Here is a 72,089-nt window from a genome sequence, read left to right as displayed (position 1 = left end):
TATATATATATATATATATATATATATATATATATATATATATGTTAACATTTAAATCCGTATATGAAAGAAATTTATTAAAACTAATTCAGACTTAATTTAATAAAATTGTAAAATCTTTAAAAGTTGTTAAAATATTAGATAATTTCATTATTAAAATCTCAGGGTGTTACAGACTACCCCCTTAAAAAGAGTTTCGTCCTCGAAACTAGCGCAACCAAGGTACAAATTGTGAAAATTTTTATTTCTAATAACCCAAGAAGGTGTCTTAACAATTTTAAGCCTAAGGAATTAACTCAAAGATCATGACCTTATTGACACTATTATACTCACTCTATCCAAATATTCATACATATTTCGTTTCGAGCATTCATAATCATCTCAATTAACTCAACACCCTAACAATCCATGTAAATATCACACAATTAATTTAACACAATCAATCAAAAGCATGTAAAAAAAATCATACGATTGACTCGACACGATCAATCAAAAGCATGCAATTTTGTACTAGGTCGGTATCATAGAGGAGAAGATACGTGCAAACGCACAAAATTCTATCACATTCTACCCCCTCCCCCTAAAGACTTAGTTACGACCCCATAACTTACTAACCTCAGGAAAAAGGTGTGGGTATTTCTCACGCATGGAAACCTCAGTTTCCTACGTTGCCTCCTGTGTGCGCTGGTTAGCCCATAGACCTTTCACCATCTTTATATCTTTTCTCCTCGTACTACGCACCTTAAAATCTAATATCTTGATAGGCTTCTCTTCATAAGATAAATTCTCATCAAGGTCCAAGGGCTCGGGGTCTAGCACATGAGATTTATCGGGAACATATCTCTTCAACTGCGAAATGTGAACACATCATGGACCTTACCCAACTCATTGGGTAATGCTAGTCTGTAGGCGACCTTTCCTACCTTCTCTGTTACCTCATAAGGTCCTATAAACTTTGGACTCAACTTGCCCTTGTTGCCAAACCTCATGACTCCCTTCATCGGTGAAACTCTCAACAACACATAATCCCCTACGGCGAACTCATCAGGTTTCCTCTTAAGATCTGCGTAGGACTTTTGTCAATCCTGGGCCGCTTTAAGTCTTTCTCGAATCATTTTTACTTGATCAGTCATCTCCTCTAACATAGCCGGTCTTAGAGTGACAGATTCATTGAAATCGTCCTAACATACTGGATTACGACAACGACGACCGTACAAAGCTTCAAAAGGTGCCATCTGGATGCTTGCCTAGTAACTATTATTATATGAAAATTCCACCATGTCTAGGCACTCATCCCAAGATCCTTGCCTATCCAAAGCTTCCGCTCGCAACATATCTTCAAGTGTCCTATTCGTGCGTTCAGTTTGCCCATCAGTAGCCGGGGGAAAAGATGTGCTCCTAAGAAGTTCTGTACCCAAAGCTTTCTGAAATGATTCCCAAAATTTCGACACGTATCGAGTATCACGATCAGACACTATAGATCCAGGGACACCATGGTATCGTACAACATTCTGAAGGTAAGCTCGAGCCAACTGATCCATGTCCCACTGATTATTCATCGGAATGAACTTAGCATTCTTGGTGAGTCTATCCACGATCACCCATAACGTATCATTTCCTGACCTAGTCCTCGGTAAAACCAAAACAAAATCCATGGATATGTCATCCCACTTCCATACAGGAATATCCAAAGGTTGGAGTAAACTTGCAGGCCTCTTATGCTCGCTCTTTACTTTCTGGCAAGTCAAACACTTGGAAATAAAGTCAGCAATATCTCTTTTCATTCCAGACCACCAAAATGTCTGTTTCAAGTCTTGATACATTTTATCTCCTCCCGGATGAATAGAGTACTTTGTGTTATGTGCCTCTGTCAAGATCTTATCCTTGAGCTCTGTGCAAGTAGAAGGTACGCACCATCGACCCTTGTATCGAATGCTACCATCCTCGAATATAGTGAATCCTTCAGCTTTCCCTTCTTTAACCTGCTATCTCGTTTTCTCCAATTAGGAGTCACTCACTTGATTTGTTAAAATTTCCTCAAAAATTGAAGGTCGTATGGATAAGGCTGCTAACCAGGACTCTAGCTCCCCATGCTGTACAATCTCGAGATTCAATCCTTCCATGTCTCTCTGCAACTCTCTAGGAATAGTCAAGGAAGCTAAGGAATGACTGGTCTTTCTACTCAAAGCATCGGCTACCACATTGGCCTTACCCTCATGGTAATTAAACTCCACGTCATAATCGTTAATCAACTCCAGCCACCTTCGTTGTCTCATGTTTAAATTTTGTTGTGTATACAAGTATCGCAAGCTTTGATGGTCGGTATAAATTTTGCACTTCACTCCATACAAGTAATGTCTCCAAATCTTCAGAGCAAAAACAATAGCTGCTAGTTCTAGGTCATGGGTCGGATAATTGACTTCATGCGGTTTAAGTTGTCTTGATGCATAAGCAATAACCTTTCGATCTTGCATCAACACACACCCCAACCCATTTTTCGAGGCATCACTATACACAAGATATTTAGACGTGCTGTCTGGAAGGGTTAAAACCGGTGCAGTAGTCAATCTTTCCTTTAATGCTTGGAAGGCTCCCTCACAATCCTTAGTCCACTCAAATTTCTTGTCTTTCTTCATCAAATTGGTTATCGGTCGGGCAATCTTCGATAAATCCTTCAGAAATCTTCTATAGTAACCAACCAAACCCAGAAAACTTCGAATCTCGGTCACGTTCTTTGGTGTAGGCCAATCCCTCACCGCCTCGATTTTAGCTGGATCCACGGTAATTCCGTCTTTGGATACAAAATGCCCCAGAAATGATACTTTTTCAAGCCAAAACTCACACTTAGAAAATTTGGCATACAATTGATTCTCTCGAAGTATTTGTAATACTTGCCTCAAATGTTGCTCGTGCTCTCCCTCATCCTTTGAATACACCAAGATATCATCGATGAAGATCACGACGAACTTATCAAGGCACGCACTAAACACCCGTTCATCAAACACATGAATGCTGCTGGTGCATTTGTCTGCCCAAATGGCATCACTGTAAACTCAAAATGTCCATAGCGAGTCCTAAAGGCCGTCTTGGGTACATCTCTCTCCGCTATTCTCTATTGATGATAGCAAGACCTCAAGTCAATCTTCGAAAACATTCCGGCTCCCTTAAGCTGGTCAAAAAGGTCATCAATTCTCGGTAGAGGGTATTTGTTCTTTACTGTAACCTTGTTCAACTCACGGTAGTCTATGCATAGTCTCATACTCCCATCTTTCTTGCGAACAAACAGCACAGGTGCCCCCCAAGGCGAAACACTCGGTCGTATGTACCCTTTCTCCAACAACTCTTCTACTTGCTTTCTCAATTCTTCCATCTCTGCTAGTGTCGTCTTATAAGGCGCTCTGGATATGGGTCCTGCCCCCGGTATTAAATCTATGGTAAATTCAAAGTCCCAAGTAGGTGGCATTCCCGGTATTTCGTCTGGGAAAATGTCCATAAATTCGTTTACGATGGGAACGGTCTCAAGAGCCACAACCTTATCTTCTATTCTTCGAACGTGACACAAGTAACAAAGTAATTCCTGCCTCAGCAATCTCTTCATTCTCAAGGAAGATACCATTTTAGCCCGTAACCCTGAAGTGCCCTTGTTATACTTAACCCTCTTTCCCTTAGATCCCACAAGCCTCACTTCTTGTTTGTCGCACTCAATCTCTGCCTTGAAATGACCTAACTAATCCATCCCAAGAATGATGTCTAAGTCATCCATGTCGAGCTCATAAAAGTTATTAGGGAAAACAACTCCTCCTATGATTAAAGGAACTCCTCTATATATCCTATTACACTGGAATAACTCCCCCGATGGAATCGCTACGACATTAGAGGTGGATTCAGGGTTCTTTACTCCTAACTTCTCGATTTTTGATGTGCATACAAAAGAATCAGATAATTTCTTTACTAAGAGACTCACCTTTATGGGTTCACACATTTTAATAAAATAATCATTTTTGTTTGAATCTCTTTATTTGAGAAGTCGTTACTATATATATATATATATATATATATATATATATATATATATATATATATATATATATATATATATATATATATATATATATATATATATATATATATATATATGTTAACATTTAAATCCGTATATGAAAGAAATTTATTAAAACTAATTCAGACTGAATTTAATAAAATTGTAAAATCTTTAAAAGTTGTTAAAATATTAGATAATTTCATTATTAAAATCTCGGGGTGTTTCAGACTACCCCCGTTAAAAAGAGTTTCGTCCTCGAAACTAGCGCAACCATGGTACAAATTGTGAAAATTTTTATTTCTAATAACCCAAGAAGGTGTCTTAACAATTTTAAGCCTAAGGAATTAACTCAAAAATCGTGACCTTATTGACACTATTATACTCACTCTATCCAAATATTCATACATATTTCGTTTCGAGCATTCATAATCATCTCAATTAACTCAACACCCAAACAATCCATGTAAATGTCACACAATTAATTTAACACAATCAATCAAAAGCATGTAAAAAAAATCATACCATTGACTCGACACGATCAATCAAAAGCATGCAATTTTGTACTAGGTCGGTATCATAGAGGAGAAGATACGTGCAAACGCACAAAATTCTATCACATTCTACCCCCCCCCCCCCCCCCCCCCCCCCTCTTAAAGACTTAGTTACGACCCCATAACTTACTAACCTCAGGAAAAAGGTGTGGGTATTTCTCACGCATGGAAACCTCAGTTTCCCACGTTGCCTCCTGTGTGCGCTGGTTAGCCCATAGACCTTTCACCATCTTTATATCTTTTCTCCTCGTACTATGCACCTTAAAATCTAATATCTTGATAGGCTTCTCTTCATAAGATAAATTCTCATCAAGGTCCAAGGGCTCGGGGTCTAGCACATGAGATTTATCGGGAACATATCTCTTCAACTGCGAAATGTGAAACACATCATGGACCTTACCCAACTCATTGGGTAATGCTAGTCTATAGGCGACCTTTCCTACCTTCTCTGTTACCTCATAAGGTCCTATAAACTTTAGACTCAATTTGCCCTTCTTGCCAAACCTCATGAGATTTATTTTTATCTCAATTCATTCTCTTACGAGACCCAACTAAGAGAATCACCTTTATGGGTTCACACATTTTAATAAAATATTCATTTTTATTCGAACCTCTTTATTTGAGAAGTCGTAACTATATTGTTAATATATATATATATATATATATATATATATATATATATATATATATATATATATATATATATATATATATATATATATATATATATATATATATATATATATATATATGTATATATATATATGTATATGTATATATATATGTATATGTATATATATATATGTATATGTATATATATATATATATATATATATATATATATATATATATATATATATATATATATATATATATATATATATATATATATATATATATATATATATATGTATATATATATATATATATATATATATATATATATATATATATATATATATATATGTATATATATATATATATGTATATATATATATATATATATATATATATATATATATATATATATATATATGTATATATATGTATATATATATATATATATATATATATATATATATATATATATATATATATATATATGTATATATATGTATATATATATATATGTATATATATATATATATATATATGTATATATATATATATATATATATATATATATATATATATATGTATATATATGTATATATATATATATATATATATATATATATACATATATATATATATATATATATATATATATATATGTATATATATATATATATATATATATATATGTATATATATATATATATATATATATATATATATGTATATATATATATATATATATATGTATATATATGTATATATATATATATATATATATATATATATATATATATATATATATATACATATATATACATATATATATATATATATATATATATATATATATATATATATATACATATATATATATATATATATATACATATATATATATATATATATATATATATATATATATATATATATATACATATATATATATATATATATATATATATATATATATATATATATATATATATATATATATATATATATATATATATATATATATATATGTTAACATTTAAATCCGTATATGAAAGAAATTTATTAATACTAATTCAGAAATAATTTAATAAAATTGTAAAATCTTTAAAAGTTGTTAAAATATTAGATAATTTCATTATTAAAATCTCGGGGTCTTACAGTAAGACTTGTATTGGGACCTTTTCTTGTATTTAGACCAATAATTCATCATAAGACATTAATTTTAACTCTTTGGAGCTTGGTTGCACGTTTTGACCATGAGTACCTCCAAAATGAAAAAGTGATCATGATGGATTACAAATCAAATATCCTTGCAATTCCAGCTTCTACTATTATGTCAGAATCTTCTTTTAGTGCACCTAAATGTGTTCTTAATGAAAAGAGATCTTGTCTTACTCTATAACGAGTTTTAAGTGGAGAAAGGTAGAAAGAAATAGCACACAAGTTTATGAAAAATAACGAGCAAAGTGCAACTATTTATCCCCAAATGAAACAGCTCTTCATATACTCTTTTGATGGTTATATGTAACATTTATATGTAATAATAAAATGAATTAATTTGTGTTTTAATTCCTAATTTAAACATATTATCAAATCGTACTATTAACTCATACACTAAATAGCCCAGAACATCTTATAATTGGTACTATTTTATCCAATCGATAGCTTATATGTATGACCTCATAGGTACTGATCATAGTAGCAGTATACTAATCTAATTAATATACGATCAAAGTTGCTTTCTAACAAAACACTTTGATCACTTAATATAATCGAATGTATTAATCTAATATTTATCATATTTATATTTTAGTAGTTCCACTTCATTATTAGGACACTTATTTCCTTCGATCTCCCACATGTCCTAGGACAAGTGTGTAACCTCAAATTACTTAAGTCACTTAATGTCAAAATTTGATAGCATAGCGATTACCCACGTTACCCATACTAACGTTCTAATTTATATCTTGAAATCTGAGTATGAACAGTCAAAACAAATGGTTAACTCTTTAATTCATTTATGCACCGCCATGTGATAGGTCGTTTTACTACCAAAAATAATTCCTAATTCACCTAACTAGTATAGTTGGGAAAGTAGGGTCGAACCACTGTGGAAGGACAAATGAAGTTACAATTTAAATTAAGTTCACTATTGTTAACGATCAAATGTTGGATTTTTGGTTATCTAAGTAGAACGCAAAAATAAGAGATGAATAGAATTCAATAATTAAAAACCTAGGGCTAAAAGGATCCACTATGCATAGATCATGATTCATGAACAACAATTGGGATAGGAATGAATATAGGCGAAGGAAGATGTTGCTCTCGCAAACAAATTTGACAATTAAACAATAAAACAAGCTATCGCGATTAAAGCTTAATTGTTCAAAGAAGGAAATCGTTCACTCAAACTCGCAACTCTCGCTTATAGAATTGAGCGAATAAAACTTGCAAATTGGCCAAACATGCAATTAATCTAGAACCCATCAATTGAATCACCTAAACAAACCAAATTTAAATCCTAAAATCAAACAAGAATCATGACGTTTTGCATAGTTTCACCAAACCCTAGAAATAAAACTACTCACTAAGCATATTAAAACTAACAAGAGATTCAACAATTAAATTCATGGAGAAAATCAAATTCAAATTTAATGGAAAAACAAACATTCAAAAATAATAATGATAAACAAGAACAAGAGATTGGAATTGAAACTAATACCTTCAATATAATTAAAATTACAATGTTCAAGTGTTGATTAACAATCCCCCATGACAAGTAATGTGCTAAATCTCTTCAATACATAGCCCTCAAAACAGAGAATAAAAAAAACCGTCTTGAAAATTCCCCTCAAAAGCTATTTATATCCTCCTCAAAAGAGATCGGAGGATACGGGAAGTTACTAAAAAAATAACTGCAGTACCCGGCCGGGTATGTGGAAACCCGGGCGGGTGCGAAGCATAACTAAATCTCAAAGGTCAAAAATTTTCCAAGTCCAGGAGTAAACCCGGCCGGGTATGTGGAAACCCGCCCGGGTACGCAACTGAGCATTTTAATCTTCAATAGAGGCCTGGCCGGGTATGTGGGAAACCCGGCCGGGCGCGTGTGGCAACTTTTTCTTCCAAATAACATCTTCAAATTCTTCTAAGTATCAAGTGCAAACCCGGTCGGGTATGTGGAAACCCGGCCGGGTATGAGAGGCTCACCCGGCCGGGTATGAGGAAACCCACCCGGGTATGAGACCTGGTCAGCACAAAAATGACCTTTGAGTAGCTTATGACCTTCCAACTTGCAAATCTCGCTCCAAGAGTCGATTCCTAGCATAATTAGAGCTTTGTACCTACAAAATAGATAAGAAACAAACACTCCAACCAAGCATAAAAACCAATAGAAAATTGAGCAAAATACGCGAGAAATGCTATGAAAATACAATGGGGGCATGGTAGAAAATAATATATAAAATACACACATCAAACTCCCCCGAGCCGAACCTTTGCTTGTCCTCAAGCAAACAAGACAAGGTTCTAAGAATAAAAGTATGCTTCACCCTATAAAAGCAACATCGCAAAACGCTTGTGATCACATTCTCTCAATCAAAGCATTAAAATAGTTCAATACCAATCCAAGAGTAAAATATCATACAAGCGAATTCAAGCCTTATCGCCAAGAAATAACGAGGAATCAAGAAAAGAGTTCTCACGGGTGACACTCCTCTATCTGTGGCGAGTATAAAATGCACTCGATCGCTCTCCGCCCACAAATATGCAAAAGATGTGCATATGAATCAATTTTTGTAGCCTAAAATGCTAATAAGGCACCCTCCCATCTCAACAACACTCATGTGTTTAAAGGGGAAATAATATCACTCGACCTATCGAAGTCGACTCGAAATGCAACACATACTCTCAGATCTTGGCAAGGTATTAAATCGAGGAAGCACATATAACTGCATGATTATCAAGAAGGTCTTTATTGGGCTTGTAATGGGGTTTGGGTCAAAGGTAGGATTCAATTTGAAAATATGCGAGCTAAAAGTCTATTTTGGGGGAGCATAATCTAAAAAGTAACGTAGCCAAAAAATGAGGTGAAAACAACTCCAAATAACTTCAACTCATAACTACCGAACCAACCCAACTAATGGAAAGCACCGTCATATCATCCTCAAATTATAAGAGATTTACAACTTACAAAGGCGAAAATGTACAATAAAATAAAAGATGTGAGACAAATTTTTCTTTCTTTCTTTCTTTTTTTTTTTTTTATTTTTTTTTATTTGAAACTACATAAATATGAATAATGAAAAGATGGTAACATATGACAAACCAAGAGGATTTTTCTCCTTTTTTTTTTTTTTTTTTTTTTTTTTAAATAATTGATTGAATGAATATGAGCAATGAAGAAGATAAGCACACTCCAACAATGAGGAAATAAGCAACCTAACTCAAGTACCCCATGCAACTAAATGTGAGCCAAAAGACAGAATATATATCGCCTACTAACCGATCAAATGCTCCCCCAAGCTAGACTTGGGTTGATAAAATAGGGTCAAAAAGGTTTACAATGTGGTTAGTTATGAAAGAAAATGTAGGGCTTAAAATAAAGGATCAAATGGCAAATAAAATAAAGAATCAAATGGCAAATAATGTCTTTGAAAACAATGTTACATGGCTTCTAGCAAATGAGGGCCTTCTATCATGCTCATCACGCAATTACATAGCTAACAAGACCAGTACCAAGCCAAAATGGAGATCAGTGATACACCAGGAACTAATCACTCAAGAAGGAAATAGTGAGATAGAAATCAAAGTCCAAACCCTTACAAGGTAAACTCTTCCTTGTTCCAAACAATAGATAATAATGCTCAAAAACACAAGTTTCAATAATACAAATGAATCGGAAAAAGAACCCAAAAGTCTACAATGACCAGTCTCCGCAATCACAAGTGTTAAAAATTTCAACCATAGGGCACAGGGAAACATACTTTGTCAAAAAGATCCAAAGGCGCATCAAGGGAGAAAGAAATACATTACAACTAAGAAAGCAATACAATATTTTTGGTCACATGTAAACTCCCACTCCTAATGAGTGGTACAAACCATGCAACAATCCTAAGAAAGCAATAAAAATACTCAAAGCTAAATTATGAAAAGAGTTGGGAAGATCTCACCAATTAACTTCCTAATGCAAGCTGAAGTACAGAAAATCGTCACGTTATCCAAAGTGTGACTTGCAAAAGAACCTGCAAAAAGGAGAGAAGCAACCAACTCCGACCAAAAAAACTACACTAAAAGCAGTAGAATATATACAAGAGAGTGTTCAAAGCAACAATCAAGATCCCCCCCAAGCTAAATCAAGCACTGTCCTCAGAGTTTGAGAGGGAGGCAAGAGCCCACTAACCCATGGGGTCAAAGTCATTATCCTGCTGCTCATCATCATCGTCATCATCCTGATAGGTAGGAGGGGGAGAATACCAATCAGGATACTGAACATCGGCATGAAAATGACCTTGCTGATGATGGTAGTCAAGCAGTGGTCGAAAAGCAGCCTGAGATTGGAGCTCGAAGTGAGTGAATCGAGTGTCCAAAGAGGTCAATTGGGCGGCCATTTCCCGCTGAGACAATTGCATCGCATTGAAATTATCGATCATGAGTTGTTCAAAAGGGGAGTACCCTTGGGGAGCCATCGGAGGTGGTCCCAGCGGAGGTCCCGTACGAGTTCCGGAGGACTCAGCAGGAAAAGCCGCAGGAAATAAGTAATGAGCCCGGTTGGGCTCCAAAGATGGTAAATCCTCTGTCGGCATATCAATATAAAAGGGGGGACGGGAATGAATTTTCCACCGAAAACCCCCCTGACTACCCTCCACCAAATAACCACATTGACAAAGGTGCTGTAAGGACAATAAACAATCAGCAAGAACAACCGCATCATCAGGAATTTTAAATTTAGTCGCGATGCGAGTGACCAAACCCCCAATAACAACATCCTGGCTCGAAGAAAGTGCATGGCGGGAAATGGATAACAGGTGTTTCCAAAGGAAAACAGGAATGTTAATATTGATATCTGTCTGTCCCGCCAAGAAATACTTAGCCAAAATGTTTAAATCCAAACTACGAGCAGAGTGAGGGTCGGCTCGACCAAACAAACAAGTACTGAAGAATTTCAAACACACACGCACACATGGATGATGAACTTGATTAATATGCATGTGTGATGTGTTAACATTGGTCAGTCCAGTTAAACGACGAAATAATTCACATGCCTCACCCCCTTGGGGTATTCGCAAATCTCCTCCCGTAGGGAGACCAAAACATTTAGCTAATTGTGAAATGGTTAAGGAAAAATTCCGGTTGTGCAGCCGAAACCGCAACTTAGGTTTGCTCCTATCACTAACATCTTCCCACAATGAACTCACAAATTCTAATGTAAGATGCTCATGAGTGTTATGACATGCATTAAACAAAGTAGACAATCCAAGAGAAGCAAATAAATCACGGGTGGGTTCGAGAATACCTAATCGTTCGAGTGCCGAACGATCGATCCACTTAGATGACACAATGCGCCCTTTGAGATGTTGAAACTTTTGTCGTTGATCCTCATTGCAGAAAATAACGTCGGGAAAATCCTCATCGCGCTCAATGTCTGGAACTATAGGTTGTGAGCTGGACCCCGAAGCTCGTGCCCGCTTGCTTGCCATTGCACTCCCGGTTTTTTTTTTTTTTTTTTTTTTTTTGAAATTGATGGGTGAATGAGTAGAATAAAAGAATGGGTAAGAAGAAAGTAGTAGGAATTGGGTTAATGTAGTTGGAGGGTGAAAATTAAAAATAAAAAGAGAAATGTGTAAAGATTGAGATTTGAAGGAATGGGTGAAATTGATGAAAAAGAACTAGTAAATGGAAAAGAGAATGAGAAGAGGATGAGGATGGGGAAATTTTTAGGTATTTTTGATGAATGAAAAGTGGAAAATTTGAGGAAAGAGAGTTAGGAAAGTTGAGAGTAATGGTGGAAGAGAGAGAAAATGATGGAGGAAGAAGATGAAGTGGTGAGTGAAGTGTGAATGAGGGAAAGGAAAGAAAGGAAAAAAAAAAAATAACCGGTGAGGGAGGAGACCGGACCCGGGCGGGTGAGTGAAGACCCGGGCGGGTGAGGAGAAACCCGGGCGGGTCCGAGCACTTTTTTTCTTTTTCTTCTTATCGTCTTCTTTTTTTTTTTTTTTTTTTTTTTTTTTTTTAAATTGATGTGAACTCTGAAATCGGGTTACCTCCCGACAAGTACTGGTTTTTAAGGTCCCGCACGACCCTTTTGTTCGACCAACTTAAGAGGATGAAGAAGGATGAAGGTGGATAACTTCCATCGTTCCAACAACATTTCCTTCATGGTAAAGCTTTAAACGTTGTCCATTGACCTTGAAAACATCACCTTTTTCATTTTTCAATTCCACGGAGCCGAACTTATGCACATTAGTAACCAAAAAAGGACCAGACCATCTAGACTTTAACTTTCCGGGAAAGAACTTGAGTCGAGAATTGAACAATAACACCTTATCTCCCTTTGCAAACTCTCTTGGGAGGATCTTCTTATCATGCCATTTCTTAGTTTTCTCCTTGTAAATCCGAGCACTGTCATAGGCGGACAATCGAAACTCATCTAACTCATTAAGTTGAAGAAGCCTCTTCTCCCCTGCTAACTTGTTATCCATGTTAAGCTCGCGAATTGCCCAATGAGCTTTGTACTCTAACTCGACGGGAAGATGACAGGATTTTCCGTACACAAGCCGGTATGGGGAGGTGCCAATAGGTGTTTTGAAAGCTGTTCTGTAGGCCCAAAGCGTGTCATCAAGCTTCATACTCCAATCTTTCCTAGACTTTGCAACCACCTTTTCTAGTATAGATTTGATCTCGCGGTTGGAAATCTCAACTTGACCGCTTGTTTGGGGATGATATGCAAGTCCAGTACGATGATAAACTTCATACTTCTTGAGAAGAGAATCTAACTTTCGTTCATGAAAATGCGAACCACCATCACTAATGAGAGCTCTAGGAACCCCAAATCTCGGAAGTATGACCTTGCTTAGAAGCCGGATGACCATTTTAGAATCATTGGTGGGAGATGCGATTGCTTCGACCCACTTAGAGACATAGTCGACAGCGACCAAAATGTAGCAATTCCCATTAGAAGATGGAAAAGGTCCCATATAATCGACACCCCAAACGTCAAAAATTTCGACCTCAAGAATACCAGTTTGGGGCATCTCATGCCGCCTCGAAATGTTGCCGGTCCTCTGGCAAGAATCACATGACATAACAAAAGACTGAGCATCCTTGAACATCGTGGGCCAAAAGAAACCAGACTCATTCAGCTTGCGAACGGTTTTATCTGGCCCATGATGTCCCCCATAGGGTGAGCTGTGGCAGCGCTGGAGGATCCCATGGACCTCCCACTCAGGAATGCACCTGCGATAAATTCCATCTGCACACTCACGGAAAAGAAAAGGATCATCCCAAAAATAATATCTAACATCATGCAAGAACCTTTTCTTTTGTTGGTAGGACAAATCAGGAGGCAAAATGCCGCCTACCACATAGTTAGCATAATCTGCAAACCACGGACCCTGTGATGTGACTGCAAACAACTGATCATCAGGAAAAGAATCATCAATAGAGGAGGAGATCTTACCATCATCATACCTGATTCTAGACAGGTGGTCTGCAACTACATTCTCTGCTCCTTTCTTATCACGAATCTCAATATCAAACTCCTGAAGTAAGAGAATCCACCTAATAAGCCTTGGTTTGGCTTCCTTCTTAGCAAGAAGGTACTTTAAAGCTGCATGGTCAGTATACACAATAACCTTGGAACCAAGAAGATATGATCTAAATTTTTCTAAGGCATAAATAACAGCTAAAAGTTCCTTCTCTGTGGTGGCGTAGTTGACCTGAGCCTCATCCAAAGTCTTGCTAGCATAATAAATGGCATGCAAGACCTTGTCCTTTCTTTGCCCGAGCACAGCTCCAACCGCAAAATCACTTGCATCGCACATAATCTCGAATGGGAGTTCCCAATCGGGAGGGCGAATGATGGGTGCGGTTATGAGAGCTTGCTTTATCCTGTTAAAAGACTCAGCACATTCCTCAGTAAAGTCAAAAGGTGCATCTTTAAGAAGAAGTTGGGTTAGTGGTTTAGCAATTTTAGAAAAATCTTGAATAAAGCGGCGGTAAAACCCTGCATGACCAAGAAAACTCCTTACCCCTTTCACATTGACTGGTGGTGGTAATTGCTCAATCACCTGTACCTTGGCTCGATCTACCTGTATGCCCTTATCAGAAATAATGTGGCCAAGAACCACACCCTCAGTCACCATAAAGTGACACTTCTCCCAATTTAAAACCAAATTACATTCTTCACATCTTTTCAAAACTTTAGTGAGATTAGCCAAACAAGATTCAAAAGAACTACCATATACACTAAAGTCATCCATAAAAACTTCCATGATAGACTCTATGAAATGAGAAAAAATGCTCATCATGCAACGCTGAAATGTAGCTGGTGCATTACATAACCCAAATGGCATTCTACGATATGCAAAAGTACCATAAGGACAAGTGAATGTTGTCTTCTCTTGGTCATCAGGATGAATGGGAATTTGGAAGAATCCAGAATAACCATCCAAATAACAAAAATATCTATGACAAGCTAACCTTTCAAGCATTTGATCAATGAAGGGGAGAGGGAAATGATCCTTATGAGTAGCTAAATTCAGTCTCCTGTAATCAATGCACATGCGCCAACCAGTGACAGTTCTAGTGGGAATTAATTCATTTTTATCATTTTTAACAACAGTCATCCCACCTTTTTTTGGAACCACTTGCACAGGACTTACCCACTTAGATGCAGCAATAGGAAAAATAATGCCTGCGTCAAGTAGTTTCAATACCTCACTTTTCACGACTTCTTGCATGTTAGGGTTTAAGCGCCTTTGTGGTTGAATACAAGGCTTGTGATCTTCTTCTAAATGAATCCTATGCATGCAAAAGTCGGGACTAATACCTTTCAAATCATCAACACTATACCCAATGGCCTTCTTATGATTTTTCAGAACATCTAAAAGTTGGGAAAGCTGGGCATCATTGAGTGTAGTGCTGACGATAACAGGATGGAGCTCTTGCTCATCAAGAAAAACATACTTAAGATGGGAAGGGAGAGGTTTTAGTTCGGGCTTCTTTACCTCAACTTTGCATACAGGCCGAACTAACCTCTGCACTCTCTTGCATTTGCTGTGACTAAGCTCTTCATTACAAAGAGCTTGTTCAATAGCATCAATTTTAGTCTTCCAAATGCTAGCATCACCTGTAGAAGATTCAAGACAAAGAACGGCCTCCAAAGGATCTTTCATAAGAGTTAGGGGCAAGTTATCATGACAAATCACATCAACTACATCAATAGCATAGCATTTTTTCTCAAGCATGGGACCTTTCAAAGCATTGCTGAAATTGAAAGTTATATTGTCATCCCCCACAGAAAGTGTAAGTCTACCATTTTTCACATCAATAACTGCTCCTGCCGTATGAAGGAAAGGTCTTCCTAAAATAATAGGAATTTGTCGATCTTCCTCCATATCAAGAACAACAAAATCAACAGGGATATAAAACTTACCTACCCTAACAGGGACGTCCTCTAAAATACCCAAAGGATATTTAACAGAACGGTCGGCCATTTGTAAAGTAATATTGGTAACTTTTAGATCTCCCATTTTCAGTTTAGAACAGACAGAAAAAGGCATTACACTGACACTAGCTCCTAAATCACATAAAGCTTTATCAATAAACAGTGTCCCAATGTGACAGGGGATGGAGAAACTACCAGGATCTTTCAGTTTTGGAGGGGATTTGTTTTGTAGCAAAGCACTACATTGTTCAGTAAAAGCAACTGTTTCCACCTCACTAAAGGCTCTTTTCCTAGTCAATATGTCCTTCATGAATTTAGCATAAGCAGGCACTTGTGTGATTAATTCAGTAAAAGGAACTGTTACCTGCAAATTCTTAACTACCTCCAAGAACTTACCGAATTGTTTGTCAAGCTTGCTCTTTACTTGGCGGTTGGGAAAAGGAAGTGTGATGGGAGGCACTTGCAATGCCTCTTCTTTTGCTTTCTCTTTCTCGTGCACTGCCTCAGAAGGTGCTTCATCAATAACCACTTCAGGAATGCCCACTTCTTTCGAATTTGACTCTTCATTGTGAGGCATGGGCGGCTCATCATAACTCAACCCGCTCCTTGTAGTGATTGCATTGGCGGTCTCCTTGCCATGTGGTTGAGTGGGTTGGCCGGGCAATGCTCCTGCTTGTCTAGAGGAGCTAGATGCAGCCAATTGAGCAACTTGAGTTTCAAGCATTTTATTGTGAGTACCGAGTTGCTCAAGCTGTTTGGCCATTTGGGCCATCATGTTTTTCAACTCCCCCAATTCGGATTGGGGTTGTTGGTTCTGAAAATGCTGCTGTTGATGGCCTTGAGGAGGCCTTTGGAAACCGGGTGGTCCTTGATTGGGCTGATATTGCTGATGTTGCCCATAATGTTGTTGTGGTGCTTGTGGTGGAAAATGTTGTTGTTGAGGATTTAACACATTGTTACTGCGATATGACAGGTTATGATGATTCCGAATTCCAGGATAGTAGCTATTGTTGTTGAAAGGAGGACGAGCTTGAAAAGCATTGACTTGCTCTGGCACCCCCATAGCTCCATTGGGATTAACGGAACACTCCATTAGAGAATGACCATGCACACCGCAATAATCACAAGCAACTCCACCTTGGCTAGAGGTAGCCATAGCATTGACGGGCATAGATGTATTAGCATTCATGCACATCCCATCAATTTTCGCATTCAAAGCTGAGATTTGTGATGATAGAAGGGAATAAGTTTCAACTTCATGCTTCCCCTTCCTTGGTGCTTGAGCTGCGCGCCTAGATGAGCTATTCCATTGATTTTCAGCAAGAGTATCCAAGAGTGAAATAGCCTCAGAAGTTTGTTTGTTCATGAAAGAGCCGCCAGCCGCACCATCTACCATCCTCTTAGTCTCATTATCAAGACCATTATAAAAAGATTGCATAAGAAATTCCTTCTCTATACCGTGATGAGGGCACATATATTGGTAATCTTTGAATCTCTCCCACGCATCATGAAAAGTCTCCCCCGCATCTTGTGAGAAACTATAGAGCTTAACTCTGTAGTCGTGAGTCTTATAACCGGGATAATACTTCACTAGGAAAGCATCAGACAATTGCGCCCAAGTAGTAATGGTGTTTGGAAGAGAGTTATACCAACGTTGAGCCTTGCCTGCCAAAGAGAAACGAAAGAGGTACAAGTAGAGCTCGTCGTCAGTCATCCCAGTAATCTTTTGTAGAGAACATGCTTGAAGGAATTTCTGCAGATGATCGACGGGTTCTTCATTGTCAAGACCATAGAACTGATTTCCCGTGATCATATTCATAACATGGGATTTGATGTCAAAGTTTCCAGCATTAGTAGTCGGCATCCTAATCCCCGCGGTAACATTGCTAGCCTTGGGCTGTGTAGACTGCCTAAGAGTTCTCTCGGGAGTCTGAGCCGCCATGTCAAGAGATCGAGAGGCCTGTTGAGCTTGTTTACGAGCCTCCGCCCTCCTTTTCTTTGCACTTGCGTGTGTTTTACGAGCAGTTGCCTCAACCTCAGGATCAAAAAACAAAGGTTGCTTGTTGGTACTCCTGGTCATGCACAAAAAACACTAAAACAAACGTAAATACGCTCGAAGAACAGTTGTTCTTCGAGTGGGTTAGCAAAAGCAAACGCTAAATTCAAAAAGTAAAATTGTTGCCCTTCCCCGGCAACGGCGCCAAATTTTGATAGGTCGTTTTACTACCAAAAATAATTCCTAATTCACCTAACTAGTATAGTTGGGAAAGTAGGGTCGAACCACTGTGGAAGGACAAATGAAGTTACAATTTAAATTAAGTTCACTATTGTTAACGATCAAATGTTGGATTTTTGGTTATCTAAGTAGAACGCAAAAATAAGAGATGAATAGAATTCAATAATTAAAAACCTAGGGCTAAAAGGATCCACTATGCATAGATCATGATTCATGAACAACAATTGGGATAGGAATGAATATAGGCGAAGGAAGATGTTGCTCTCGCAAACAAATTCGACAATTAAACAATAAAACAAGCTATCGCGATTAAAGCTTAATTGTTCAAAGAAGGAAATCGTTCACTCAAACTCGCAACTCTCGCTTATAGAATTGAGCGAATAAAACTTGCAAATTGGCCAAACATGCAATCAATCTAGAACCCATCAATTGAATCACCTAAACAAACCAAATTTAAATCCTAAAATCAAACAAGAATCATGACCTTTTGCATAGTTTCACCAAACCCTAGAAATAAAACTACTCACTAAGCATATTAAAACTAACAAGAGATTCAACAATTAAATTCATGGAGAAAATCAAATTCAAATTTAATGGAAAAACAAACATTCAAAAATAATAATGATAAACAAGAACAAGAGATTGGAATTGAAACTAATACCTTCAATATAATTAAAATTACAATGTTCAAGTGTTGATTAACAATCCCCCATGACAAGTAATGTGCTAAATCTCTTCAATACCTAGCCCTCAAAACAGAGAATAAAAAAAACCGTCTTGAAAATTCCCCTCAAAAGCTATTTATATCCTCCTCAAAAGAGATCGGAGGATACGAGAAGTTACTAAAAAAATAACTGCAGTACCCGGCCGGGTATGTGGAAACCCGGGCGGGTGCGAAGCATAACTAAATCTCAAAGGTCAAAAATTTTCTAAGTCCAGGAGTAAACCCGGCCGGGTATGTGGAAACCCGCCCGGGTACGCAGCTGAGCATTTTAATCTTCAATAGAGGCCTGGCCGGGTATGTGGGAAACCCGGCCGGGCGCGTGTGGCAACTTTTTCTTCCAAATAACATCTTCAAATTCTTCTAAGTATCAAGTGCAAACCCGGTCGGGTATGTGGAAACCCGGCCGGGTATGCGAGGCTCACCCGGCCGGGTATGAGGAAACCCACCCGGGTATGAGACCTGGTCAGCACAAAAATGACCTTTGAGTAGCTTATGACCTTCCAACTTGCAAATCTCGCTCCAAGAGTCGATTCCTAGCATAATTAGAGCTTTGTACCTACAAAATAGATAAGAAACAAACACTCCAACCAAGCATAAAAACCAATAGAAAATTGAGCAAAATACGCGAGAAATGCTATGAAAATACAATGGGGGCATGGTAGAAAATAATATATAAAATACACACATCACCATGTATTTTCTATCTATACTCTTCAAAAGGTCAAACATACCAATCCTAATTAATAGGATGACTTATTCATTCTTGTATATCCAAAACTTTCACTTAACTTTTAGTAAACCCGAGCATTCCCTTTATAACCTTTTTTTACGACACAACGTTTGAAAATGTTAAAGCATTCTAATTATTAAATGATATAGTGCTATAGTCATGTCAAAGAAATCCACTAAATATAACATGAAATTCTTCAAACAAATTGATGAACACCAAGAAGGTCTATTCAATTAAGTTGGTTGTTACTTACAAAGGAACCAATCAAGTGAAGAAAGCCAAGATCAACATCTTGAATCTTGATGCATCAACATGAGATATTCAATATGAAGCCAAATGAGAATATAAATGAAATATTTACACGTTTCACTTTAATGATAAATGGTCTTTATTCTCTATCAAAGATATTCACAACTAGTGAAAAACTAAAAAAGATTCTAAGGTGTCTTCCTCGTTCCAAATTGGGTCCTTAAGTCTAGTTATTAAAAAGACACAAAATCTTCGTAAATTACCCTTAAATGATCTTCTTTGAAAGCTTGCAACGCCTGAATTAACTCTCGATAATGATGGTGAAAGTAAAGTCATACATTCTATGAAGAAACTTGCCCTTAAATCAAAAAAGGTTGAAGAGTCCTCTAGGGTTGAAAAAGATAACGATGATGAGGAATATCTATTCACAATGGTACTAAGAGGACTTTCACACATAATGAAAATGAGGAGAAAGTTCAAAGTTCTCTGATAATAAATTTTGAATTCAAAAGAACGAGAAATTCAAGAACAACAAAAAAACAAGTTATGAATGATTCTGAATCCTCTAGTGATTATGACTTTGAATAAGAAAAGACACATCTTTGATTGATAGCTGACAATGAAGAAGAATCGGATGAGATAACTCTTGAACATTTAAATTCATGTCCAAAAGAGGTTTTAGAAGATTACGTATCATAATTAAAAATGAAAATTATTAGCCTCTAAAGAAGTGATGAATTGATAAAATAAATAGATGATTTGAAGAAAGTGTTATCCAACACAACTCGTTAACTAAGTTTAATGATTCTAAATCACAATTTCAAACTATGATAAGCTTGCAAAGGTGGTTCTCCAATAAAAGTAAAATTGGTTACAACTTACAACAATATGAAACATACTAATAAAAATTCAACCATCTTTATTAAATGTACAACTAAAAGAAAATATATGTCTAAGTGGTTTTATCATTGCAAAGAAGGGCATATAAAAATTTTATGTCCCTATAGGCGCGATGATCATCACATCATTAAAAATACTTTTACAATGCTATAAGAACATGTAAAGCAAATTTGGGATCTTTAGGGAACAAGACCTTCTTACATGGTCAATCCTGAATATAAACCTATGTTTTTCAATTGGTCTATGAAAAAAGGTTAATATTTTGTTTTGCAGGAAAGCCTTAAATCTAAAGATTAAAAATAGACAACGAATAGTGGATGTTCGAGGTGTTAGAATAATATCTTCTGATTACTAGAATATTTTGTATAATCAATATGATTGTGTAGAATATTAGGAAAATATTCTAAAGTATAGTTTGTAATATTGTATATATTCCCATTATTCCTAATGAGAAAGACAACCAAATCATTCTTTCATGGTATCATTAGCCTAGGTTTTTTTGATCCCTCACATCCCATCCTCCCTCTTGCCGCCGCCCAGCCACCATCAAGGCTACCGCCACCTCTTTCTCCACCTCTCCTTGTTGCTCTCTCCATGGCCTCTCCCACAAAAATTTATCCCGCCACTTTGGTTACTAACATCAAAACAAGCGTGCCTATCCAACTTGATGAAGATGGTTCCAATTTTCATACTTGGGTCACCTTATTCAAGCTTCATTGTCGAGCTCACCTTATGGATTCTCACATTCTTCCCGATGACTCCTCTAAAGCATTAGTTTCCAAAGATTTCGAATGGTAACGTCTTAATGACATTGTTCGTACATGGATTTATGGCTCTATTAGTCAATCTCTTCTTCAATCCATAGTTCGTCCCGATGATTGTGCTTTTGATGCTTGGAATCGTCTTGAGAACAATTTTCAAAATAATAAGACCTCTCGAATTCTTCATCTTGAGTCTCAATTTAATGAAAACTTTCTATCCAATTTTTTCCCAATGTGAAATCTTATTGTAATGAACTTGAAACTATTGCTAATTCTCTTACTAATCTTGGCACTTCCATCACTGATACTCGATTGCCTCTCCAAGTTATTCATGGCTTGACTTCGGAATACATAACTTTTCGATCTTTGGTTCAACATATGAATCCCATTCCCCCTTTTGATACTCTTCGTTCTATGTTAGAATTCTGAGAACGCTCCAACCATAAACACAATTCTCCCGCTCAAGATTCGACCCTTATTACCACAAACAAAGCTTCTTTTTCAGAAAATTCAGCTCATTTTAACCACCGCGGCCCTCCCCACCACTATGGTGGCCACCGTCACTCTCGTCGTGGTGGCCGGAACAATCGTGGCAGCCACCCTGGCTCCGCTAGTTATTCTGCCCACTGGCAGCAGCCTCATTCCAGGCCCAATCCACCATCTGCTTCTCGGACCAACAACAAGTCTTCTAGCCCACCCTCCTTTCCCTCTTCTTATTCCCCTTCTTGGCATTACTGGGCCGGACAACATTGGGCCCAACCTACTGCTCCCTATCCCATTACACCTTGGGCTCCTCCTTCTCAAAGCAATGCACCTTCTGCTGGTCTTCTTGGTCCGCGATCGGCACAAAGTTATCATACCAGGACTAGTGCTTCTATGAATTATATTCCTACTGACATCGATTATGCCATGAGCACTCTCTCTTTGTCTACTCCGGATGAGCAGTTTTATATAGATACCGGTGCCACATCCCACATGACTCGATCTTAAGGTACTTTACTTCCTGATTTTCCTTTAAAGCATCAATTCAATAATGCTATTGTTGTCGGTAATGGTAATTTAATTCCAGTTCTTGGTCACGGGTATATTTCTTTTCTTTCCTCCCAAAAATTCCTTACCTTAAAAAATTTCTTACCCACCTAAACTTATTAAAAATCTTATTTTTGTTCGTAAATTCACTCATGATAATATGGTTTCCGTTGAATTTGATCCTTTTGGATTTTCTGTGAAGGATTTAGCCACGGGGAGCATCGTTCTGAGATCTGATAACACGGGTGATCTTTATCCTTTCCCATCTACACATGGAGTTTCTCCTGCGTCCTCCACATTATCAGCTTTTGCGTTATTTCTTCTAGTATTTGACATTCCCGTTTAGGACATCCGGGCAATGCGGTTTTAAATTCCTTGTATTCTTCTCGTTTAATTCAATGTAATAAAGATCCTCATTTTGTTTGTCATTCTTGTCCTTTAGGGAAACACATTCAATTACCTTTTGTTAATTCTATGTCTATGAGTTCTAAGCCTTTTGATATTGTTTATAGTGATTTGTGGACATCTCCTAATTTTAGTCCATCGGGATATAAATATTACGTTTCTTTTTCTTGATTATACTAATTTTTTGTGGACTTTTCCTTTATTTCGCAAATCTCAAGTTTATGATGTGTTTGTGAATTTCAATACTTTTGTTAATACCCAATTTGAGCTTAACATAAAATCTTTCCAATGTGATAATGGGGGTGAATTTGACAATAATATGTTTCATCACTTTTGTACTAGTCAGGGCATTACTCTTCGTTTTTCATGTCCTTACACATCTTCTCAAAATGGGAAATCCGAATGCAAAATCCGCTCCATCAATAACATCATTCGTACTCTTTTGTGTCATGCTTCCCTTCCTCCGTCTTTTTGGCCTTATGCCTTAAACACGGCTACTTATCTCCTTAATATTCTTCCTTCTAAAATTCTTGGTAATCTCACTCCCACTCACTTTCTTTATCGTAAGTCTCCTACATATACTCATCTACGGGTTTTTGGGTGTTTATGTTTCCCTCTCTTTCCCTCTACTACTATCCACAAACTCCACCCACGTTCCATTCCATGTGTCTTTTTAGGATACCCGTCTTCTCATAGAGGTTACAAGTGCTATGATCTCTCATCCCGTAAAATCATTATATCTCGACATGTTCTATTTTATGAGGCCACCTTTCCTTTTTCTCAATCTCCTTCTCCGTCTCCCTCAAACTACCAATTCTTAGATGATAATATCCCTCTTCGTTTGCTCAAAACAACCCATACAAATCCCTCCTACTGGGCCTACTCCTACGTCCAGCCCAACTACTCACCCCTCCCCTACCCAGCTCCAGCAGATAAGCCAACCAGCCTCACCTCTCCAGCCTATTCTATCCTTTGGGCCTGATCCTTCCCTGAGCCCAACAGCTGCTCCCCCCTCCCTCTGCCTGCGTACTTCCTTTACTGGGCCTTTCTCTGCTTTCGGCCCAGCTACACTTCAGCCCACTCATTCCTTCCTCTCCTCTTCTCCCTTACATCCATCCAACTCTACCGGGCCTGCCTCACGCAGCCCAGTCCATTCCCACTCTCAATCTTCCTCTTCCTCTTTCACTCCCAACTCTCCATCCTCACCAACCGGCATGGTTACGCGTAGTAAACATGATATTTTCAAACCCAATCAATAAATACTATTCCCATGCTTTATCTGTTTCTTTTTCTTCCTTACCCAAATCTCCTCTTCATGCCCTTCATGAACCGAACTGGAAGTTAGCTATGCAAGAGGAATTTGATGCCTTAATTGAGAATCACACTTGGGATCTGGTACCTCGTCCTCCTAATGCTAATATCATTCGATCTTTGTGGGTATTTCGTGTCAAGACCAAGTCCGATGGTTCTTTTGAGCGCTATATAGCGCGTCTTGTTGGTGATGGTAAATCTGAAAGGGAAGGCATTGACTGTGATGAAACTTTTTAGTCCGGTTATGAAACCCGCTTGTATTCGCATTATTTTAAGTATTGCCCTTTCCAGGTCTTGGTCTATTCATCAGCTAGATGTTAAGAATACTTTTCTTCATGGCCACTTGACTGAGATTGTTTACATGCATCAGCCTCTGGGTTTTCGTGATCCTACTCGTCCTGATCATGTTTGTCTTCTTCGTAAGTCTCTTTATGGTCTCAAGCAGGCTCCTCGTGCTTGGTATCACCGGTTTGCCACTTTTGCGACTACTATTGGTTTTACTAACAGCATTTCTGATAATTCTCTTTTTGTTTACTTTCATGGTTTTGATATTGCTTATCTGTTGTTATATGTGGATGATATTATTCTTACGGCTTCTTCTGATTTACTCCGTGAGTCTCTTATGTCCAAGCTTAGCTCTGAGTTTCCCATGAAGGATTTGGGTCCTCTTAATAATTTTTTGGGTATTGCTGTTAATCGTACATCTACGGGCCTCTTTCTCTCTCAACAGCAGTATGCCTCTGAAATTCTTGAAGAGGCTGACATGTCTCAATGTAAACCTGTTGCTACTCCTGTTGCTACCTCCGGCAAACTTTGTGCTAATGTTGGTTCTTCTTGTGATGATCCTACATTATATCGTAGTCTGGCTGGTGCTTTGCAGCATCTTACTTTCACCCGCCCAGATATTTCATATGTTGTTCAGCAGGTTTGCCTTTATATGCATGATACTAGGATTGAACATATGGCTGCTATTTACCGCATTCTTCGCTATGTCAAAGGTACTATTCACTATAGTCTGCAGTTGTATCGTTCTAATCTTTCGACTCTTTTGTCCTATACCGATGCTGATTGGGGTGGATGTCCTGACACTCGCCGCTCTACTTCTGGTTACTGTGTGTTTCTTGATGATAATTTAATTTCTTAGTCCGCTAAACGACAGCCTACTGTTTCCAAATCTAGTGCTGAGGCTGAATATCGTGGTGTTGCTAATGCTGTTTTTGAAACTTGTTGGATTCGTAATTTACTTCTTGAGCTTCACTGTCCTATTGCTACAGCTACTCTTGTCTATTGTGACAATGTTAGTGTCGTCTATTTGGCTGGTATTCCAGTGCATCACCAGTGCACTAAACATATTGATATCGACATTCATTTTGTTCGTGAAAAAGTTAAACATGGTGATGTTCGGGTGCTTCATGTTCCAACTCGTTATCAAATTGCTGAGATTTTCACCAAAGGTCTGCCTCAAGTATTATTTGATGATTTTCATTCCAGTCTCAGCGTCTGTAAACCTTTCGATTTGACTGCGGGGGTGTGTTAGAATAGTATCTTTTGATTACTAGAATATTTTGTATAATCAATATGATTGTGTAGAATATTAGGAAAATATTAGTTTCCTAAAGTATAGTTTGTAATATTGTATATATTCTCATTACTCCTAATGAGAAAGGCAACCAAATCATTTTTTCACGAGGCACATGAGTGTAATAATGATATTATATTATTATGCATGTTTATGTGTCTAATGATTGATTACTTGAAAATATGCTTAATACTGATTGAATATTATGCATGAGTTTAAGAAGAGCTTGATATTATGATTAGTTTATAAGTATTTCTTATATAAATGAACATAAAAAAGGAGAAGATGTGTGAATTGATATGTTGTTTGTTTATGTGATATTTAATATATGTCATAGTCGAAAAACTTTTAAGGAGTTTAATATATCATTTTGCCTTTTATGAAGGGGGAGATTAAACTTAATACCTTTTAAATGATGAAATTAATCATATATTAAATTTAACTTGTAATGTTTTTATAAATAATTGTGTTTATCTTATTAAAATAATATATCTTACTTTCATGGTTAGTTTATTAAATAAATTATCTTGGATGACTTATTTAATATTGTATAAGTTTATGTATTAATGATTTTTGTGTTTAACGTGTGATTATTTGTTTAATTAAGATTTCTCAAAAAGTAGGAAGTTGATTAGAGAAATTTGAATCAACCTTCTGAGCAGATATTGAAAGGTTTGAGTTAGTTTTTGATACATTGTCTTCCTATGATCTTATATGTTGTTGACGGCTGAATGCTTTCCAAAGTGTTTTAAATAGAGGTGTTCATTGGGGTGATCGGGTCGGTTTCGGACAGGTGTCATTCGATTCGGTTATATTTCATATGTGTGTTGCGACAGGTCATACTCGAGTCGGGTCGGTTAGTCACGATTCGGTTGAAGATCGGTTATTCGAACTATCGGGTTAGCATCAGGTCGGTGTTGGTTAAAGTTCGTGTCGATTTTCAATCGGTCTTAGGTTGTCACGGTTAATAATTGGTTCGGTTTTACCAGGTATAGATCGGGTTCGGGTATTTTCAAGTAGTATTCGGCTACGAATTGCGATTTACTAATTACTATTGATGGAGTTAGTATTAGATTAAGTTGTTAGTCATTTTTTAATTGATGATAAGGTTCCTTTACTTAAAGCAAAATAGTGAAAATGCAAATCAATTAGTGATCATTATTACATTTTTACTTTTACTTGTTTGACCGAAAATTAAAAGTAGTTAAATAAACATTGACCACTGATTATTAACTCTAAATATATAAAACCATGTATTTAATAAAATTTATTTTAATAAAATATTTATGACTTTATTAGAATAACTAATAAGATGATTGAATATGAGTCAATCACACTTCTATGTAAAAAATTGGTTCAGGTTTACAGCAGTTCGACCTAAACTTCGTTGGGGTTAAGTCGGTTTTAGCGGGATCGAGTTCGGTTTTGAGCATGATTCGGGTCGGTCATTATTAGGTTCGGGTAATCTCAGTTAATGGTTATGTGTCATTTAGAAAAATTGGTTATAGCTCGTGTTCAGTTTTTCCATTTTCGGTTGTCAACCAGTTCGGGTATAGCTTCGAGTCGGGTAATATCGGTTCGATAAACCTAATAAAGGAACACATTTTCGGGTCAGTTTACTTTCGGTTTCGGATCGAATTATCGGGTCAGGTCACTTTTGAACAGCTCTAGTTTTAAATTATTGATTTTTGTATGCTTTAAATTAACGTTGAGTAGGAAATTTTCTGTTAAAGCATTCGAAATTAAAATTGTACATTGACAATATAGGGCATGTATGTTACATTTGAATTTTGAATCCAATTCAAGAAGCAACTTTAAGTTGAAGACGGTACTGAACAAAACGACTCTTCATGCCTTTTCTATATACATATAAAAAGGTCTTCACTCTACGTCTTACTACTTAAAGTTCAAAAAGTTATCATTGTATTAAATAAGATTGTTCTTTAGAAAAGTCTCTTGTGTTACACTTATTAAAGTGTCGTTTTTATTTGAGTACTGGGTTTTATCTTTCGTCAACATATTGATCTAAGATTTCAAGTTAGTGAAAGGGATTTGATACCCATGGGTTAAGAGAAGTCTTGGCAGAGACTAGGTTATTTATAATTGAACCTCGTTAACAAATAATTGTGTTTTATCTAAGTTTCTTGTTGCTCTTTATTATTTCGTATATAATCTTCCACAAACATATGTAATATATTTTTATTAGAACAAATGTAGTCTTCTACTAGGAAACTAAATGGAATGGTATGACTTCATTAGTCATTACACAAAAATTCCCAATGTTATGTAACTTTTAAAGTAGTTAACGTCTTAAAAAAGTATATATTTTAAGGCTTAATGAAGCATATTATATGAATATACGTTCTTGATAGAAACTTATAAATATAACCACATGTCTTAAGAAAAATACAGATGCCCAATATTCATTTAATTAGTTCAACTTTTAGTTAAGTTTGGCTTGATAAAGTCCACACCAACATTAGTGTGGATTATTAATTAACTTTTATGAATAACATTGTTCAAATACAGCTATCAATTCGTTTTTTTATTAAAAGTAGTCGACAATTAAATTCAAATTTTCTTATTAATTAATTAATTTTATATTTGTAATAGTATGAGCCTAGTAGAGGTTACTAGAGGGAAAAAATAGCCCAATAAATAACTAGAGATATTTAAATGGACTGGATTGCAAGTAAATAATTAAGTGTGTTAAATTCTACCCCAAATAAAGGGGTACTTAGTACCCCCAGCCCACCGCAAGGTAATTCTTTACTCAAACTTGTCTCCATCTTCATGCGGCTATTGCCTATTACACCTTGCCTCATCTTCTTCTGTGTTTATACCAAATTACATATTTTACTGCCTTAAAAACTTTTATCCTCTTCTTTTATTCTTCTGTATTGTTTATGTCATAAAGTTTTCCCCCAAATTGATTAGCTTCATTTCAGGCGACCCCATATAAAAAATAAAATGATACATATTCTGATTGAGATAGATCTCCACTATCAAATTATTAAAATATGTGAAAAATGAAATTTAGGACTTCACATTGATTATTGTGAACATGATCCCCACAAAGAATCTTGTGAGTTAAGTTTTGGAAAATTGGATATTTGGTATAAACTCCATAAGATGATAAATTTACTTTATATTGCATAATGATCAAAGAAGGATCTAAAATAAGAAATTAGAGCAACAACTTTACCATGGATAGGCCGACTAGAGGTTTATTGTTGAATAACATTAAATGCAAAAAAAGATATATTTCAAGATCCAATTAAATGTATATCTACCAAGCACATGAATAAACACCCCACATTTGCACTATTCTTATTTGTTTCTTCTCATTCTATCATACTTCTCTATCAAATATTAATGGTCAACTTAGCATTCACTCTTTAGTTTTGAATACTTTCTCTAGTTTTATCAGACCTGATCAATCATTTTATGATTGATATATTTGCTCACAACGTGAGGAGTTGATGTACTTAGGGTTTTGGAGATGTAATTTAGCTTACAAATTGTGAGTACTAGGAGCTATAGTAATGTTTAATTGAGAACATATGATAGGTTTAGAAGTATGTTTGTATTATCTATATATATATATATATATATATATATATATATATATATATATATATATATATATATATATATATATATATATATATATATATATATATATATATATATATATATATATATATATGTTTTTGGTTTAGCTAGTTGTGAAATTTCGTATTTACCCTTGTCTTCTTTCCTTAACCTCCTCCATTTTCATTTATCTTCTTCTTCCATGCATTTTCTTTGATCCGTCTTCTTTTTCTTTGATCCATCTTCTTATGCTTGAGAATAATGCTATTCTCTAATTTACTCAATTTAACTATAAATAAATGCTAGAAAAAGATTTTTGAATGATAGGGATGTTGGTTAAGATCAAATGTCATATTACTTTTATTTAATCAATAAATGAGTTCTATTTGGTAAATTCTTTTTATTCGTGACACTTGAAAATTTTCAAACCTTTTAATATAATGTATGATGTTTGCTGAATGTGAAGATCTATTGTTAATTTAGGGTTTAAGATTTATTTAATATTGAAAAAGTGGGCCAATATTTGAAGCAACAAATGATAATTACTATAAATCAAACTTACAATTCGTTGATCACTTTCATAATATATTTGATCTAATCAAAACAAATATATAAGTTTGCAAGTTTGGTTCCAAGAATACATAATGAATATTAAGTACTTCAAATTCAATAACTAATTAACCATGCTTATAAGTAATGATAAATAAGAAATTGCATAGTAATACTAAACAATGCACAATATTTCTCTTGGTATTGACTCAATTGGACTCACTCTCGTGCTTATGCATGCATAATTTTAGCCTTGAACTTGCTCATCATGCATGATCACAATATATTGTAGAATCCTCCTTATGTGGCTTATAGAACAGCTTATGGGTGTCCACCTCCGAATCCACCACCAAATCCACCACCTCCACCTCCACCAACGCCACCACCGCCACCAGCTCCTCCGCCAAAACCACCACCAAACCCACCACCAGAGCCACCACCAATTCCACCCCCAAATCCACCTCCTTTACCGAATCCTCCTCCTATGCCACCACCTTTGCCAAATCCTCCTCCAATTCCACCCCCAAATCCACCACCTTTTCCAATGCCTCCACCAAATCCTCCACCCTTTCCAATACCACCTCCGATTCCACCCCCTAAACCACCACCCTTACCAATTCCACCACCGAAGCCACCACCTTTACCAATGCCACCACCAAAACCACCTCCTTTTCCAAAACCACCTCCAACCCCCCCTCCTAAACCTCCACCTTTCCCAATTCCTCCTCCAAACCCTCCACCTTTACCAATTCCACCACCAATACCGCCTCCTTTGCCGATTCCACCACCAAAACCACCACCTTTTCCAATGCCACCACCAATACCCCCACCTTTCCCAATGCCACCACCAAATCCGCCACCTTTTCCGATTCCACCACCAACTCCGCCACCTTTTCCGATTCCACCACCAAATCCGCCACCCTTTCCAATTCCACCACCAATGCCATGACCACCACCAATTCCATGACCACCGCCGATTCCACCACCAATGCCATGACCACCACCAATTCCACCACCAATGCCACCACCGATTCCACTACCAATTCCATGACCACCACCAATGCCACCACCTTTACCGATTCCACCACCAATGCCATGACCACCACCGATTCCACCACCGATGCCACCACCTTTACCGATTCCACCACCGATTCCATGGCCACCACCAATGCCACCACCTATGCCACCCCCTTTACCGATTCCTCCACCAATTCCATGGCCGCCACCAATGCCACCACCAATGCCACCACCTTTACTGATTCCTCCACCTATGCCATGTCCACCACCAATGCCGCCACCAACACCTCCTCCAAAACCACCACCAGCACCACCACCAAATCCTCCACCACCACCACCTCCTCCTCCACCTCCACCACCACCTCCAAATCCTCCACCAGCACCTCCCCCAAAGCCACCCCCAGCTCCACCACCAAATCCTCCACCAAATCCACCGCCCTTACTAAACAAAAACTTCTCATCTTGATCCTTTGCAATCACCACATTTCTTGCATCGACACATGTTACAGCAATGTGAAAGCACACCAAAAACAGTAAGGACAATCTCTTTGTTCCTCCCTTCATTTTGGATCTAAAATGTAGGGCAAAATACAGTGATAATAATTAGTATTTTGTCGTATATTTGAAGCAAACTAGCAATACTTGTGGGAGTTTATATAGGGGTTTTTACAAGGACACAATAGTAATAAACTCTAGCTAGTTTGACTAGTGCATTAATTCCCATCTCAACAACCAACTACTACTCATATTACGGTTGATGATATTACAAACCTATACAATTACATAATTTAGCATTTATTTATTATTTATTATAATTTAAAAGAATGCATGGAAGCAGCTTCTTTTCCACACTTCATAAGCATGGATATGAAAACCATAGCTAAGGGACTATAATAACCAAGGTACTGATTTTGATTGATAACCAATAGTTGCCCCCCTAATTACGTCCTTTTAATATCAACACGGTGCATGAATTATCTGCGAATTTCACTACAACTTGTACCTTATTTATTTATTTATATATTTATTTATTTATTTATTTATTCATTTATTTATTTATTTATTTATTTTGTACATAGTAGCTTGAATAATGTTGATTGCATCCACATATACATTTAGATATTTAGGTCCTTATATATGCAAAATTAGCCAGTACTGATTTGATCTAGTAGCCAAGATAAGGATACTTATTTAATTAACTTTAAGAATGAAGATGGCGTAGATGCCATTTTGTTTAAGTACATGTTGTTGTCTACTTGTTTATATAAAATGAGTTGGTATACACTTTATAAACTTAGGGTGTAATTTCGATTACTATCAATTGATTTTATTACTAAACTCTCTTTACATTTATACGTAAGTTACTTCGTCTTCTTCTTATTTGTGTAGTCCAGATGCATTTTTTAAAATTCTGTCACGCTTCATATTTAAGATTTTGGCCCACAAAAACTAATCAAGTGTAGGTTAGAATTGAATGTTTATTCAAATTAATGCAAAAAATAAAATAAATAGTATATTTTAAAATGTACAAAACCTTGGCGATTAGTTTTGCAATATTTAAAAATCCAACAAAAAAAAAAAAGATTTCACAAACAGGAGTCTTGTTGGATGTTAGTTTTTCATTGCTGACAGAAAAGTGGTTGAAAATGACGGTAAAATTGTTTCGCATTTTATTTTATTTTATAGGTCGTTTTTATCATCTGTATAATAAGTGCCTAATTTAGACAATTAAATTGGTAACTATTTGAAATTTTATTTTGAATATTCTTTAAAATACTATTATATTTATCTTTTTAAGAAGATATATTCTATTGAATCCAAAATAATTACCAAATCAGCTCGTCTTGATCGTGAGACAGGTCCATACAAAAAGTCCATTATTAAAAAAAACATAAAAAAAACAATGAAAAATAAATTGCCATTTGTATAGAAAGCGATTTTTTTTAAAAAATTATTTAGACTGACCTAATTAAAATCGTCTCATGGTGAGACGGTCAATTTATAGATGCATAAAAATCACTGTTTTATTTTATTTGTAAATAATACAATAAAATAAAAATGATCAGCAAAAAGTGATTACCCTTCTTGTCCAGGGACCAAATAATTTCTCCATTATTGCTTTGATTTGGTCGTTTAACATTGTCTGGAATGTGAGAATTAATTTTTTTTTTTTAGGTATAACAGGGTAAATTTAAAGGGAAAGAATGATCGGAAAGCCAAAAATATAGTAGTCTTCCCCAACTTCCCTACTGAACATATAATGTTAGGGTGTTTGGCAAGTAACTTATAATTGATAGCTAATAGTTGATTATAGTGCAACTAATTTGACCAACTGATGTTATTAACTGGTTTGACCAGCTGATTTTGAACCCGCTGCTATAAGCAGTTTGTTCAAAAACAGCTTATTCGTATCAATAAGCTATTTCAACCAGCTAAGTCACGAAACACTAGCATTAGCTAGTTTGACCACTCAATCTTCTATTTATATCAAAATAAGCTAAATTTGTTCAATAAGCTAATTTACCAAATACCCCCAGTATTTTCTTATTTAAAAATATGATTTATGTTGTAATTATAACCGAGTAAATTTAAAAACATAAATTCTTATGATAAATATTGATAGAAATTAACGCTATTGTAACCTAAGTTGAGGCTATAGTGTTGAGAGATGCATGTCACAAGAAGGAAATTAAGAAGCAATCATCACAAAAACAATAATACTAACACCTTAATTCTAAAACATTAAGGACAACTACGTAAATAAATATATCAGTTTTAATGTTCTTTCAAATAAATTTTTTTCTCCACTCATTCTGATTAACTCTTAAAGTTGATTCATTTGTGAACACTCAGTAAAGTGCCTGTGGTATTCATTCCACAATGGAATACACAAAATGAATTAATATTTAATTCTTGAATCATGGCGAACCAAAAAACCTGTACTGTGTTCCAATCATATCATATAAATTAAATAAATTAAAAATTATTCATTTTACTAGCAAAAAAATAAATAGTGGTGAACTTTTTTCAAAAGTGAGATAGCGATTGATATTTTAACTATATAATGGTAAAAAAATCCTTAGGTGATAATTTTATTAGAAATAGTAGTATATATCACCCGTACCATTAGTGAATTAGTGATGCTCTTATATAAACTAAAGTACAACCACCATTCTAAATCTTCCATCAAGTCAAGATTGTTATACTATATAGCATCTTGGAGCTGGTGACTTGATATAGTATCAGATGCATGTGCAATAAGAGGTTACTGATTCAAATCTCAAACACCTCAATATATATAAAGTGCCCAGGTATGAGAAGGGCTTATGCTTCATTTACACTTTTAGTCTATATGACACTAGGGTGAGTGAGCGTGTTAGAATATATAACATATTCTGAGGCCTTAATTAATGACTTAAATTTTTGGTTGAGTTGGTTCCTCGAAAAAGATAAACTATGCCATGGTCGTTTAGCAACAGTGGCGAGGCCTTAATTAATGACTTAAATTTTTGGTTGAGTTGGTTCCTCGAAAAAGATAAACTATGCCATGGTCGTTTAGCAACAGTGGCCGACTGGCCAGGCATGTTGAATGCATGGAGGTTGCTTTCTTTAGGAGAAATAATGAGAATGATAGGAGATTTAATTTGCGAACCCTATTGATGACTCAAAAGGCAGCTCACACCCTTATCATGTCTTCTATTTTGAGAAGTATTGATGTCTTAACTTTGTCAATAGTTTCTTCTCATACTAATGTTACTGATAATGCATGTGTTGTATCACGTCAGTAAAGATCAATATTCATGCATAGGTCATAAATTTAAATAAGCGAGCATATAAATATATAAGAAAATTAGGTCATCTTATCTTTACTTTATCAAAGAATCTTACATCCATAAATAATATTTTATTTTCCAAATATTATTTAGTGGGTTCCAATATAAGTGGAGTAGTAGTAATTTAAATATGTAAGCGGAATTACAAGAAACATACTTCTTTACATCTAAAATAGAATACCATGCATATATTAATACATATATATTATATATAAGAACTATACCCTTGTTGTGTGATTTTCACAAGTTAAAGGGTTATGTATGATAATAATGGATGATCAGAACGTCAAGTGTCGTTCCTCTAGTTATGGTCCACAAGCACCAATACAATTGAATCACCATGTATGCTAGTACAGAATCAGAAAAACTAATACGCTTATCACTTTTAAGTGGAGAAAGGTAGAAAGAAATAGCACACAAGTTTATGAAAAATAACGAGCAAAGTGCAACTATTTATCCCCAAATGAAACAGCTCTTCATATACTCTTTTGATGGTTATATGTAACATTTATATGTAATAATAAAATGAATTAATTTGTGTTTTAATTCCTAATTTAAACATATTATCAAATCATACTATTAACTCATACACTAAATAGCCCAGAACATCTTATAATTGGTACTATTTTATCCAATCGATAGCTTATATGTATGACCTCATAGGTACTGATCATAGTAGCAGTATACTAATCTAATTAATATACGATCAAAGTTGGTTTCCACCAAAACGCTTTGATCACCTAATATGATCGAATGCATTAATCTCATATTTATCCTATTTATGTTTTAGTAGTTCCACTTGATTATTAGGACACTTATTTCCTTCAATCTCCCACATGTCCTAGGACAAGTGTGTAACCTCAAATTACTTAAGTCACTTAATGTCAAAATTTGATAGCATAGCGATTACTCACGTTACCTATACTAACGTTCTAATTTATATCTTGAAATCTGAGTATGAACAGTCAAAACAAATGGCAAAATCTTTAATTCATTTATGCACCGCCATGTATTTTCTATCTATACTCTTCAAAAGGCCAAAGATACCAATCCTAATTAATAGGATGACTTATTCATTCTTGTATATCCAAAACTTTCACTTAACTTTTAGTAAACCCGAACATTCCCTTTATAACCTTCTTTTACGACACAACGTTTGAAAATGTTAAAGCATTCTAATTATTAAATGATATAGTGCTATTGTCATGTCAAAGAAATCCACTAAATATAACATGAAATTCTTCAAACAAATTGATGAACACCAAGAAGGTCTATTCAATTAAGTTGGTTGTTACTTACAAAGGAACCAATCAAGTGAAGAAAGCCAAGATCAACATCTTGAATCTTGATGCATCAACATGAGATATTCAATATGAAGCCAAATGAGAATATAAATGAAATATTTACACGTTTCACTTTAATGATAAATGGTCTTTATTCTCTATCAAAGACAGTCACAACTACTAAAAAAGTAAAAAAGATTCTAAGGTGTCTTCCTCGTTCCAAATTGGGTCCTTAAGTCTAGTTATTAAAGAGACACAAAATCTTCGTAAATTACCCTTAAATGATCTTCTTTGAAAGCTTGCAACGCCTGAATTAACTCTCGATAATGATGGTGAAAGTAAAGTCATACCTTCCATGAAGAAACTTGCCCTTAAATCAAAAAAGGTTGAAGAGTCCTCTAGGGTTGAAAAAGATAACGATGATGAGGAAAATCTATTCATAATGGTACTAAGAGGACTTTCACACATAATGAAAATGAGGAGAAAGTTCAAAGTTCTCTGATAATAAATTTTGAATTCAAAAGAACGAGAAATTCAAGAACAACAAAAAAACAAGTTATGAATGATTCTGAATCCTCTAGTGATTATGACTCTGAATAAGAAAAGGCACATCTTTGATTGATAGCTGACAATGAAGAAGAATCGGATGAGATAACTCTTGAACATTTAAATTCATGTCCAAAAGAGGTTTTAGAAGATTAAGTATCATAATTAAAAATGAAAAGTATTAGCCTCTAAAGAAGTGATGAATTGATAAAATAAATAGATGATTTGAAGAAAGTGTTATCCAACACAACTCGTTAACTAAGTTTAATGATTCAAAATCACAATTTCAAAATATGATAAGCTTGCAAAGGTGGTTCTCCAATAAAAGTAAAATTGGTTACAACTTACAACAATATGAAACATACTAATAAAAATTCAACCATCTTTATTAAATGTACAACTAAAAGAAAATATATGTCTAAGTGGTTTTATCATTGCAAAGAAGGGCATATAAAAATTTTATGTCCCTATAGGCGCGATGATTATCACATCATTAAAAATACTTTTACAATGCTAAGAGAACATGTAAAGCAAATTTGGGATCCTTAGGGAACAAGACCTTCTTACATGGTCAATCCTGAATATTAACCTATGTTTTTCAATTGGTCTATGAAAAAAGGTTAATATTTTTTTTTGCAGGAAAGCCTTAAATCCAAAGATTAAAAATAGACAACGAATAGTGGATGTTCGAGGTGTTAGAATAATATCTTATGATTACTAGAATATTTTGTATAATCAATATGATTGTGTAGAATATTAGGAAAATATTTAGTTTTCTAAAGTATAGTCTGCAGTTGTATCGTTATAATCTTTCGACTCTTTTGTCCTATACCGATGCTGATTGGGGTAGATGTCTTGACACTCGCCGCTCTACTTCTGGTTACTGTGTGTTTCTGGATGATAATTTAATTTCTTAGTCTGCTAAACGACAGCCTACTGTTTCCAAATCTAGTGCTGAGGCTGAATATCGTGGTGTTGCTAATGCTGTTTTTGAAACTTGTTGGATTCGTAATTTACTTCTTGAGCTTCACTGTTCTATTGCTACAGCTACTCTTGTCTATTGTGACAATGTTAGTGCCGTCTATTTGGCTGGTAATCCAGTGCATCACCAGCGCACTAAACATATTGAGATCGACATTCATCTTGTTCGTGAAAAAGTTAAACATGGTGATGTTCGGGTGCTTCATGTTCCAACTCGTTATCAAATTGCTGACATTTTCACCAAAGGTCTGCCTCAAGTATTATTTGATGATTTTCATTCCAGTCTCAGCGTCTGTAAACCTTTTGATTCGACTGCGGGGGTGTGTTAGAATAATATCGTTTGATAACTAGAATATTTTGTATAATCAATATGATTGTGTAGAATATTAGGAAAATATTTAGTTTCCGAAAGTATAGTTTGTAATATTTTATATATTCTCATTACTCCTAATGAGAAAGGCAACCAAATCATTTTTTCACGAGGCACATGAGTGTAATAATGATATTATATTATTATGCATGTTTATGTGTCTAATGATTGATTACTTGAAAATATGCTTAATACTGATTGAATATTATGCATGAGTTTAAGAAGAGCTTGATATTATGATTAGTTTATAAGTATTTCTTATATAAATGAACATAAAAAAGGAGAAGATGTGTGAATTGATATGTTGTTTGTTTATGTGATATTTAATATATGTCATAGTCGAAAAACTTTTAAGGAGTTTAATATATCATTTTGCCTTTTATGAAGGGGGAGATTAAAGACTTAATACCTTTTAAATGATGAAATTAATCATATATTAAATTTAACTTGTAATGTTTTTATAAATAATTGTGTTTATCTTATTAAAATAATATATCTTACTTTCATGGTTAGTTTATTAAATAAATTATCTTGGATGACTTATTTAATATTGTATAAGTTTATGTATTAATGATTTTTGTGTTTAACGTGTGATTATTTGTTTAATTAAGATTTCTCAAAAAGTAGGAAGTTGATTAGAGCAATTTGAATCAACCTTCTGAGCAGATATTGAAAGGTTTGAGTTAGTTTTTGATACATTGTCTTCCTATGATCTTATATGTTGTTGACGGCTGAATGCTTTCCAAAGTGTTTTAAATAGAGGTGTTCATTGGGGTGATCGGGTCGGTTTCGGACAGGTTATTACATTGTTACTTTTACTTGTTTGACCGAAAATTAAAAGTAGTTAAATAAACATTGACCACTGATTATTAACTCTAAATATATAAAACCATGTATTTAATAAAATATTTATGACTATATTAGAATAACTAATAAGATGATTGAATATGAGTCAATCACACTTCTATGTAAAAAATTGGTTTAGGTTTACAGCAGTTCGACCTAAACTTCGTTGAGGTTAAGTCGGTTTTAGCCGGATCGAGTTCGGTTTGAGCATGATTCGGGTCGGTCATTATTAGGTTCGGGTAATCTCAGTTAATGGTTATGTGTCAGTTAGAAAAATTGGTTACAGCTCGGGTTCAGTTTTTCCATTTTCGGTTGTCAACCAGTTCGGGTATAGCTTCGAGTCGGGTAATATCGGTTCGATAAACCTAAAAAAGAAACACATTTTCGAGTCAATTTACTTTCGGTTTCGGATCGGATTATCGGGTCAGGTCACTTTTGAACAAAGTCTGCATGCCTTTTCTACATACATATAAAAAGGTCTTCACTCTACGTCTTACTACTTAAAAGTTCAAAAAGTTATCATTGTATTAAATAAGATTGTTCTTTAGAAAAGTCTCTTGTGTTACACTTATTAAAGTGTCGTTTTTATTTGATACTGGATTTTATCTTTCGTTAAAATATTGATCTAAGATTTCAAGTTAGTGAAAGGGATTTGATACCCATGGGTTAAGAGAAGTCTTGGCGGAGACTAGGTTATTTATAATTGAACCTCGTTAACAAATAATTGTGTTTTATCTAAGTTTCTTGTTGCTCTTTATTATTTTGTATATAATTTTCCACAAACATATGTTATAAATTATGTGTTATATTGAATATATTACATCATATATATATTTGTCTCCTATTTGAATCATCATATATTATAGATAGACAAAAGATTATAGATTATGTACAAAAAGTGTTACACTAATCTTTTTATATATACGTCAGATCAGGCTGACATTGATATAAATGAAATAAAAAATAAAATAAAACTTTAATACTTTTTTCTAAATAAATTTTCCGCTAATGTATAACAATATACCAAATTAATGATGTATATATGTACCCTTCTCTATCATTAATGTAAAACTTTAATATCATTAGAACGGGTTAGAATGAAATATATATATACATATATATATATATATATATATATATATATATATATATATATATATATATATATATATATATATATATATATATATATATATATATATATATATATACATATATATATATATATATATACATATATATATATATATATACATATATATATATATATATATATATATATATATATATATATAAAAATTATAATTATATATATTTTGTATTAGTTATAATATTAAAATAAAAATATATACACATAAAACAAATAAATTAAAATAAAAGAGCTGAAATATTATATATGAAATTGAAGTTTATTACAAAGTCACAAAAATTACAAATATTTTAATCATTCATTGAGGAGGTGGAGGAGGGGGTTGATTCAAATTGAAATGCGATTCAAGGAATTTCATAAATTGTTCTCATTCTCTTGTTATTTGTTCAGTCATCCTTTGATGATAGTCATAGGTTGTCTGAGCATTTCCTCTTTGTATCGATTCCAATAATTGATTATTAAACTCCATTTGCCGGGCTTCTAAATCCGCAAACCTTTGTTGTATAATGGCATCATAATCAGGTTGTGCAGGCTGAGAAGCCGGAATATCCGTTGGCTCAGGAGGATAAATAATTTGAGAGGCGGAACCAACCCCAAATACCTCTTTGGTTTTTTTGTTTTTTTTGTTTGAACCGCTTTCTACATTTTTTATAGCATCCAACCAAATTTGACTTGGGTCGCGAGTTGGATGCTCCTCCATCAAAGAACGATATTCATCCTTCAATAAAACAAAGAAATCAATTACTAATAAATTAAGTATTAATTGATACTAAAATTAAATAAATAAACAAGTTTAAAAGATTATTACGTTAACTTTTTGTGACTTGCTATTCGTCCATTGGGAACAATCTCCTGTTTCATTGTCAAAGACCCCATGCGTTCGTGTAAATATTTCATAGGCCGTGGGTCTTTGACTTTTTGATTGTTCCTAAAATATTTAAAAAAAAAAACGACTTAAAACTAAACAAAAGATAATAAAAAAATTAAATATAATACTACTTAATTGACAAAATACTCACCAAATCCCGCATTGTTCTGGCGTGCGGGATTGAGCCACCTATATGGGTGGCTTCAGCTTTGTCTCTTCCTCCACGTCTATTAGAGGAATTCCTAGCCGAAACGGCTTTATTATCTGGGCGTTCCCAATCCGCCTTCCATCACGCCCAGGTCTCATTATCGATGGAAGGAGGTTTAAATTCAGGCTTGCTTTTCAACGTCCTACGCCATTTGAAAAGCATATCCGCATAGCGCTTTGCGGCTTTTTCCTCCCACGACCTTCGAACGAAATGTTCGAGGCGAGGGTCCCATTTGTATTGTTTCTAAATACATAAATGTTTCATCAAATAAAATACTTAAAATAATTTATATATAACAAAGTCTAAAAATAAACAACAAAATAATAATTTTACCTTAAATTCATTAAAATAAAAATCTTTGGTGTGTTTTGTCACACCCTTCTAACTACTACCTTCGACATCTTGCCTATAATTGAAGGTAGCCCTTATTTTGGATGCAATGGTGTTTCCGGATATGGGATTAAATCTTACAATAATTAACAACATTAGTTTATATTGAAATTTGAAAAGTCAAACAGACTTGTCTAGTCGCTGCCTGCACTGACTAGACAAGTCTGTTTGACTTTTCAAATTTGGCGACTAGCTTCCAGTCGCTAAGTCGTCGCTAAAGCCTCGATAATGGGAACCTTTGCGTGCTGCAGTGGTGAAAAATACGGCTGTGCAGTTGGTTGTATTATTATTACCGTTGTTATTATTATTATTACTATTATTATTATTATTATTATTATTATTATTATTATTATTATTATTATTATTATTATTATTAATTTTATAATTATTATTATAATTATTAATTTTATTATTATTATTATTATTATTATTATTATTATTATTATTATTATTATTATTACTATTATTATTATTATTATTATTAATTTTATTATTATTATTATAATTATTAATTTTATTATTATTATTATTATTATTATTATTATTATTATTATTATTATTATTTTTATTACAACTGTTATTGTTATTATTATTATTATTTTTGTTAAAATCAATATTATAATAATTATTATTATTATTATAATTATTACTGTTTTTATTTATTATTAGTATTATTATGATTATTGTTGATATATATTTATTATTTTGTTGTTGTTGTTATTATTATTATTACTACAAAATATTAATAATTCGAAGGATTATAATTAAATTGTATTAAATATTACAAAATATTAAATAATTACATATAAAAAATTAAATTATTCTTCATCACTAAAATAGTCGTCGTTCTCAACATCTTCATCTTTGGATTTTTCGTCTTCTAACAGTACAAGATCCACATCTTCTTCAGTATCTTCATCATTATCATGCACCTGTTGAACAATTTCGCCAGATGGATCAAGAAGCTGTGTTTGGGAAACATCTTCTTCAATTTCAATACGGTCCCTATTTTCTTCTTGGAAAGCAGCATCTTTGGAATCCTGTTCTACTTCTTTGTTAAATTTATTCTGTTTGACTTTGCAAACCGCTCTCCAATCTTTTACATTTTGTCTTGTACTCGGATATGGAAGATAATACACTTGACATGCTTAACTTGCCAACACAAACGGATCATATAAACGATACGAGCGACCTTGATGTATGTCAACTAACTTATATCGTTTATGAATATTAGTTCCGCGCATATTTCCAGTAGTAGTTGGGTCATACCAATGACATTTGAACAACGTTACTCTTTTGATAGGTATTCCCAGGTATTCAACCTCTACGATTTCAAGCAATTGCCCGTAAAAATCTTCTTCGTCACAACTGTTGTCAGCAGCTTTGACGCACACTCCGCTATTGTCTGCTAATTTATTTGATGCATGACGTACTGTATGGAATTTATATCCGTTTTTGTAACAGACATTGTAACTCCGAGCATGTTTTAGTGGTCCTTTAGCAATCTGCTTCAAAATGTCACTGTTCACTCGGTTATCGAATGATCCTTGTCTTGCCTGTAACACAAATGGAAATAACTTTATAAATTTAATTAACGTAATACTGACATACATACATAATAACTAACGTAATAGATTAACAACATACTGCAGTTCTGAACGCATCAGTGAAATTCTCTTGCACAAATGCTTCAATCCTCTGACTTGACCAATTCGGTTGATGTCTTTGAATTGAACTTTTAAACTCAGATACAAATACATCCACCTCTGGACAGTTCATTAGCACGTATCTATGTGCAATCTCGTAGTCTCTTTCATCCAAAATATATGTTATTCCTTTTCCATGAAATCTTATTGGATGACTGAAGATTGTGAATACACCAGTTACAATATTGTTGTAACTTCCATCGTCATTCCTAGGAAGGTCTCTGACCCTACATCGCACATGTGGCTTAAAATAATGGGAAACAAAATGCGATGCTTCCTCGGTTGATCGTCCATGCAGTAAGGGCAAGCATATCAGCCCGCAGTACTCCACCCGACCAACATTGAATAAGCCGGAAAGTCATTGATCGTCCACATTAAAGCTGCTCGTAGTTGGAAATTCTCCTTTCTTGACACATCAAATGTACAAATACCCTCCTCCCACAACATATTCAACTCTTGTATCAGTGGTTGAAGATATAAGTCAATGTTGGGCTTTGGATTACTCGGCCCAGGGACAATCACGGTCAAGAACATATACGCCTTCTTCATGCACATCCATGGCGGAAGATTGTACGGTGTTAAAATGACAGGCCACGATGAATACTGTTGACCTGAACTTCCAAATGGGTTAAAACCATCTGTACACAGACCAAGCCGCACGTTTCGAGTCTCCAATGCAAAGTCTGGATGAATGTCGTTAAATGTCAACCACGCTTTAGCATCGGACGGATGTATCATCTCTCCATCCTTAGTGCGGTGCTCTGCATGCCACCTCATATGCCTAGCTGTTGCCTCTGAAGCATACAATCTTTGTAATCTAGGACCTAGGGGAAAATAATGAAATTGTTTCCGCAAAACCTTATCACCCTTACTGTTTCTTCTCCATCTAGAAGTTTCACAAATGGAACAGCAAGTTGCATTCGCATTATTCCCCCAATATATCAAACATCCGTTAGGACAACAATCTATCTTCTCAACAGGTAATCCAAGAGCAGCTATTTGTTTTTTCGTTTCGTAGAAGTTGTTTACAATCGTATTCTCTTCTGGTAACACTTCGTTCAGAATACCACAAATATCGTCGTAACACCTCTCAGTGAGACGATGGTCTGTCTTTAGGTTTGTAAGTTGACCAATAATAGACATCTTCGTGTGATTTTTACAACCTTCAAACAGAGGACTATTTACAGAATTTAACATTTCAAAAAACTGTTGACACTGTGGGTTTGGATTTTCGTCAACGTGTACCGGTGGTTCATTATCTACTGACTCTACATTATACTGTGAGGGAAAAAAGTGATGGTAATTGTCTGGAAACACACTAGCTACTGCATCATGCACCATCTGTGAGTATGGATTTGGATTGTTTGACGATTGCTCTCCGACTTCCGCTACAACATCAGATGTTGTTCCTATCTCTGTGTTCTGATGATATTCCCACTCATAGTAATTTTCAACAAACCTCCTTCTCATTAGATGTTCCCTTACTTCATCTGCTTCCTTAAAACAACAATTTTTACACTTTTTACAAGGACATCTAATCTCAGAACTCATGCTTTGTGAACGAGCAAAATCTAAAAACTCTTCCAACCCTCTCATAAATCTTAAACTAAACTTTCCATTTTTTCGTCGGTTGTACATCCAACTTCTTTCTTGCCTATAACTCATTTTTAACGCCTAAATATAATATAATAACATAATTATTCAACTTATCAATAAAGTAAGTTAATGACAATAACAATATATGACAATAATAATATAATTATTCTAATAAAAACTACTAAAGCAAACTAATGTAAATAAAAATAAAATATAAAATAATAAAAAATATAAAAACTCAAGAAAATAACAATAGAAATTAAATAATAAAATTAAATCAAGTAAATATAAAACTCAAGTAAATAACAAAGAAAATAAAATATGTACTAATTAAATAATAAAATTAAATCAAATTAATGACAATAGAAACTAAAAATAAATAACAAAAATAAATAAAACTAACTCATATAAAAAAAACAAAAAACTCACTAACCTCTTCAAATTCTTTAGCTTCCAAAATATACTACGATACACAACAATCAGTTGGTTATTTATAGAATAAAATGGCGACAAGACAGCGATTACAAACCCATCGCCACTTTTGATTTCAAATTCAAAAACATGGCGACCAAAGGGCTACCAAACACTATGTCGCCTGCTATTTGAAAAATGAAACGTAAAGTAAAAACAAAACTCGCGACGCATTCGCGACAAACTGATCCCGTCGCCAAAATTTAAAATTAAAAACAAAAAGGAAAAATGAAATTGGCGACGCCTGGGCGACGATCACACCCGTCGCCAATATACTTTTTGCTTTTGCGACCCACCTTTCCCTCGCCTTGTCGTCATCAATTTGCTTTTTGCTTTTGCGACCCTACTTTCCCTCGCCATGTCGTCGCCATGGGCGACCAACTCTTCCCCTCGCCATTTTTCCATCGCTAATTCAAGAGTTTTTTGTAGTGCTAGAGGGAAAAAGTAGCCCAATAAATAACTAGAGATATTTAAATGGACTGGATTGCAAGTAAATAATTAAGTGTGTTAAATTCTACCCCAAATAAAGGGGTACTTAGTACCCCCAGCCCACCGCAAGGTAATTCTTTACTCAAACTTGTCTCCATCTTCATGCGGCTATTGCCTATTACACCTTGCCTCATCTTCTTCTGTGTTTATACCAAATTACATATTTTACTGCCTTAAAAACTTTTATCCTCTTCTTTTATTCTTCTGTATTGTTTATGTCATAAAGTTTTCCCCCAAATTGATTAGCTTCATTTCAGGCGACCCCATATAAAAAATAAAATGATACATATTCTGATTGAGATAGATCTCCACTATCAAATTATTAAAATATGTGAAAAATGAAATTTAGGACTTCACATTGATTATTGTGAACATGATCCCCACAAAGAATCTTGTGAGTTAAGTTTTGGAAAATTGGATATTTGGTATAAACTCCATAAGATGATAAATTTACTTTATATTGCATAATGATCAAAGAAGGATCTAAAATAAGAAATTAGAGCAACAACTTTACCATGGATAGGCCGACTAGAGGTTTATTGTTGAATAACATTAAATGCAAAAAAAGATATATTTCAAGATCCAATTAAATGTATATCTACCAAGCACATGAATAAACACCCCACATTTGCACTATTCTTATTTGTTTCTTCTCATTCTATCATACTTCTCTATCAAATATTAATGGTCAACTTAGCATTCACTCTTTAGTTTTGAATACTTTCTCTAGTTTTATCAGACCTGATCAATCATTTTATGATTGATATATTTGCTCACAACGTGAGGAGTTGATGTACTTAGGGTTTTGGAGGCCATGTGCCAATCAACTCTTGTGTTAATGGGTTTTAATTGGGTCATTCCACAAAAAATTGTAACACCCTCAGAATAGGTCGAACTTTTGAAAACACCTTTAATGAAAAACATGAGCCAAAACTTACTCATGGGAGTGTTACCGCCACATCTATTTCTAATAAAATAAATGTAAGGCTTAACAACTAAGAAATAACTTAATAATTTTAAATCCAACAAAGGGTCTTACAACATAAGAAAAGACTGAAACGTAATTTGTGTCCATATAAAATTTAAACAACCTAAGGTAAAATTAAAACTGAAATACGACTCTAGTAAAAGCTATATTTCTAAGTGATCCTCACTCCGCGATTCCCATGCAATCAATAACCTGTAACACAAGAATGCAAGAAAAACAAGGAAAAAAACTCCCAAAATCAGAAAGATTGAGTAATTCCAACTCCATCCCGTAAGACGATTAAGTTTGAAAATGATTTAAGAAAATACAATATAATCAAATTGGAAATAATTTTAGAAAATAACATATAGCTGAGTTTAACAGAAAACAATTTGAGAAAATAATATATATAATATCACATAAACCAATTTATTAAATTGATAATTAATAATGACAAACACATAATCAATTTTTAATTCGAGGGAACGAGAACGCCAGTAGGCCGAGGCTTTACCCCTATACCTACTTCAACAAGAGGTCGTCACCCCAAATAATTCAAGGCCAGCAAAGTAGTCTCAGGGAACCCTAGTGTGCACACCCCTTCTACTTGGATCACAACAAATAGAAGGAAGACCAAACATCATATCAAGTATCAGAAATAATAATAATAATACCTGTCGGCAGCTATACTAACCAAACAGGGCAACCTGTTCATCACCCTTATACTTGGATCACAACAAATATAAGAGCTTCATTTCCCTCGTGTTACACTTTACGTGATTTAATATATTTTAATAATTAGTTGCGAGCACACAAACTTAAAATCAAACATACATTATACATTTTATTTTATGATCATAAATTTTTCCCAATAACTATATATCTCAGGAATATCCAACTGAAATCTCATTTTCCAAATCACCATTCTATCATCAATTGGTGGCAATAGAAATTAATATCATAAATATTTCTCTTTCAAATAAGTCGTATCAAATTTTGTTATCAAAATAATAATATAAATTTTATCAAAATAAAAATTATAAATTCAAGTTTGACAAAAATAATAGTAAATATAATTTGAGAATATATTAAGCATAACATCATATAAAATAATGTCATATCAAATCATGCACCCATTTAAACACATTAATTATCACTTAGCACATAATACTAACGGGATAGTCCTAATTAGATGAACATTGAGAATTACCTTGTCACGCGATCCTAGACAACGTACGCTTCTAATAATCTCTGTCTACGAATCCGCTGTCTACACGAGAAAATAATATATCTCAATTTAATACCCCGATCAACCCATCGAAATAAATAAATTAAAAGACTCTTTTTCATTTTGTATACTTTATTTAAAAAGAATAATTTTAAATATGTAATTTAAGATTTTAAGAGTAGTATAGAAGAGCAGGGATTTAAAATAGTTAACTCATTTTATTATAAGATTTAGAAATTTATAAGGGTTAAGGATAATAATAATAATAATAATAATAATAATAATAATAATAATAATACTCATAATTATTATATATATAAAAAAAAGAGAAGGTGAGTTCCAGTAACTCACGAAACAGAAAAAGAAAAGGGAAGGAGGAGAGAGAAGGAGGAAGGGAGAAAGAAGAAGGAGAAGGTGCCGGCCGACAGTAGCTTCGGTGGCCGCCGTCTCACGCCGGTGGTATCCCGGTGACTGCCGTATCGCCGGAAAACTAAGGTCAGGAATATTTTTTTTTTTTTTCAAATGCAAAATGTGTAATTTGAATTGAAATTGGTAGAACAATATTATAAAGAGATGAAATTTCATACCTTTAATATCAAAATCTTGAGTTTTCTTGACTGAATTTTAGCAAATGGGAGATAAAGGAAGTAATTTGTAGGAGAAGAAGGGATTGTGAGTAATAATGTGAATGAAATTAAGGATAATTGATTTGATTTAGAAGAGGTAACTGAGGTTAGTTATGAGGTTTAGTGGGAAGAGTGGGAAGAAGAGTGGTGGGAAGAGTGAGAAGTTATTGTTAATGGTGTGGGAGGTTATTGTTAATGGTGTGGGAGGTTATGTTTTTATTTTTTTATTTTTTTTTATTTTTTTTTTCTGAAATTTATTCATTATTATTATTATTCTTTTTTTTTTTTAAAGAAAGGATATTACATGCACTCCCCCTTAAAACAAAAGTTCATCCTCGAACTTAAAGTTAACTACTGAAGTTTTAAAAGAAAAATATTAGACGGTTTCATAGACTCGCATCACCCCCCTATTTAAAAAATTTCGTCCTCGAAACTCAACGTACCTGTTCGAAAAGTTCGGGGTATCGCTTTCTCATGTCAACTTCGGTTTCCCATGTAGCTTCTTCGGTTTGCTGGTTCGTCCATAATATCTTGACCAACTTAATTTCCTTGTTCCGCGTACATCTTGTTTTGGTATCAAGGATTTTTATTGGTTTTTCTTCAAAGGTAAGGGTTTCATCAAGTTCAATGGTTTCAGGTTGTATGATATGTGAAGGGTCATGGACATATTTTCGGAGTTGGGATACATGGAAAACATTGTGGACTTTAGCTAGGTTCATAGGTAGGGCTAATCTATAGGCTACTTCCCCAATTCGTTCCAATATTTCATAAGGACCTATAAAACGAGGACTCAATTTACCCTTCTTACAAAATCTCATGACACCCTTGGTTGGTGACACTTTGAGCAAAACTTGTTCACCTACTTCAAACTCTAATGCCCTCCTCTTTTTGTCTGCATACGACTTCTGACGATCTTGCGCTTCCCTCATGCGTTCTTGGATCATTCTTACTTTCTTTGTAGTCTCCTCAATCATTTCTGGTCCTAATCCCAACGACTCATTAACATCATTCCAACATATAGGACTCCTACACTTTCTCCAATATAGGGCTTCGTAAGGTGCCATTCCTATGCTAGAATGAAAACTATTATTGTAAGAAAACTCTACATACATCAAATTATCCTCCCAAGATCCACCAAAATCCATAACACATGCTCTTAACAAATCCTCAAGAGTCTGGATCGTTCTCTCTGTTTGACCATCTGTTGCTGGATGAAATGCAGTACTGAACTTTAGTATCGTGCCCACTGCTTCTTGTAGCATCTTCCAAAATTTGGACAGAAATCTCGAATCTCTATCCGACACAATGTCCTTAGGCACACCATGCAATCTCACTACCTCTTGAAAATACGCGTCTGCCATTTGTTGCATTGTCCAAGTATTCTTCATAGCTATAAACCTTGCTGTTTTTGTTAATCGATCCACTATCACCCATATGGCATTCTTCCCTGTTTTTGACTTTGGCAATCCTACTACAAAGTCCATTGAAATCGACTCCCATTTCCATCCAGGTACTTCTAATGGTTGCAATTTTCCCCCTGGCTTCATATGTTGAATTTTCACCTTCTGACATGTTAGACACTTCGCCACAAAGCCTGCAACTTCACGCTTCATGTTGGGCCACCAAAAGTTCTTCTTAAGATCCTTGTACATCTTATCACCACCAGGATGTATTGAGTATGGCGAATTATGGGCTTCAGTCATAATCTTAGTCTTAAGTTCCTCATCATGCGGTATGCACCATCTTCCCTTATACTTCATTACGCCATTTTCATCACTTTCGAACTCAGGTGCTTGACCATCCTCCTTCAACTTCTTCAATTTAGTTAACCAGTTATCCGTAACTTGCTTCACTCTAATTTCCTCAAAAATATCGGATTCAATAGTCATTCCATTCAATTGAGTACCCACATATCCATATTCTACCACTTCTAAGTTCATCCTACGAATCTCTTCACACAACTCATCTGCTAAAATTAATGCATTCATTGTATGACTTGACTTCCTACTCAGAGCATCAGCTACTTTGCTTGCCTTTCCTTCACAATACTTCAAATCCAGATCATAATCCTTAATGAGTTTTAACCATCGTCTTTGTCTCATATTCAACTCCTTTTGAGTGTACAAGAACCTCAAACTCTTGTGATCAGTATAAATCTTGCACTTTACTCCAAATAAATAATGTCTCCAAATTTTCAATGCAAAGACTACAGCTCCCAATTCTAAGTCATGTGTGGGGTAATTCTTCTCATGCGGCTTAAGTTGTCGTGAAGCATATGCTACTACTTTCCCATCTTGCATCAACACACAACCTAGTCCATTCTTAGGTGCGTCTGTATAAACCTCATATTCTCCACTTTCATTCGGTAAGGTCAACACAGGTGCAGAGGTAAGCCTTGATTTCAACTCTTGGAATGCCGCTTCACACTTCTCATCCCATTGAAACTTAGTGGTCTTCTTCATCAAATTAGTAATAAGTTGAGCGATTCTCGAGAAATTTTTCACAAATCTCCTATAGTATCCGGCTAGACCTAAGAAAATTCTCACTTCTGTCACATTTGTGGGTGTAGGCCAGTTCATTACTGCTTGAACCTTTGAGGGATCCACCATCACTCCATCTTTTGTAATTACATGCCCCAAAAATGCTACCTTTTCTAACCAGAATTCACATTTTGAAAACTTGGCATACAACTTATTCTCTCTTAAGATCTCTAAAACTTTCCTCAAATGAGCCTCATGCTCTTCTCGATTCATAGAGTATACTAAAATATCATCAATAAAAACAACTACAAACTTATCCAAATAAGGCTGAAAAGTCCTATTCATAAGGTCCATAAAGACAGCAGGCGCATTAGTGAGTCCAAAGGGCATGACTGTGAACTCATAATGGCCATACCTCGTTCGAAAAGCTGTTTTGGCTATATCCTCTTCCGCAATTCGTAATTGATGATAACCTGATCTCAAATCAATCTTTGAAAATACTCCTGCACTCCTAAGTTGATCGAATAGATCCTCAATTCTAGGAAGTGGATATTTATTCTTCACCGTCACACTATTTAAATCTCTATAATCAATACATAGTCTCAATGTTCCGTCTTTCTTCCTAACAAATAATACTGGGGCTCCCCAAGGTGATACACTTGGTCTTATATATCCTTTATCCAACAAGTCCTCAAGTTGTACCTTCAACTCTTGCAACTCGGCAGGTGCCATCCTATAAGGTGTCTTTGAAATAGGTCCTGTTCCGGGAACTAAGTCAATCTTGAAGTCTAACTCTCTCACAGGTGGCATCTCTGGAATCTCATCTGGGAACACATCAACAAACTCCTTAACCACAGGTATCTCTCCTAACTCGTCCTCTTTCATGCTCGTGTTCTTGACATGGCACAAATATACGGGGTAGCCTTTCCTAAGATGGGTCTGGATATTTAAGGCGGAGATAAGCTTGGTCTTTGGTGGCTCGAAAGTAGTTTCTTGGTAGGTTAGTTTATTTCCCTTAGGGCCTCTAAAGGTAATTCTCTGTTTAGCACAATTGATTTCTGCCTGATACTTCTTTAACCAATCCATTCCCAAAACCAAATCAAAGTCTTTTAAATTAAACTCGATAAGGTTCACGGGTAGTTCGGTTTCAGAGGTGACAATAGGCATACCTAAGTAAAGGTTCTTACTGAGAAAGGTTTCACCTGAGGGTGTGGTTACCTTAGCTTGACATGAAGAGGAAGGTTTAAGGGAATGTTTTTCGATAAAAGATTTAGATAAAAAGGAATGTGAAGCTCCAGAATCAAAGAGTACAAAAGCAGGTTTAGAGTTTACAAGGAAAGTACCCGTCACAATGTTGGCGTCCGACTCAGATTCACTCTTGCTCATAACGTGGAGTCTCCCATTAAAAGTGCGTCCTCCATTTCCATTGTTTCCATTATTGTTCTGATTGTTGTTGGCGTTGTACTTGTCATTTGCTGAATCACCTCCTGTTTGAGTATTGTTCGAGCGGTTGTTGTTGAAGTTATGGTTCCTAGATCCTCCTCCATTGTTGTTATAGCCCTTGTTGTGTCCATTCTGCCCTAGTTGGTTTCTTTCTTGCCTCTTGGGACAATAATTAGCCTTATGTCCAGCTTCGCCACAAGCATAACATCTAATTGGTTCGCCTTGACACGTATAGCCCGAATGACTCTTCTCACATTTCTTACAAACCCAAGCCCTCTGGTTACCATTCCTTTGCTGGTTTTCATTCTGCTTAGGGTTTTGGTAGTTCCTATTGTTATGTCCTCCTCCGTGGTGAATGTTCCTACCATTACCCCCATTGTTACCAAAACGAGGTCTTTTATCATTACTTTGACTATCAGCATTGCTTTGGTCTTTCCTCTTGTTCCTTCCCAACACATCTTCTTCTCTTTGTAAGATCCTCTCCATGTTACAAGCCTTAGAATAAGCCTCTGCAAGGGTAGATGAGGTACTTCCTCCTAACCTAGTTTGTATCCTGAAAGCTAAACCATCCTCAAATTTTTGGGCCTTAGAAACTTCATCAGAGACCATGTTAGGGCAAAACTTAGCATACTCATTAAACTTTTGGGCATATTCCTTGACACTCATAAACTTCCCTTGGTTCAACCTATTGAATTCACTGCACTTTTGTCTCCTAATATGTTCAGGGAAGAATCGACCTCTAATAGCAACCTTAAAAGAATCCCAGTCAAAGTTTGGTTGGTTACTAATGGTTTGTCCCTCGGTTTCCCACCATGTGTCAGCATCCTCACGTAGGTAAAACGTAGCTTGATTAACCTTTTGGGCCTCAGGTGTTCCATTTGCAGTAAAGATTTTCTCCATGTCACGTAACCAATTCTCTAATAGCATAGGGTCCTCTTTTCCAACAAAGGTAGGGGGTTTTAAAGTGGCAATCTTCTTAGCCATGACAGCTTGGGGGTCATCATGTCCATTGTTCATATTGTTAGCTTGGTTTTGCACTAATAGTCCTATGTTTTGAGACAACTGCTCAAGTACCCTCCCTCTAGCTGCTAATTGTTCAGGTGTTTCGACCATGTTATTTGCTTGTTGACGCTTACGAGATCGAGTGTAAACGTTCGGGTATTGCATAGGCTTCCTATATAAGAAACTAAGCGTTTACTACTCACGTTTTCATCATGTTCATATACACTTATTCTCAATATTCAAGATTAAAAGAAAGGACAAGGAAACAATTGCACACACAACATAAAAAGACTCATGAAAATATTCATTAATATAAATTTTAAATAATAATCCAATCACAATGAATAAAATCAACATCGTTCAAAAATAAAGGCAACTAGCGAAATAATCTAAAGCTAACAAATTCCATCCTATCCTATTTTTCTAGTAAACATGTAATCATCAAAGTCACTTTCGAACTGGCTCTTCCTCAAAATCCTCCTCGGGTTCCTCCTCAGGATCTTCTACATAGTCTTCCTTAGGTTCATAGTTTTCTTCATCTTCAGATTGAATAAGTATAGGTATGGTATCGGTGTTATCATCTTCCCCGTCACTCTCATTCCCGTAGTCACAAAAGCTCCCAGATACATTATAAATCCACTTCGCCTTAGCATCGATCATCCTCTTTTCTAAATATTCTAGAGTAAGGAACCATTTCTCATTTTCATCTGCATACCTTTCCCAATTGGGTCTCCCCTTTTTAATTATGTCGTTGTATTCTTTCTTAAGTTCGGCATAAGGGCCTACATCACTCAAGGTTCGAATAAGGACATCTGCTTGCTTAGGTCGTGTGTTATAATCAGAGTTGCCATGATACTTATTTAGGTGGCAGTTCTCCATGCTTACACGGAGACGATGGATATATGAGGAAATGGGTTCTCCTGCTTTCATAGAAAGATGGTACGGCGCATCACGAAAATTTCTAACACTTTTCCTAGCAGTGCAACGGAATCGAGGCATCTAACAAAAACAAAAAACAACGAAAATATAATTAAAAGATAACACACTACTACTAAGTACATAAAAGTACTTCAAAACAATAAACCCATTCGTCCCCACTCTCATAATTTATTTTATTTTATTTTAAATAATTAATTATTATTATTAATTTTTTTTAAGTTACTTAAATTATTTAAAATAATTTTACTTGTATCATTTTGCCTATTTTAAATTTAAGCCTTTACAAACTTTAACTCCTAAGCGACCTTAAGATTTGACCAAAACAAACCTAAGCTACTGATACCACTTTGTAACACCCTCAGAATAGGTCGAACTTTTGAAAACACCTTTAATGAAAAACATGAGCCAAAACCTACTCATGGGAGTGTTACCGCCACATCTATTTCTAATAAAATAAATGTAAGGCTTAACAACTAAGAAATAACTTAATAATTTTAAATCCAACAAAGGGTCTTACAACATAAGAAAAGACTGAAACGTAATTTGTGTCCATATAAAATTTAAACAACCTAAGGTAAAATTAAAACTGAAATACGACTCTAGTAAAAGCTAAATTTCTAAGTGATCCTCACTCCGCGATTCCCATGCAATCAATAACCTGTAACACAAGAATGCAAGAAAAACAAGGGAAAAAACTCCCAAAATCAGAAAGATTGAGTAATTCCAACTCCATCCCGTAAGACGATTAAGTTTGAAAATGATTTAAGAAAATACAATATAATCAAATTGGAAATAATTTTAGAAAATAACATATAGCTGAGTTTAACAGAAAACAATTTGAGAAAATAATATATATAATATCACATAAACCAATTTATTAAATTGATAATTAATAATGACAAACACATAATCAATTTTTAATTCGAGGGAACGAGAACGCCAGTAGGCCGAGGCTTTACCCCTATACCTACTTCAACAAGAGGTCGTCACCCCAAATAATTCAAGGCCAGCAAAGTAGTCTCAGGGAACCCTAGTGTGCACACCCCTTCTACTTGGATCACAACAAATAGAAGGAAGACCAAACATCATATCAAGTATCAGAAATAATAATAATAATACCTGTCGGCAGCTATACTAACCAAACAGGGCAACCTGTTCATCACCCTTATACTTGGATCACAACAAATATAAGAGCTTCATTTCCCTCGTGTTACACTTTACGTGATTTAATATATTTTAATAATTAGTTGCGAGCACACAAACTTAAAATCAAACATACATTATACATTTTATTTTATGATCATAAATTTTTCCCAATAACTATATATCTCAGGAATATCCAACTGAAATCTCATTTTCCAAATCACCATTCTATCATCAATTGGTGGCAATAGAAATTAATATCATAAATATTTCTCTTTCAAATAAGTCGTATCAAATTTTGTTATCAAAATAATAATATAAATTTTATCAAAATAAAAATTATAAATTCAAGTTTGACAAAAATAATAGTAAATATAATTTGAGAATATATTAAGCATAACATCATATAAAATAATGTCATATCAAATCATGCACCCATTTAAACACATTAATTATCACTTAGCACATAATACTAATGGGATAGTCCTAATTAGATGGACATTGAGAATTACCTTGTCACGCGATCCTAGACAACGTACGCTTCTAATAATCTCTGTCTACGAATCCGCTGTCTACACGAAAAAATAATATATCTCAATTTAATACCCCGATCAACCCATCGAAATAAATAAATTGAAAGACTCTTTTTCATTTTGTATACTTTATTTAAAAAGAATAATTTTAAATATGTAATTTAAGATTTTAAGAGTAGTATAGAAGAGCAGGGATTTAAAATAGTTAACTCATTTTATTATAAGATTTAGAAATTTATAAGGGTTAAGGATAATAATAATAATAATAATAATAATAATAATAATAATAATAATAACAATAATAATACTCATAATTATTATATATATAAAAAAAAGAAGGTGAGTTCCAGTAACTCACGAAACAGAAAAAGAAAAGGGAAGGAGGAGAGAGAAGGAGGAAGGGAGAAAGAAGAAGGAGAAGGTGCCGGCCGGCAGTAGCTTCGGTGGCCGCCGTCTCACGCCGGTGGTATCCCGGTGACTGCCGTATCGCCGGAAAACTAAGGTCAGGAATATTTTTTTTTTTTTTTACAAATGCAAAATGTGTAATTTGAATTGAAATTGGTAGAACAATATTATAAAGAGATGAAATTTCATACCTTTAATATCAAAATCTTGAGTTTTCTTGACTGAATTTTTAGCAAATGGGAGATAAAGGAAGTAATTTGTAGGAGAAGAAGGGATTGTGAGTAATAATGTGAATGAAATTAAGGATAATTAATTTGATTTATAAGAGGTAAGTGAGGTCAGTTATGAGGTTTAGTGGGAAGAGTGGGAAGAAGAGTGGTGGGAAGAGTGGGAAGTTATTGTTAATGGTGTGGGAGGTTATTGTTAATGGTGTGGGAGGTTATGTTTTTATTTTTTTATTTTTTTTTATTTTTTTTTTCTGAAATTTATTCATTATTATTATTATTATTCTTTTTTTTTTTCAAAAGAAAGGATATTACAAAAAGTCTACACTTGAGCTGTGGAGATGTAATTTAGCTTACAAATTGTGAGTACTAGGAGCTATAGTAATGTTTTATTGAGAACATATGATAGGTTTAGAAGTATGTTTGTATTTTATATATTTGTGATTGTCTTGTTTTCTAATCTTATTCGAAATTGTATTAGCTCTGATTGTAATGTTCATATGACTCTAAATAATCATTAATTTTACCTATTTATGATTTATAACCTTGATTTTTTATTATGTTACAAAAAGATGGAAGATATATATATATATGTGTGTGTGTGTGTGTGTGTGTGTGTGTGTGTGTTTTTGGTTTTAAGCATAACATGTGTGCTTTAAAGTACTTCTATGATATATTAAGTATAACATGTAGAGCTGTTCAAATGTGACCCACCCAAAAATTCGACCCGAAATCGAAAGTTATTCGACCTGAAAATGCGTATCTTTTTCAGATTTATCGAACCGACATTACCCGAATCGAAGTTGCACCTAAACCGATTGACAACCGAAAATAGAAAACTGAATCCGAACTGCGACCGATTTTTTATAACCGACATGTAACCGTTAACCGAGATTACCCGAACCTAATAGTGACCGAATCGAGTCATATCCGACCCGTATCATGCTCGAAACCGAACTCAACCGGACTATAACCAACTTAACCCGAACCAAGTTTTAATCGAACTGCTGTAAACATAAACCAATTTCTAACATTGAAGTATGATCAACTCATATTCAATCATCTTATTAGTTAATCTAATAAAGCGATAGGTATTTCCATAAATTAAATTTTAAAAATACATGGTTTTAAATATTTAGAGTAAATAATCAATGATTAATGTCTAATAAACTATTTTTAATCAAATAGGATGAAAAATGATAAAACTTTAATTTTAATTTACAGTCAAACAAGTAAAAGTAACAAAATAATAATTACTAATTGATTTGCATTTTAACTATTTCCCTTAAGTAAAGAGAATATTGTCATGAATTAAAAAATGACTAGCAACTTAATGAGACATTGACTCGATCGATAGTAATTAGTAACTCGTAGTCGAATTCTACTCACTAGTGGAAAAAAACATATCTGTTGCGTATCATTTGCAGCGGTTTTATTTAGACGCGGCATTAAATAGCAAAAAAAAAACAACGAACAAAAAAAATATATCAAATGCTGCTATCACTAATGCTTGGGGCCAAAACGCATCATATTATGGCCAAAAAACCGCAGCAAATGAGGTTTTTTCCACCAGTGACTTGAAAAAAAATACCCAGATCCGATCTGTACCCGATAAAATTGAACCAATTGTTAACGGATAACAACCCGAGACCGATTGACACTCAACTCGAACTTCAACCGACACCGAACTGTTGCAAACCCGATAGCTCGAATAACTGATCTTCAACCGAATCGTGACTAACCGACCCGACCCGAATGTGACCCGCTGTAACACGCATCTGATTAATAACCGATCCGAAATTCAATCGAGAACCGAATGACACCCGTTCGAAACCGACCCGATCACCGGAATGAAAACCTGTAATAACATGTATGATTTTTATTTGCACCTTTGTAATTTTCAATATGTTGTATGTATATAACATAGAGAAAAAATTATCGTGAATAATACAAAGTTTTACTAATTTCTTACAATAATATTAATTTTTTATTAAACATGAATAATACTAACTTGGGGAATATTCGCGTAGAATAATATCAACTTTTGTTTATAGTAGGCTATTTGACAAAAAAACAAAAGTAAATTAATGGTTAAACAAATTTAGTATTACTAGTATAGAAACCCGTGCAATGCACGGATTTTTAAATATGTTAATATTTTAATGAAATTTTAGACTAATAAATATATTAATTGAGGTGGGTAATAAGTATTTACATATGTATATTGTAATTGAAAAAGAACTAAATAGGTTGTTAATAAAGAGTTTATAGGTTTTGAAACACCTCTTTATATACTACATTCTCAGTACGATGACATATTTCACTTTTCTTGTCGCATATGAGAATTCTTAGTCCTTTTCTGCTAGTCACTCTAGAAATGGCGATGTAAAATTGTCCATGATTAAAAACAGACTTAGGTAGGAACAAACCAACATGGGACACTATTTGTCCTTGACTTTTATTAAGTCATTAATTTTCCATGTTCCCCTATCACTCTGAATTTCTTAAATGTAATTTAAACTCAGGGGTACTCTAGAAAATATTATTAAACACTAAAGGTTTAGAGAAGAGAAATGGTATGAGCAAATAATTGGAATGGCCATATGGGGCCATTTTATTGTAATTTCTGCCATGAAAGTGTCTATACATTTTTATTTTTATAAAAGGAATAATTATATTACATAAAATCAGACAATGTTTTTAGTTGATTGATTTTATTACATTATATTTGGTAGCTAAGATAGTCTGATTGTCTACGCACTATTGAAGTTGGTTGATTTTTTTTGTATTAATTTATTTATTTCCGGAATTGTCATCTTATTCAATATTTTTGACATTTTTCCTAAAATTTAAAATTGTAATTATGTGTAATTGCCTCAAATTATGAAGGCAAACACTAACTGGAATATAGTATTAATCAAGTGGAAGCTTACTTTTGACAACACAATTAAGGGGTTACTTAAAGGTCAAACCAATGTCCAGTAAAATACTTGAACCAAAGCAAAACAGTATAACGGAAGTCTTAACTGTCCAAAATATAGGAAAATTACAACCAAATCGAAATAAGTCCATAGTTCAAATTACATTCTTAAAATAGTCTAAATCTAAACAACTAAACTAATAGTCTCTCAAATACAATAAAGAGATCTAAAAAAAAGGGGAGTCATACTCCAACTCGGGTTCAACTTCTGCTCGCATATCCATTCTCCGTCAAAGTGCCATAGGGTTTTACTCTAAAAACAAAACCATTTGAAAAACATATAAATCATAGTATCAACAAAAAGGCTGAGTATAAACACACTAGTGTCCGTCAAACAAGTTATTAAAACCTTTTTGATTTGTGTAAATTCATTTTGAAATATGCTTTTTCATTTGATAAATATATTATCATTCAAATCCAGTTCAATGGCTCTATAGTCATTTCAAATTCTCATTTTTCATCATAAATCATTAAATCATAAGATCTCAATGGATCCAAATCAATTTCAAACTCATATCATAAGTTTGCATGGGTACTCTGTGAGTCATCCTGTGACTCGTTTGGTAGTCGGTCTACCGTCCGCGACATGTCCGGCAAGTGTAACACAATGGTATAGTGAACAATACGCGCTCAACATTGGTGAGCCATTTTTTTTTTGAAAGGGCATGTAACAATGCCTTGACAAATGAGATTTAAGCATGCTGGGAATGACCAAGACAACCAAACCTCTTCCCTACACCAGAAACTTTAAGGCTTCCATAGTTTACAGCAGAATCGGTCTTGACTAGAACAACATCTTCCGCAAGTCTTGTATGAGACCGTCTCACCGTACGATATGCCCATACAAGCAGTTAAAATTATTTATATTAAAATAAATAATTTTAAAATTACCTGTAAACTGTTTTCTTAAAATTCTTTTTAATAATTTAAAATTGGGCCAGATTATATTAAACTGTATCACAGTGACACAGATCTTAATAAAGAATTTGTCTAACATCTTAGTTTTGAGAAGCTTAGCACCTAAACCTTGTTCTTAAGATGAAATGTGTTTCAAGTGTCGCGATACACAACATTATAAGTACGATTGTCCCGATGCTAGACCATTCACCTAATTCATGAGAAAGTAAGCCCAAGAGCAAAGTTTGTGTTACCAGGGGACATAGAGGAAGTAGTTGTGTCTTCACATACATATTATCATAATTGGTCATATGTTCTAACTACTGAGGCGGAGCAAAAATTGAAAGTTTTTTGGAAGGCGCTATATAATTTCAAAAATTATGATATTTTTCTAATAATTTTGTATCTTTAAACACTTAAATTAAACTACGTAACTTAATATGGAGGCCTCTAATTTTTTAGGGCACTGTGGTGTTAAACATGTTGAATATGCTCAGAACCTCCCCTGTCTAACTAGTTTGCAAACCTTAGAGAGGATAGTAGCAAGTGGTCCTGATAACGGGATGAAACTAACGGGGAGCAAGTTTACTCAAAGAAGGAACACTAAACCTTTTTAAAAGAGCCTATGTTTCAAATGAGAAATTCCATGTGGTAATCCTGAGGTTTTGGATTTTCCACGTGGTAACTAAAACTTTTAAAAAACCCATGCAGTAAACTTGAGGTTTACCAAATTGTCTACCGTGACCTTTTTGTACGTAAAACTTTAGCAAATGTTAATTTCGAAACTTTAAGGCTGTTGTACGTCTATTTATGCAACTTAGCATTTTAAATATCATCAATTTCAACCTTTTTCCCAAAAATATAAACTCTAACTCTACCATCTTTCATACAAATTATATATTTTTTCCCAAATCCAAATATGGTAGAGGTTGGGGTTTTTATTTTGGGTAAAAGATTGAAATTGATGGCATTTGAAATGGTGTACAACAGCCTTAAATCTTTGAATTGCTTACATTTTATGTGCTGAAAGGTCACGGTGGAGCAATTTGATAAATCTCAGGATTACCGCGTGGATTTTTTAAAAGTTTGGGTTATCAAGTGGAAAACCCAAAACCTTAGAATTACCACGAGGAATTTTCCCTTTCAAATTAATGATTTTTTTCACATCCAAAGTTGGACTATTTAGCTTGATTTTGAACTACACGACATAGCTAGAGCTATTCAAATGAGTTCCGAATTGAAATGGCAACCGAATTGGTTGATAACTGAAAATGGAAAAATTAAACTTGTATTTTCGACCTATTTTTATAACAAACATATAACCAATTTTCCACATTACTAGTACCTAGTAGTGACTGACCCAAGTCATATCTGATCAGAATTGTGCATATAATCAAACTTGAATTGGCTAAAATCGACTTAACTAAAATGTTTTTTAATCAAATTGTTGTATACTCAAATTGGGTTTTAATCAAACTGTTATAAACCTGAATCGATTTTTTTTTAATTGAAAACAAGTGAAAACCTAGAAATTTATGATTAGTTTTAGTTTATCAAACTATTCTTAGTTATTCAAATAATTTCAACAAATTTTGACTAATTTAAATTACAAAATTATCATGGATGTTTGAAAACTAATTTCTAGTATTACAACATTATTGTAAACAAATTCATCAATAAACTAACAAGTTTTCCCAAGAAATTGTCATCAAATATAAACTAATAAACACATTGCAAAAATCATAATCTCTAAAGACAACTCAATGCATTGTTTATATATTGATAATCTCACATTAACGTTAAATCTACAAATCCCACATCGAATGTGAAATTGCGTATAATGCAATACATTATTCATAAAGTTGAGTGTAACATATTAATACTCAATATTAATAATATTATGAAAAAAACTCAAAATAATGGATATAAAATAAATTGATTCTTACCACAGTAATTAAAAAGTACTATTCATGGTTGTAATTTTATGATTGTAATTTAAATCTAAAATTAAATTTTTAGCTTTTATAGACATTGATTAATTTCTGTATAATTCATAAATATAATGATAAAAAATAGTTTATCCCACTTTGATGGCGAAAAGCAAGATTAAAATGCGCTGTTTTTTTAATGATATTCTCATATAGATGCTAATCATACAAATTCTATGTTGATTGTGGAAGTGAGTATAACACAATACATTGTCATATTAAAATGGTTTCAATCTCAATATAATTTAATTTATCATATTTTATAAAGTTAGTTCTTAAATATAGTCACCATAATTTGATGAAATTGAATACAAGTAGATATTTATTTAGTAAATTGGGTTAATATATTTATTGTTTTGAGAGAGATGTTAAATGATTAGAATGAATGACTAAACTCTTATGAGAAAACTTTTATGGGACAAACAATTTGTTTTGCTCATTATAAGAGAGCAAATAGCTTTCATTTTGTTCCTCAAACAATGTAGGGTAAATTTTATTTTGTTAGCTCTTGCCTCTTATCTTTTGTAAGGATATATTCGACTTACAATTAGGGATGGCAACGGATCCCTAGAGTCAGATTCATTTTTGCGGGTCTGGGTCCTATAATTTAGACCCGTCGGATTTGGGTCGGTTTGAATCCGTGGATCCGGATCTGGGTTTTATAAAAATATTCAAACCCAGACCCGTGAATCCTTAAGACCCCTTTAATTATCAAGTTGGAAAATCAAGCGGTGGTTTCTTAATTAATTACTATAGAGTTTCTGTTTTTTATAGCTTTTTCTAATTACTTGCTTGTCTATTTTCATTATTCATGTTGAGTAGTAAATTTCATTATAATAATAGATTTATTGATATTGATTTACTACTACTACTTATAAACTATATTAAACTTTTTTCTCCTTGATCCTTTCAGAACGTCTTCATTTGAAGACTAGTTACTGTAAAAATGGGTTTTTGCAATTAGATTTGTCTAAATTTTGGTGTCTAGTGGCATGATGATGTATTTCAAGTACTCTTATATTCATATCTGTCGTTTTAAATTACTTATTTTTAATGAATAAAACTCTATTGATATTTCAATATGATCCAAAATTCAAATTAAATATGCCGAAATAAGTTGGACTCGTTTTACTCTCGAATTCGATACTGAATTCGCAGTATCCAAGGATTCGGATCTGGGTCCTGATAATTTAGACCCGAGAATCCGGATTCGGATCTCGATCTTGCCTATGAAAACAGATTTATATCCGGATCCATTTGGACTCGGTCCAAATCCGACCTGTTGTCATCCCTACTTACAATTTGTTCTCGAAGCAATGTAAAACAACATTTATTTTGCTATTTTTCTAGTTCTCACCTTTTCTTTTGTATGTTTTATTAGTTTTATTATTGTGTTCTTAGTTTTTTCAATTTTCTTATTGCTATTGTTGTCTTTCAATTGACAAAGTTTATGTATAGTATTTCAATTTCATCATGGAACACTATATCTAACATTAAATCAATTATTATTTGTGTTAAATAATGCTATTTTTAATTATTTATGATGAAAATTTAGTGTATAATTAATTAATCAATAATTTATTAGTTTAATTAGTTAGTTTAAAGTTTCAATGTAATTAAATAACTCAAAAACAATATATATTTATTATAGACTGATTAATTATTTAAATTAGTTCATTAACTCAACTAGATCAAGTTTAAAGTAATCAATCTCGCTTATAGGCATAATTATAAGTTTATATTAGACTAATAAATTGTTAAGATTACTTTCATGTACAGTAATGATTTGGGTTTTAGTTATTTGACTTTTTCATATGATCACTTCATAATCTAATAGCCAATAGCGTAATATAAATCTATTGACTTTAACAAACAAAGTATAAAGCCACAATAGTCTAATAGATAGTTTTTATTAGTTGTATTCATTTAAATAGGTTGAAATTTGATCATTGAACATAAAAGTATGATCGACTCCTAATTTATAATTTTATTAGATAGTCTAATATAGTAGGAGTAATAAATATTTTTATGAATTAAGTTTAATAAATATATACATAGTTTTATATATTTAAAGTTAACATTATGGCCAATTATGTCTATTAAACTTTTTCTAATCAAAGTAAAATAAAAAAATGATAGAACCTAATTTCTTATTTACAGTCAAAAAAGTAAGTAACAGTAATAATGACCAATTAATTAGCACTATAACTATTTTTTCTTCAGTAATGAGAATTTGATCATCAATAAAAAGATCCACTAGCAATTTAGTTTGATATTAAGTCGATCAATAGTAACTATTCGTAGCCAAATTCTACTCGAAAATAAATCTCGAATCCGATAACTCGAATAATTGATCTTCAACCTACCCTACCCGAGTGTGACCCATCGCGTTACGTATCCGAAAAGTATATGGTCTAATATATAACCAAGTCAAAGGACACTTGTCGATAACTAACTCGATAAACCGAATGAACACCTATACACATAGCTATCATGTAGAAAGTTGAACAACTCTTGTATAAGGCTGTGTCATGTCACGGTAAGACATGTCTAAAGTGCCTTTTTAAAACAACTAAATTAGATATTTTGGTATTGGAAGTGCGAGTTGAAAATTACATGCTACAATGAGACAGTCTGAATAAAGAATTAGTATTAAATCTCTGGCGGTGAAGAAAGTGAGCTTATGGGAATCGGATGATGGGCCTTGAATATAGTCATGCAAAAAGAGATGGCCATATTTAATTGGGCCTACGTCCATACATCCATGATGCGTGATGGGGCGCAGTGATGGCTATGAACAACTGAGGTAAACTAAGAAGCAAATTCGAAAATTTTAGCATGTTCTTTCCTTAATTAAGGTGGACAACTCTACAATACATGTTCCAAATTCAATACTAGTGAAGTGATTTAAAGTAAAATTTTTGCATGTTCTTTCCTTGAAGTGATTTGGTCTTCAAACTTTGCAACCTTTTGATCTTTGATCTTCTAGTTTTAATCTTTTAACTCTTTCATCATGGAGGCGAGGTTAAACAAGTATTAGTAGGATGATTGAAGCTACAAACTCCACAAGACTTCACTTGGTGAGTTTTAATTACCTTCCAACATGAACTCTTTCATCATGAACTCTCCTATTGAGTTGTCTAACATTCATCATGTTCATATCATTTTCCATAAGACCATGTAAAAATAAAAAATAAGATCAATGGAGGATTTTGATGTTGCAAAGTACTTCTCTTGAAATCATTTGTTCATCTGTGAGACCGTCTCACGGTGAGACGACCTCAAAACAAGAAGTCCATAAGCTAAAAGTTTCTGTTATTAGGCTATTTGATTCAAGTATGAAGCATGTCTCACGGTGAGATGGTCTCATACAAAAATTTGTGTTTCTCCATATCCGCCCATGTGTGGACACAACCCGATAGAGGTAATATAGCCAATCCTTCGCTGCATAATATCCTCGAGTGCAAATGGGAAAGCTCTCAACTTCACCTGATCCTCAATTGCGGCGTTTGGCTTCATACTTGTGCAAAGGGGTTTGTTGGGATTAGAGTGAAAATTTGAAATACTTAAGCCAAAAAAAAAAAAAACTAATAAGCTAAGAATCAAACTATTTCCAAAAGTAAGCGTGAAAATCCCAAATCTATGGTTTGGAGCTGTTCGCAGTTTGTAACTGCAAACAGACCAGCTCTACAAAAACGCAGGTTAGTTTCTGTTTTACGCATTTTACCCATTTCGCAAAACCCTAACTTCATTCGACATTCTCCCTCTAAAACCATTGATTCATTCCCTCAATTCTTGCATTCTCTTTCAATTTGGCACTTCAAAATTAGTGTGGGATACTCTAGCTTGCTCAAAGATAAATTTTTTTGTGTTTTTTTGGTGTATATGTAGTTTTTTAGGGTTTTAACCAAATTTGTTTATTTTTTCAAATGTAGGTTTTTAGTTGTTAAATCAAGACTATTCTTAATCATCCATAAGTATTGAAGATAATTTTTAATTGTTTTTATAGCTTTATGTTGGATTGTGAAGTAATGTTGTTGAATTAGTTGAATTCAATATTGATAATATTATTAGAAATGTTGATGTTGATGTTGGTATTAGAAATATATTTATGAACTTATAAAGTGATTTATTATTTGGATTTTATGTGTATTATATATGTATGAACTTAGTTACATTATGGATTTGAATAATTTTTAGACCAAAAAAGATTATAATCAAATGAATATAATGTACTTGTATGGGCATGAGTTGATGTTGATGTTAATTTTCTTTGTATTAATGTAGAAAATGGCATCATTTCGCGTGACTATAGTATGTTTTTGGAATGGGTGTATTCGAGAAAATAGTGGCAAAGTTCATTATGTTGGGGGAAGACGTAAGTTGTTTGTTTGCAATTCGAACATGAATTTGAACCACTTTAAGCGTTTTATATGTTTTAAGATTGGATTGGACCCTATTAGAAGTATCGTAAATATAAGCTTTAAATATGACATGAGTGGAGATTTGATTGCCTTTCCTGTTGAGGATAATGAGGCTATAGATGCGATGTGGGAGCATTCAAAGTCCACCCAAATTCCCTCTTTAGAGTTATACGTAGTAGAAGTACTATTAGGGAATGTAGTTGCTTCTAATCCTAATCCTACCCCTACCCCTATGCCTATATTAACTCATTTATAGTGCAAGAGCTCTTGGCTTCCTGCTGAAGCTTTTAATATTATGGAAATTATATATATTTTTTTCAAAATCCAATGAAAAAAGTCAAAAAGAATGTTTTTTATTTTGATTTAAAAGATAACTTTTTAACTAGCTTAAAAATCATTTATTAAATTTTTTTTTATATAAATCTAAAAAGAAAAAAAAATCACCAACCAATCTACTGAAAAATGTTAAATTATAAAGAAAACTTTTTAAGTCTCAAACACTTATTTGTTTGACATTGATCAATATCAAGTAAATGGCACATTATTTAATTTTGGGCTTAAACTTAATGTTAGATTTAATGTTCTTTAACTGAATTTGAGTAACTTTTGTCAAAAATTGTTTTGAGTAACTTTTGTCAAAATTTTTTTTTTTATTTTTATTTTAAAATACTGGATTTTTGATTATAACAATTATGAAAATAGTGAATAAAATCCGACCCATGATTCGATTAAAAAACTAGATAAAATTATTTGGTTTTAAAATGGATTAAATATTCATTTTAGAAATTTTTTAATATTTATAATTATTTATAATGCACACCCTTAGTGCAATCTTTAGTCATAATTTGTTGAACTTAATAATTGTATTAAAAAAAAAAAAAAAAAAAAAAAAAAAAAAAAAAAAAAACCAATATGTTGACATATTTCAAATTTTTGAATTGGTTATGAGTTTCATTGAGGTTCGACTTACGTTCAGTTTGAGTTTTAAAACAGGTTCGATCAAAAATCGATCAAGTTAAGTCGATTTTAGTTGGATCTCATTGAATTTTGGGCACAATTTTAGTCAATTATGTCAAGTAACAATTTCGGATTTATTATCGGTGGGTTCAGGTAATTTCAATTGACAATTATATCTATAAAAATTAATCACATTTTGGGTACTGTTTTCCTATTTTGTGAATATCATCTGGTTTAGGTACGAAATTGATTTGATCATGTCGATTCGTTAAAAACCTTATTTTTGTTCAGATAACTTTCGATTTCGGTTTGAGTTGCTTTTGCACAACTGCAATTGTGATCCATAATGCTTCTTCAACTAGCCATTTTGACCATATAAATTCGAAATTTTTTGGTCTATCAAAACTATGTGAGGTAGGTTTAACAAAGTTTTGTGTAAATCACTAATTAAATCGGATTAAATTATAGTTTTAATACTTGGTTTGGTCTATCTTTACAGCCTGGTTCGTTTTTTTTAATTTACGGCTTGGTTCTGGTTTTTTATTTTTCAGACGAGACCAGATCGCAAACCGTACTAAGATCGAAAAACATAGTTATTTATAATAAAATAATAGTTTTCGAAATGTAGTTTTTTTTATAGTAATATATACTTGAATGATGTTGATGCAATCAATTAATTTCATATTATTATACTCCCTCCGAACTAATTTAGTTGTCACATTTCCTTATTTGGTAAAGTCTTTTTAATTGTCTCATTTCTATTTTTGTCAATCTTTTTTTATCTAAATACCCTTAGTTCACACGTAATTACGAATATACCCCCATATACCTTACTTCACTATTTACCCTTCACTATTTACCCTTCACTATTTATCCTTTTTAATGGACCCCACACCATTCTTAATAACCGTGCCCAAAACAAATGGGACATCTAAATTGGTTCGGAGGGAATATTTGGTAATTGTTGGTGTGAAATATTTACATAAACATACATATTAATTTGAAAAGAATATAAAATAGAAAATCGTAGGCCGGACCATAATAGACCGTTGTAGAACGACTTGATCCGGTTCGGTTTGATGATTTAAACGGTCTAGACCAGTCTGAAAATTTTGCAGACCGAAAATTTTATCTTGATCTGATTTTAATGTCAGACCAGATCAAACCCTATCGTCTGCACCCCTAACCCCTAAAGTTAGCATTAGTGGGTGTTTGATTTAGTAAAACTATTTTGTGCTACTTTTATTGTTCCATTTGATAAAGGAATTAAAAAGATAAAATTAATGAAATCTAGTTTTTCATAATTTGCATATACTTTCCATTAAAAATTGAAGGAAACTAATTCTTTTCCACCATTCTATCTGAACACCTCTAGTTGCCCTAGAATTTTTCAATCAAATCTAATAATAGTTTTCATATAAAACTATTTTTCAAAAGCATTATTTTCGTCATATTAAAAGTTATAGTATTTGGTAGAGATGGGCATGGGTTGGATCCAACTAAATATATTCTAATTATTAACACGAATCGTTGTGAGAGACCGTCTTTTAAGAGACAGTCTCAATTGGGTCGGTCTATTAGATTTTTTTTAAAATACAAAAATGAAAAATGTAGTGTAACTACACGCTTATGCGATAGGGTTTTAGCATACCTCATGTAGGCATTTAGAATACGTCAAATAGGTGTTTTGAATATGCTGAAGTTGTCGAAGAGGTGTTATGTGCTGTAGGTGTTTACGTTATTTGATGTAAGTGTTTAGTTTATGTGTTGTAGGTGTTTAGGTTATTTGTTGTAGGTGTTTTTATTATGTTCTGTAGGTAGTTTTGCTACATGTTGTCGGTATTTAAGTTATTTGTTGTATGTATTTATGTTATATATTGTAAGAGTTTATATTATGTGTTGTAGGTGTTTATGTTATTTGGTGAAGGAGTTTATATTATGTGTTGTAGGTGTTTATATGTTTACTTCAGTATACAAAATACCTACTAAAATATTGTAGTGAGTGTTTTGAGAAATGAGTGCGCGTAGTAGGTGTTTTAATAAATTGAGTTGGGCTTTGGAAGACGTCTCTCAAGAGACCTACTAAATTATTAATTGGACCCAAACTAGATTTAAATTTAAAGGGTCTGGAAAATTTAGACTCAATCCATTTCCAAACCCTTAAGGTTTGGTTGGGTCTAAAAGTATTTTTTTCTTTTTCTTAAAAACTATTAAAAATTATACTTCCTCCGAATTTATTTATTAGCATCCAAGTAAAATTGAAGTACAAGTCACACAAAATAAGGTAGTGAAAATGTTGTTGAAAATATCAATATTGTCCTTGCTTATATTTTATAATTACACTAACACTAATTTTTTATTGAGACCGTCTTACCATGAGCCGATATCAATTAGATCGGTCCAAATTCTAAAAGAAAAAGCCGTTGCCCTATATAATTAAAATTTCATTGTTTTTTAATGTTTTATTGCTAATGGGTTGGTTGTACATACTTGTCTCACGGTGAGACGGTCCCATACAACACTTTCTGTTACATTAAAGGCTAATGATAGGGTGTTAAAGAGAGATAATTTGAAGTTTACATAAAAAAAGTAGGAAAATTAATTAAAATAATCCAAAATTTTCATTATTTTCCTACAATAATCTCACTTATTGATTAACCATGAATAATTCAAATTTTCATTATTTTCATTATTTGCCTAGAGTAAGCTCAAGTAACTAGATGACCTGCTATAATAAAAAATTCTGAAAATTACCAAAAAGATTAAACTAAAAGTTAATGTAAAATTAGAGAAAAATTTTAAAAATTTACATAAAAAATTTTGAATGAGAAAATTTCAAAAATTTTTTTAACATTTTATTAAATTTTTTCAACATTTTATTTTAATTTATCGTTTTTGAAAAACAAATTAAAACTTACTATAACAAGTCATCCGCTTACTGGATTTACTCTTGGAAAATAACTCCTGAAGTTCGGATTATTCATGATTAATCAATATTTGAGATTACTGTAGGAAAATCATTTAAAAGTTATTGGTTTAGAAGCTCGTACAATGCACAGGGTTTAGTATAGAGACATATATAAATAAATATATTTTTTAATAATGATTTTTTACATATGTACCAAATATTTTTTGAAAAAAATTGATTTCTTAAAGATTCTTATTTTGGTATAAAGAATTAATGTAAAGAAATTTTTTAATGCCTATGTTATTTAATTTTAAATTTATTTAGAAAAATAAATTTCCACGTAATCAATTGTAGCATTACTAAAAATACTTACCTAATTTAACTTTAAATTTATTTATGAAAAAAATTGTCACACAATCAATTATAGTCCCATTAAATTAATATATTTAGCAAAACTGTAAGAAGCAACCATGTGTTATTTTTCAGTTTTTTATTAGTAGTTATGATTATGATTTTTTGTAAAAAGGTATCATAAGTTTTGGTAAATGGAGAAAATTTATTAAAAAAACTGGAAATTAACACATGGAGATATTTTAGAATTTTGCCAAATATGTTAATTTAATAGGATTATAATTGAAAAAAATAAGGTAACTTTTTTACCATCAAGGAAAATTTGCAACTAATAGAAAAATGTCGAATAAGATTTTGGAAGAAGTATTACGCAGTTTTTGTCCATTTTACGATATCATTTAAAAATTTTCAATAAATAAGTATTTTCTAATAATATACACTAATTGGACAAGGACATATATAAAGTTTTCGAGCATTTAAAATCTTTAAACAAAATATTCATCTAGTATTTTGATTTTTAAAATATAACATATTTCAAATTACGTTAGCCGACATAGTTTTAAATCACGCAATGTTTCAAAATATACTAAAATTATAAATTAAACAAATGAATAAACACATAATAGCTTTTGTATAATTTTTTTAATAATAAATGCAATCGAGCCTATAAATAGAATCTGGATCTCAAAAGTATGGACCTCGACCAAAACTCGTATCCTAAGATCACGAATCCATATCTGACACAAACCGATAGGGTTCAAATTCAGGTGGATCCAAATCCTTCAATTTGAATCAATTTGGGTCTAAACTCTTATAGTCCATGACATATATTTATTTATTGATTATAACAGATTAAACTATTGTTCTTTGTATAAAGTACATCTCCATTCTACAAATAATATTAT

The 72,089-nt window shown here is 33.6% G+C and overlaps 4 protein-coding genes and 1 non-coding gene across 5 annotated transcripts; 2 read left to right on the top strand and 3 right to left on the bottom strand.

The window, feature by feature from the left end:
• Positions 1–329: 329 nt before the first annotated feature.
• On the bottom strand, positions 330–1,235 carry LOC130809300 (uncharacterized). The gene is made up of 4 exons (XM_057675020.1): positions 1,191–1,235; positions 936–1,073; positions 673–849; positions 330–398 (listed from the first exon to the last, which is right to left on the bottom strand). Exons 1-4 carry the CDS (start codon positions 1,233–1,235, stop codon positions 330–332), a joined length of 429 nt encoding a protein of 142 aa, XP_057531003.1.
• Positions 1,236–15,372: 14,137 nt separating this feature from the next.
• Positions 15,373–17,948, bottom strand: LOC130809280 (uncharacterized). The gene is made up of 2 exons (XM_057674985.1): positions 15,500–17,948; positions 15,373–15,386 (listed from the first exon to the last, which is right to left on the bottom strand). The coding sequence occupies exons 1-2, from the start codon at positions 17,946–17,948 to the stop codon at positions 15,373–15,375; spliced, it is 2,463 nt and encodes an 820-aa protein (XP_057530968.1).
• LOC130801473 (small nucleolar RNA R71) lies at positions 17,323–17,430 on the top strand. Its single transcript, XR_009039621.1, has one exon. It is a non-coding gene; the product is annotated as a small nucleolar RNA R71 (small nucleolar RNA).
• Positions 17,949–24,135: 6,187 nt separating the features above from the next.
• On the top strand, positions 24,136–24,450 carry LOC130809270 (uncharacterized mitochondrial protein AtMg00820-like). Its single transcript, XM_057674974.1, has one exon. It carries the CDS (start codon positions 24,136–24,138, stop codon positions 24,448–24,450), a length of 315 nt encoding a protein of 104 aa, XP_057530957.1.
• Positions 24,451–29,908: 5,458 nt separating this feature from the next.
• LOC130809701 (glycine-rich cell wall structural protein) lies at positions 29,909–31,752 on the bottom strand. The gene has a single exon (XM_057675470.1). The coding sequence runs from the start codon at positions 31,514–31,516 to the stop codon at positions 30,257–30,259; it is 1,260 nt and encodes a 419-aa protein (XP_057531453.1). The 5' UTR covers positions 31,517–31,752; the 3' UTR covers positions 29,909–30,256.
• Positions 31,753–72,089: the final 40,337 nt, after the last annotated feature.

The sequence above is a fragment of the Amaranthus tricolor genome, chromosome 1 (genome assembly GCF_026212465.1).
Source record: "Amaranthus tricolor cultivar Red isolate AtriRed21 chromosome 1, ASM2621246v1, whole genome shotgun sequence".
NCBI lineage: Eukaryota > Viridiplantae > Streptophyta > Magnoliopsida > Caryophyllales > Amaranthaceae > Amaranthus > Amaranthus tricolor.
The sequence above is the reverse complement of the archived record's forward strand: the minus strand, read 5'-3'. Positions and strand labels throughout refer to the sequence as shown.

What these genes read in the sequence shown, in the direction of transcription:
- LOC130809300 (XM_057675020.1), bottom strand. Translation starts at nt 1,235, where the DNA reads ATGGCACCTTTTGAAGCTTTGTACGGTCGTCGTTGTCGTAATCCA. An exon ending in AGTTTATAGGACCTTATGAG is followed by an intron (nt 850 to 935) that starts GTAACAGAGAAG and finishes CACATTTCGCAG; the next exon opens with TTGAAGAGATATGTTCCCGA. An exon ending in CTAACCAGCGCACACAGGAG is followed by an intron (nt 399 to 672) that starts GCAACGTAGGAA and finishes ATGGATTGTTAG; the next exon opens with GGTGTTGAGTTAATTGAGAT.
- LOC130809280 (XM_057674985.1), bottom strand. Translation starts at nt 17,948, where the DNA reads ATGACCAGGAGTACCAACAAGCAACCTTTGTTTTTTGATCCTGAGGTT.
- LOC130809270 (XM_057674974.1), top strand. Translation starts at nt 24,136, where the DNA reads ATGATATTTTCAAACCCAATCAATAAATACTATTCCCATGCTTTATCT.
- LOC130809701 (XM_057675470.1), bottom strand. Translation starts at nt 31,516, where the DNA reads ATGAAGGGAGGAACAAAGAGATTGTCCTTACTGTTTTTGGTGTGCTTT.